Here is a 72,089-nt window from a genome sequence, read left to right as displayed (position 1 = left end):
ACCACGAGAGAAACAGTGGGACTCACCTCATGTGATCAGATACTACCTCATCTGCTAGGATATATGCATAAACTTGCATATCACTATAGCTACAGGGCAAAAGTGAAAAAACAAAAGAAAAGAACACATTGGACAGAGGTGAATAGTGAGTCTAAATCTTCTATCTCATCAATTATAATACACTTCATGCTCTACCAATAAAATTTGGACAACTAGTCTCTCTCATCAAATGAGATAACTCTAACTTTAATAAGAGAGGTTAGTTGTCTTATTTAATGAGCTATCTCATTTAATGAAAAAGGTTAATTGTCTAAATTTTATTAGTAGAGCATAAAGTGGAGCACAATTGATGAGATAAGGGATTTGGACTCGTGAATAATGGGCTAAGAAGCTAACGTTTGAAACATCTTCTAGATTATAATCTTAAATTGTGATTAGATTAATATAACTTTCATTCTATATTATTAATAACGATATTATTATTATTATTATTATTATTATTATTATTAATGTATCATTTGCAATAATACATATCAACTGTTTCACAAAAAAATTTTGCAACTAAACTTATTGGTTTAGAATATTACTTACACAATGTGGAAGAGGACTGAAGTCATGCCCAATAAACATAAGATGGTTGCTGTGGCAGAGTCACGTTTAAGCTAATTCTTTTTATGTATCTATACTATTAATAACATGATTTTTTGTTTGAGTTTCAACATTTTGCATGCTAAAATACTCTCATACAAATTCTTAAACTCTCTAAAACACCACTATCTTATACTTAAATAATTTTAAATTAAAAAACACAAACTAATTAAAAGAGTAATTTATTGTTCCTAAGTTTTATGTTTTTTCCTTTATTTTCTCCATTTAGCATAAAACTTAGGACACTATATTTATCTCATTTTTAAACATTATTTCATGTTACCCTACCACTTTCTTAAAAAAAAAAAAAATACATATGGTTATTTATATATCACTTTTAAACATTATAACATTAAACCAAAAAAATAAAATAAAAAAAGAGTCTCATCGCACGTGTAAAGCACATGTGATAAGTCTAGTTATATATAAATATATAACTTGCCCTAAAAAAATTAAGCAAAAAAAAAAATCAGTTAGGCCCTAGGAATTTGAGTTTGGCCAACCCAAATTAAAAAAAAAAAAAAAAAAGAAAAAAAAGAGGAATATGCCTAAGGTATTTTTTATAGTAAAATTTGTTCATGCTTTTATGTTTAGGATTATTCATATTCTTGAAAATTTTATTGGTTCAATTGGAATTTATTTTATTAACTTATGATTCATGACTACTCTGAGTTTGGCTTTATGGACATGTAGTATACAGAATATATATATATATATTTCATAGCTTTTTAATTATTATTCAAGGTTTTTCTTCTTCTTTTTTGTTGAGAAGATTGTTATTCGATCAAGGTTTGATTGAGATTTCAAAATATTAAATTCTTTATTTTGCTTAAATGAATAGCTTAATTAGGAAAATTTAATGTTATGGACGAATGAGTGATAGTGCTTAAATTACAGATGAATGACTGATAGTGCTTGAAAGTTATAAAAAAAAGACAGTGATATGTTATAATAAATGATAGTAAACAACTTTTATATATTAATTAATGAGAGTTTGGACTTCTTTTTTTTTTTTTTTTTTTTTCTTCTGAGAATGAGAGTTTTGGACTTAGGAGAATGATAATTTATCAAAATTGATAATTATTTCTTCAATATATTTATGTGTTAATTATTGAAGGCTTACTTTAGTACTATAAATTAGTATTTATATCCCTTCCTTCCAACACCCACATCTGAATTAGTGTCAATATACCATGATTCGGCACTCAAACATAAATTTTAAAGCTTGACTCCTAAAAGGCCGCATCAGTGGACACGTATTCTATATATCAAGCTCGAAAGGTTCTATCTGATCCAAAGTGTAAAACAAATTTTAAAGAAAAACTTTGAGATCTCCAAGAATTCTTCAATATGACAGCCATTTACTTTTTTTTTTTTTTTTGGTGAGAATACTAAGTATTTTTAACATATACCCATGAGGAGAGGAGAGAAAGTCTTAAAGAAATTGATAGTAGTGTATATCCAAAAAAGTCTAACTCTTAGATATATAACACATACTTTAAATCTCTTTAACTCACACTAATTTTTCAATGTGGGATTAACCCACTATTTTTCTTTTGAGAATACTAAGTATTTTTAACACACACACACGCAGAGAGGGAAGACGAGTTTAAAAAAATGATAGTGATGTATATCCAAAATGACCTAACTATTGGATAATCATTTACTTAGAGATGAATCTTCTTGCAGAACTAAGTTTAAGAAAAAAATTAAAAAAATTAAAAAAAAAAATTAAAAGCTAGGTAACATGCATTTCGTTGAAATAGTACAAAATAGTTAAATGGATATGCAACTTAATTATTCTCCCTAAAGCCTTAATTACTTTGTTAGAGTGGGTAGTTACATTGAATGCAATCTTTACCTATAACCTATACTTGAGATTTTAGGTTCCTTTTCAAACACAACAAAATATTCAGATCAANAAACCAAAAAAAATAAAATAAAAAAAGAGTCTCATCGCACGTGTAAAGCACATGTGATAAGTCTAGTTATATATAAATATATAACTTGCCCTAAAAAAATTAAGCAAAAAAAAAAATCAGTTAGGCCCTAGGAATTTGAGTTTGGCCAACCCAAATTAAAAAAAGAAAAAAAAAAAGAAAAAAAAAGAGGAATATGCCTAAGGTATTTTTTATAGTAAAATTTGTTCATGCTTTTATGTTTAGGATTATTCATATTCTTGAAAATTTTATTGGTTCAATTGGAATTTATTTTATTAACTTATGATTCATGACTACTCTGAGTTTGGCTTTATGGACATGTAGTATACAGAATATATATATATATATTTCATAGCTTTTTAATTATTATTCAAGGTTTTTCTTCTTCTTTTTTGTTGAGAAGATTGTTATTCGATCAAGGTTTGATTGAGATTTCAAAATATTAAATTCTTTATTTTGCTTAAATGAATAGCTTAATTAGGAAAATTTAATGTTATGGACGAATGAGTGATAGTGCTTAAATTACAGATGAATGACTGATAGTGCTTGAAAGTTATAAAAAAAAGACAGTGATATGTTATAATAAATGATAGTAAACAACTTTTATATATTAATTAATGAGAGTTTGGACTTCTTTTTTTTTTTTTTTTTTTTTCTTCTGAGAATGAGAGTTTTGGACTTAGGAGAATGATAATTTATCAAAATTGATAATTATTTCTTCAATATATTTATGTGTTAATTATTGAAGGCTTACTTTAGTACTATAAATTAGTATTTATATCCCTTCCTTCCAACACCCACATCTGAATTAGTGTCAATATACCATGATTCGGCACTCAAACATAAATTTTAAAGCTTGACTCCTAAAAGGCCGCATCAGTGGACACGTATTCTATATATCAAGCTCGAAAGGTTCTATCTGATCCAAAGTGTAAAACAAATTTTAAAGAAAAACTTTGAGATCTCCAAGAATTCTTCAATATGACAGCCATTTACTTTTTTTTTTTTTTTTGGTGAGAATACTAAGTATTTTTAACATATACCCATGAGGAGAGGAGAGAAAGTCTTAAAGAAATTGATAGTAGTGTATATCCAAAAAAGTCTAACTCTTAGATATATAACACATACTTTAAATCTCTTTAACTCACACTAATTTTTCAATGTGGGATTAACCCACTATTTTTCTTTTGAGAATACTAAGTATTTTTAACACACACACACGCAGAGAGGGAAGACGAGTTTAAAAAAATGATAGTGATGTATATCCAAAATGACCTAACTATTGGATAATCATTTACTTAGAGATGAATCTTCTTGCAGAACTAAGTTTAAGAAAAAAATTAAAAAAATTAAAAAAAAAAATTAAAAGCTAGGTAACATGCATTTCGTTGAAATAGTACAAAATAGTTAAATGGATATGCAACTTAATTATTCTCCCTAAAGCCTTAATTACTTTGTTAGAGTGGGTAGTTACATTGAATGCAATCTTTACCTATAACCTATACTTGAGATTTTAGGTTCCTTTTCAAACACAACAAAATATTCAGATCATTTTAGTTTGTCAAGATAATTATTATGTGAGGCAGAGAGGAAGCATGTATATATGAGCATAAGTCAATAAATTAAAATAAGAGTTAAATCTCCAATAGAATTATTATGTTGAATAATTGATGAGTGACATAAAATTCCAAAAAAAAATGTGACTTTAGAAGGCATCAACGATTCAGCATATGCTGAATCAAAAATTAAACAAATATTTTGATCATATATAATAATTTTTGTGGTGGAAAATGGTGTGAATTCATTTTCAGTGCATCTGATTCGTAATCATTTAGAAAAGCCTCTGAATCTCCTTGCTTCTCCTTCCTTGGTCTGTTTTTTAAAAATTAAATGCATTGTGTATGGCATATATCCTTTTCCCCATTTTCCTTAAAATAGATTCCTTAAACTAGTTGGACCATATTATATATATATATATATATATATAAATTTCCTTGGGTCGGTTGAGTGGAGGAAACAAAAAGAAAAAGAAAAAAGAAAATTGCTATGGAGTAGACTTTATTCTGGCTAACCATCCATGATATATTATTTCAAATTAAATGAAAGTTGCATTTTGTAATATCCCATTAAAAATAATATATAGCAACGCAAGAAATAAATCTTGCAAAAATATTCTTATAGAATCACATGACGTGTTGTCTGTGAAAGGTAATTATATGTCACACATATCTCTGAAAAATAAATCATGTAAGAATTATTTGTAGGAAAAGTATTTCCCAAAAAATATATATATATATATATATTTTAAAAATTTTTAAATATTCCTTCTGGCTTCTGGTAAGAGAATGTGGAGAGAGTAAGGCCGTGGTTTGAAGTAGATACTAGTTAGTTTAATGAAGAAATCTCTTGACATCGAATGAAGAATTTGGATTGAATCCTATATATGCTAGAAAGAATTTCATTGGTATCTTGAGTAGATAGTAAAATATAATCACCCTAGAACATATATCTTACTTATCTAATCTAAAACCAAAAAAACAAAAAACAAAAAAACAAAAAGGAGTTGTGGGTTGCAAATCCACTAAGTTTAAATTAGTCATAATCCACATTGAATGTATTTGTAATCTTGTAGAACATTTTGTTGGTTACTTCATGTTAGGTTCATATTTTTATATAATTGGCATATCTTATGACAATACACACTTTTTTTATATTTGGGTAAATCTAAGTAGGTTCAGATGATCAGTACAAGTGATTACATTAAAGACATGAAATTACTCAAGAAAAGCTGAATCTGCAAATCCCGATACTTCCTCGATACCTGTCAATCTATCGAGATTTATTAAAACTCAATACCTATCTCGATACTTCTCGATCTATCAAGCTTACGGGATTTTTGATATAGCCTACAACGTTTTGATTCCTAAAGGTTATTTGTTTATGAGTTTGCATAATCCTTATAGGGCTAGGAAAGCCCAAAGTTTGTATAAACCTAATTGGAATAGGAGAGCATATTTAAAAGTTCATTAAGCTCATTAAGCTCCTATTTAAATAAAGAGGTGGGGGGTGGGGGGGGGGGGGGGGAACCCAAACCCTAGAAAGCTTCATAAGGTTTTCTTTTTGAAACTCTAGTCTCCTTCTACAGAAGAAAAGTTCTTGCTGCGTTTTTTGTATGCCTTTGGGTTTTGTAACCAAGCAAATTCTCTAACACTAACATTGAAGATCTTATTGGTGTTTCTATGTGAAGCTTTTGCAAACAACTACAACAATCAAAAGGTTGCTACGGAGTTAATCATGTATTGAGATCCGTGCAAAGGAGTTAGCCACAGATTGGAGATTTGTGCAACAAAGGAAAAAAAGCTACTACAAGATCAAGTCCAATTGGGTATTAGAGCAAAGGTTCAACTGTAGGTTGACATTTTGAAATAGGGTAGGGTAAGATTCCATATACTTGTAACCGCTTGATTATTGATTAGTGTATTTTTGAGAGTGGTAATCTTAAATTTACCCGGTGGGAGTTTTTGCCTTGATAGAAGTTTTCTCCATTTGTCAACAAATCACCGTGTTAATTTAATTTTCTCTGCATTTAGTTTAAATGGTGATTTGTTTATGCCTCCACGATATGCATGCAATTTAACCTAATTAATTAACTTGGATAATTGAATTAATTAACTGGGGTCAAGCCATCTTAACCAAACACTTCATACAAAAACGTCACATTGATTATTCTCAGCTACCTGTAGTTTCAAAATGGATCTATATCTATCTCTCACCCTCTCCAATCTCTAACAGTGCACGTGAATATGTATATTAAAGCCAAAGGTTGAGGTAAATGAGTAGGACATGCGAAAAGATTATATGATTGAGGCATGTGTTAAACATTATCATGAAGGTGGTACTGAATAATTGTCCTTATTCGGAAGAGCTTGCTATCTACCTATTGTGATAAAAGCAATTTATTTTCAAAATACAACAATTCTTCACTTGCTAACTTAAAGAGCCTACCACTGTCGGGTTAAAACATCCTTAATTGTTTATCAGAAAATAACTTCCATAGATTATGATCTAATGCATGTCATTTATTTCAATAAATTAAAGACTCAACACCAAATCCTGATCATTAATTTGCAAACATACCAAGTGTGCAACTTGCATGCAGGTTCTAGAGCCACACATTCTCAAATTCTCTTAATTATTTTATTATTTATTAATAATTATGTTACTTTGTATACTGACCAAAGTTTTGTAAGTGTTTTTGCATAAGACAAGGTATAGACACAAACCATTTGGAGAAATGGTCTAGTCATAGAAAAATTCTTATAATTCATCCCACCTAAAATTTTGAAAGTTATAAATACAAATAGTGACGTATCATATTAATACTCAAAACTTGGGCAAGTCCTTTTTTTGTATTCTTTTATTAACCAAAAAAAAAAAAGTAAAGGCACAGGTCCATAGAAAAACACATGCATGGATATGCAAACTCAGAAATCTAAGCAAGACTCGAAAAAACTGTGAACAAATCTCGGTAGAATCAGAGATGACCTCTGCAATGCCTGATAATATCAAGATGTCAGGTCCAGCATTGCGCTCTACCAGTGGACACTGGACAACGTATCCTTTTTTTTTTTTTTTTTTGTTTCTCGATTTTCAATGGGTCAGAACCCCAAGAAATGTTCCCTCTCTAACAAACCACACTTCATATTGTGGACATTATTAGCAAGTACTAGATAGCAGGATAGGTCAGAATAAAAGTCAGTGATTTAGTTTGTTACTTACTTTTTTTTTTTTTTTTAATGTGAGTTTGTTACTTACTTGAGTGAAGAAAGATTCATCATGACTTACAGACAATTTAACACCTCAAGTACAAGACAGGAAAATTTCATTTCAAGAACAATTGGAAATTTGGAATATCTAGCAAAAGAATGGATAATAATAAGTGGTCCTTTCTCTGTTTCCAACGGCTAATAACAGATGAATATATAACCCAACAATCCTTTTTTTTTTTTTTTTTTTTATAGTAATTTTTTGGGACTTCTATACAAAGTTGACTTTTAATAAGATATATTAGGCGTTGCTTTCATTTTATACTCTACTTATTATAGTATTTACGTTAAGAGTTTTGTAACTCGATTGATACATTTTAATATTTTTAATGAACATAATTTTAAAAGTCGGTATGGTCGAAGAATCGGTTTTGGTTCCGGTCCTTAGTTTTACTCAATTTTTGAGACTTTTACTAGACCAAATTGGTGCTTGATTCGAGTTGAATCGGTCAGTCCAGTTCAATTTTTAAAACTATACTAATGAAGACTATCAAAATCCTACCTCATCAACTGTCAAATGATCAATAAATGTATCATGTGTCTAATTTTTTTATATATGTATATTTTTTGGTTATTTCAAAGTATGTCATGGTCTCGTTATAGTGATGGCAATACATTTGTAACATTCTGTGCTTTACTAATTGTAGTACGTTATGTCAATAGTTTTGTAACTTGATTGACACATTCTTGTGTAGTTAATGAAGATTATAAAATTCTACCTCCCCAACTACGAAATGATAAAAACAAAGAAAAAACCAAAAACAAAACAAAAAGAAATTACAGTATGTCATATATCTAATTTTTTTATATATAAAAAGAAAAAAAAAATTGGTTATTTAAAAGTATGACAAGGTCTCATTATGGTGATGGCAACACTATGTGGCATCCTCTATAGAAAATCTAATAATAATAATAAACACTATGTTGCATCCAATTATCCAATTAAGAATTATCCATGTCTAGCCATTCATCCTCCGTAAGGCCACTTTGACTGAGTTTGGCCCCATCTGCCAGAGCTTCCCCACCCCAGGGAGGCGGGGACCATCCTAGGTATTAGAGATTTCTTGAATTGCATTTAAGTATCTTCTTCCATTCTCTTCTGGTAACATTAATGTAAGTCTTTTTTGTTTTTAGTTGATTGGAATCACCTTTATTTTTTCTGTTTTTCTTCTTTTTATATAGGTCACTGGAATCACTTTCTATTGTTCCAACCTTTACCTTTCTGCAGCTACATAAGACTTGATAAAGTATTTAGTGACCCCCTATTCCTAGCATAGAATTTGATGTCTTAATCTTCGAACTACATCCTTACATCAGTAGCTCTGCATGCAGGACCCCCAAAATATAAATTTTGAAAAGCATTTCATCAACCGCACTATTTGCTTTAATTTACATCCTACTATAACTTTGGTTTCACTTTAGAGAGATCAAAGGTTACAAAAGTGAGAGGAAATGACCAAAGATGCCTCCACAATCTATTCAAGATCTCCTGCATTAGCATGATGACTAAGATACTGTCCAAGGAAGCATCAGCATAGGGATTGTTAATTAATATCAGCGAGATCATGGAATAGTTAGCATTTTATTGAGCATCAGAAGTACTTTGTATCTACCAACCATAACAAGCATAAGGGGTCGTGTCTTGGTGCGATAGCAAGTGCCATTCACCAAAAGCAACAAGTTGAGGGTTCAAGTCCAAGTTGATGCTTCTTGTTGATAACCATTTTCGCAACACATTTTCTACAAGCCCGAATTAACCAAGCCCGACTTCATTGTGAGCTTAATTCATGTATTATATTATATTTTATTCTTTTAAGCATGGCCCAAGCCCATGTGAATTATGGGGAAATTGAGGAAGTGTGGTTTGGAGGGTATGTGTTGGTTCCTAAAAGTTTGAAAATATGTTAAGAACACAAGAGCTGTTTAGACCCCCAAGTTTAATATTACGGCTCGATAGATTTTACTCTAATTTATACTAAGTGCAGAATATAGTAAATGCGAGCGAATATACAATATAACTACTCTAAGCCATAATCATTAAAACACAGCAGTAAAATGAAAGCTAAAAAATTAGGGAAGAATAATGCAAACACAAGATAACACGCTGATGTGTTATTAAAAAGGAAACCGAAATACTCAGCGTAAAACCTCTCTGCCGCCCTCAAAGCGGTAAATCGATTCACTAGACAATCAGTTGGGATACATGAATAGTAAGAGACCCTCCAAGCATAATCTACACAATGTACCTAAGCCCTCCAAGCTCCTACTCCAACAAGACTTGTCGAAACCGTGTCTTGTTTAGTTTTCCAGATCTCGCAATACGCCTGATTGCATTCGCCAAACCTCATCGACTTCTTTTGGCAAATCCGTAAAGCTTCCCAAGCTCTAAAACACTTTCTACACTCTGAGAATGTGCGGGTTGTGTTTGGATACAAATATCCTCTCAAGGTATGACAATGGGAGAGGAAAAGAAAAGATGCTAGAATGATTTCTCACTAAGGATGAGTAGCTTTCTCTCTAAAAGATGGGTGTGTGTATTGTAGAAAACCTATCTAGGGTTTTTTTCTCTGAATGGCCTTTTTACACTTTGTGGGTAATGAGGATATATATAGCATGAGTGAAGGGTAAGAAAGTCATACTTAAAAAATCCTCCAGACAGAATGTTTCGCGATTATCTCGCGGGAAAGCCTTACTTGCGAGATACTCGCGAAACTGACAGTCTGGCATGACTTTTCATCTTCCAGTTATGTGCTTCTCACATGGCTACTTCGCGAGTTAGCTTCTCCCGAGCTTCTTGCGAAATCCACTTATTCTTCAATTAAGCTTGAATCTTCACCAACTTAATACTAAACCCAATACAATAAAATCCCACAAAATACAAAGAACAAAATTAAAGCAATTACAACACTTTTTGTCATGGAATAAAGTCAATATAAAACATAGTTGTAAATCACAATTTTACAATTCCTTTCAGACCTTTTGCATAGCCCAGCTCATGCGTACTACCAAGCAGGCAAGGGACACTAGTAGCACCTTAGGCTCATAGAAGGGGTCTTATATCTAAAATTTCCACCTCAAAAGAGTTTTTATGTTCTGGGTGACTGTGCCTCTAATTTTCAACCCAGCTCCATTTTCCACACCAAAATACAGCTGACTTTAAACTAAATAGCTAGCCTATTATAGCCACCAAATACAGCTATCAAAAGCCTACAATGACAAGAAAACAATAGCTAATGGAGTCAGCCACTTTATTTCCAAATCATGCTAAAAGCATGCTGAACTCTTCTCTAAACAAAAGCAACTTAAGCCAAAACACCAAATTAGTTTCATGGGGGATAAAAACATCTTCCACTACTCAAAAACCAGTCATTAGCAATATCCTAAACTCTATATAAAACTCTCTCTCCAGCTCAAAAAAGGAACCAATCACGTTCTACCCACATACTTGAAACTTCAAAGTAAAAGCTCAATCAGCTAGTCAACATTCTCACAATTCTGAACTTTAGGGGTAGAAATATGGGTATAGGAGAACTTTCCCTTTCTTACTCACAACTTCTCTTAATTTTCTCTTCTCGGTGACTATGGGTCGAAGTTTCAAGCCTGTTGAATCATATTTTCTCCATAGAGCTGAAACTTGAGTGCCAAAACCCACTGAGCTAGGAAACATTCTTACAATTTTGAACTTTAGGGGTGGAAATATGAGTATAGAAAAACCTTCCCTTTCTTCCTCACAACCTCTCTCAATTTCCTCTTCTTGGTGACTGTGGGTCGAAGTTTTAGATCTGTTATTTTTTTATACTTTTGCTACACTTTTGTTATTAGCATTTTGATTCTCTCTTGTTAAAGCACCATTAGCCTTTGTTTTCTATATATTGTGAATTTTGAGCTTGATTCTCCACAAATAAACACTTCTAAAGAACCCAATGGGAGATTTGGGCTGTTTTCGCATTTTCGGCCCTTGTCGGAAAAACGTCCCCGACATCTCTTAAAAAAAGACGTGCAGGGTGATTAAGACTACCTACCAATCACCTCTCCCGAACCCTGCAAAGTGAGAGCCTTGTGCATTGGGTACAACCTTTTATATGGACCGCTTTTCTATGGTTAGTAACCTTTACACATTGTCTTTGAAGAAAGCTCAAAAATAAAATAAGTACTTTGTGATGATTGATTTGGAGTCACTGAAGAAATTAAGGATGTATTAGTTTCTTAAAGATTTATAAGATACTTCAAGCAATCCTAACATATTTATTGCTAACCAAATCAAAGACCATATTGCCTGGAGAAACTAGCACAGATATATATTATTTGTGCAGCAATTTTACATTTTTTAAAATAAGTAATATGAGGAGGAATGCTGTCAGGCACAACAAATTTACAGTAGATACTGAAGATGCTCAACTAAGAATGGTCATGCTTCAAACTTTTTTCTGTATGACCGATCCTTCTGAAGCCAAAAGTTAACTAATAATGAATCAATGATGACCTGCACCAATAATTTAGTGTAAGCCAAAAGTGTTCCGCAAAGACTTGCTCTTAAACCAAGGAAAAAGAAACAGTAACAAATAAGAAAAAAAAAATTGTGATAAGAAAAAAGGGTAAGATGAGGAAAACCTGGTTAATATGTGCCGCAACACAAGGAAGAACTAGCAGCCCTGATTCACCGAGTGCACCACCTAGCTGCTCCACTACAGCTACAACTATAAGTAGAGCTTTCTGCAAAATGAGGTACACTCGTAACAACTAATATCCAATTAAGGATTTTTTTTTTAATTAAAAAAAAAAAAAATCCATTACAAACATTACATTGTTAACAGAAGTTTGACGGATAGAAATGAATTTTACAGTAACCATCCAAAAAAGTAAGGAACAACCAATCCACCATGGTACTATGGTAGGCATTAAAATTACAGATTTATTTATTTTTCTCTTCATTTTGTTTTGGAAATTTTCATTTTCTATGCGTCCAAAATGAAGGGTTAAGAGATTTGATGCCAATTCATTCAGGCAAAAACATGTAAGGTATTACAGATGGGATCAAAGCCTTTTATGAGGTAGATGTATATATAGGAATATTAAACAGGACATATCAAAATTGATCAGCCTTGCATAACTGAGTTCTAGTTTTCAAAAGTTCCAGCAAATTGATTGCATGATGAAGCCAATTGGTTAGTATCTAAGGATACAGACAAATATATGTAGCTATATGCATGACATCATTCAAGGCTACTAGTCTACTGTACTAACCTGGCTACACACTATTAAGAGAGCACGGAAATTCTCTTTCTTAGAAAAAACCGATTTACTACCACAAAAGCCAGATGACACGCTCTTTATTGCAACAGTGTTAAAACCCAGTAAGGTGAGATGCACAAGTCTGCAAACAAATGAAATTAATAATCTTTGTCAAATGTAATTTTTTCCCCCTGTAATTTTGTTAACTAAAAAGAACTAAACAGAAAACTGCGACAGAGAAAGGCAGTAATGAAAAACATGCCAAAAAAAAAGGGAGGCTACTGTGGTACCCTTCTTTTAAGGTGCCAAAATTAAACATCTTTAAGGCTTAAGTGTGGAGTAAAAATCAAGGAAAAATAATTGAGGAAATATATCATGAGACTAAAATAGTAGGTTTTTTGTTCAGAACACCTCCCCTACCCCCCCCCCCAAAAAAAAAAAAAAAAAAAAAACTTTTTTGAAAGCAAGATCGAAATAGAACTAAACAGACAACACAAAAAGAATGTCTAATTGATTTATGAAGAACTCACATTCCCATCCCAATGGCCAGAATAAATACTTGCGGCTTAACCATTAAAAGCAAGGGTCTTGATTTACTTACTTGCATCCATGGTGTCTAGAACAAGAAAAAAAATTATTAATAAAAAAAAATTCCAAAAAAAAAAAAAAAATACAGAATAGCTTCCAAAGAAAAAAATCCCAGTAATAAATACCAAATAGAAGCAAATGAGCAAATAAACAATTCAAGGTGCAGTGGTAGGATAAAGTCTTCGCAAACAAACCCTAGTCATTTCTGTTTGAAATATCAGGAAGTGCTGAGATACAAGGCTCTTGGCATAACGAAACCCCAAATTTAACATTTTAAAGTCATTGAACTCTTAAAGACTTCAAACCCAATTTCTTCTTATTAACTTCTTCCAATCGTCACATAACTTTCTGTAATATTTTTCTTTCTAAACATTAGTGGTAAATCATTCACCTGAAGATCAGGAAAATTGCTATTTTGAGCAGGCCTGTTTCCTTAAGAGGTATACACTATTGTTAGTGCATAAAAAAAGAAACATAACCTTAAGACTATGCTTCATTGTGTCGTGGATGTAGATTTCCTCGCTAATCATACCTCAGTGCACCCCAATTCAATAGAATAAAGACACTAACTTCAAGAATTGGTACAAACTGATATTACCTTGCAGTAAGCATTTAAATTGATATGCCTTGAAGCCATTCCCCTTCATTTTCTCAACTTCTTCCACAATTTTTAATTACTGTTTCCACCCGCATTTAAACTTCTGACCAATTGGGATTATATTTTTTTCTAGAGTATACTAAAAACTTCTATCATTTAAGAAGCTATCAATTTAAATTAACATTTCAAAATGAGGGATGAAATAAAAAAAAAAAGATAACTTTTCAAAATAAATAATAAAAGTATAATCAATAATTTATTTTTGGTCATAAAACTTGGAAAAGCCCCAGCATTCCATGTTGAGAAGAAGATCAAATACTTACAAGACTAAGAAGGATTGTACTTAGCATTGAGAAAATCCTCTGATTCTGATCAATGTACGTTGCCAGACCTATAAACTAATCATAATAAGATACCTATGTGGGAAAAGCGTATGATAATTAAAGATATTTAAGAAAAGATAATAAAATTAATAATAATGAGAATCATATAATATTTATATCAACATATATCTGCTAATCAAAGTCATATCATGTCATATCTTGAATGTATCCAAAGAGGCATTTGACATGACTCATATTTTAAATATCCACAGTATGAAAAAGCATTAAAATGGATTACCGTAGAAGGTGATACTCAAGTTCAAATTAAACACAGCAGATCGTTACTCCATTACACCAAGGAGGATAATAGATGATCCTCTTAGTTTAAAAGCATCATATACATAATTTTTAGATGCAAGGAGACAATTTGAAATCTTTCTGTACACAGAAGAGATAAAAAATGTCAAAAAGAGGGGGGAAAAAGTAGAACTATTTACCTTTCAACATATTCCGTACTACCTGTCAATGAAAAAGTACATAAAAATCCAGAAAAATGTGGAAAGACAAGGCACATGATAAAAATGGTGAAGTCGAAACATCCACCTGATATTTCCTATAACATTTTTAACAATAACATAATCCAGGAATAGAAAAGTGAGAAATTCTGGAGGGAAGAAATAGTATATTGTAAAGAGAAAGACATAGTACACACAAGTAGGACATAAATTGTTTTTGATTTTTGATATAGATGATACACAATTCAGTATTTTTTGCTGATTGTATATCAGTCCTGATAGAGAATCAAATTACAGAAGTAAGTATTTGGACTATTGATGCTTCCTTCAGATATGGGGCATTCTATTATTTTATTCCTTACCAAGAGACTTGAGCTGATGAAACAGATCACGGTTTTAAATTATGGGCAGGTATCTATAAGTAGTAAGTTGGGTGGCTTTCAAATAATGAATATTTGCAGCAACATAGGTGTTGGGATCTTGCGGATGTGAGAGTTAAATATTGACACTTTGAGAAGTCTATCTGTGAGGACACCACTTAGCCCAAAAGGTTAAACCTTTGGATTAGGGCACAATTTTATTAAATTAACCACTCATTCTAATAATACTATCCAATGTGGGACTTTACTACTTAACTAACCAACCCCACTCACACGCTAATATTCCAGTAAATCTCCCTTTCACATGTAGTCCTTCTACCATGCTATATCTCTCTATTGAATGGAAGTATTTTCTTAAAAATTCAAGAGCCACACATTACCATTAAGTCTAAAGCTTATCTATAGAGTCCCTTTACTCAATCATAGGTGGAGCAAACATGGGAATCTTCCTTGCACAACTATGAGAACCACCAACACGCAAAATCACCTTGACTCACCACTAGTAAAGTCTTTACTAAACCATGGGTAAAGCTAACATGTGAATCTACCTCGTTCAATGGTGCTTCTAAATCTGATCAACAAGTGAAAAAATCTGAAAATAATTAGCCTTTCTGTAAGCTAACATTTAAGTGGACAGTTAGCTTATCTAAAATATGTTACTCAGGATCAAGTAGAATAGGGACCAATATGGGTTGCCCTAAATGTGATTCTTAATGACAATCAAGCTTTAGCAACAATCTAGAATGCTTCATCACAGTGGAACCAGAAAACAGAACTAGAGACAAGTACATCAGAAACAAAAATATATTGGAAACTGTTGTTTCAATGTTCTTGTACCATTAGTTTGTATTTAATAGAAGAACTGGTCATACTTATCGAGAGATAGTGTGACAATCTGCTAAGTTCTCTTGACCAAATGAGATACAACATTAGATCTGGATATAGTTATTGACATTCAAACTTCCAGTTCAGCTAAATGAACTCCACAATGTACCACATCAGGTCAAAAACTTAAGGGGAGGTTTTGAATGACTGTTAGCTTGGGCTTTTATCAATTAGGAAATTGGTAGTTACTAGTTTTGCTGCTACATCCAAACTTTATTATTTCTGCCTCACTGAAAAATTCAAACTAGGAGGTATTGAGATACTTCACCAAAATTAGGCTAACTTCAGTACAATAGCTAGAACTAAAGGCACTGGAAGGAACCTTTCCCAAGATTAAAGGGATGAGCAGTGTCAAAATAAGACTCCAAAATAGCTCCCTTGTTGGAATGGGTACACCAAAATCATCAGTAAAAAACTTTGAGATCCAAAATGGCACCTGTATTGCCAGACCAACCATTAGCATAGTATCCCACAGAAATGGCATTAAAAAAAAAAAAGGTATTCCATGAAAATGATACTCAACAATGTTATGAATAGAAAAAGATTAAAGACACTTATGTTTATCTGATTAAACAATTCCTACAGATGTCTTCAGGAGAAAATTATCAGCTGCTGAAGCATTTGTATAAATCAACATAACAAAATTTGATTTAGATAGGAGAAACAAAATGATGCTTAGAGGAATAACATAATCACAACATTAAATTCAGGAAAAAACATGGAACAGATAACCGTTTTAGTAAACTTCTATTATATTGTGGCAAGCATTCTGTTACATTAGCAATGAATTCTTAGAAGCTTAATATATTTTTTAGAAGGATAAATAGTGTGACTGAACATAGACTTTAATGGTGCTTGAATAAAAGCACAGAAAGATGACAAAGCTTCTCTTAATACTGAAATTCCAGACGTAAGGAAAGGTCCAATGGTACAAAACATTTTTTTTTTTCCTGATATAAAATAATCGTTAGTGAGAAGGAAGAAACTTTGCGTAACAGCATGTATACACAAACCATTCAGGAGAAAAAAGGATTTATACAAATCTCCAAAAGAATTGCAGGAAACAAGATTTACATGCAAAACTAAGAAATGCTGTTTGGACCCCTACATGACTTAACTACCAATTTTAATGGATTAATTCAATTATTAGCTGAGCAGTTAATTATTCAATAGTCAAGCAAAGGTTTGCATGGATAAACATATTCAAAGCAATAACCAACACACCCACACAAACACAAGCGTATGTTCACGGAGTGTTCGAACTCAACAGTAAAATAAATTTGTCATGGAATTAGCCAACACTAAAAATCCTAACAGAAAAGACAAAGAATCTATGATCCCAATGTGAATTCATATAACTACCCTAGAGTGCAAGATCACTAAAATATCTCAAGAATGAGGATTTCAAATCAATAATAGAGATCTGCACATTTTTGAATGTATGATTGCTCCTCTCCCTCCAAATTACCTACATTAGACCCAAGGGAACCATCTTCCAAACCAAGGAACTCCCATATTTTCTAAACCAATGATTTAACCAAAAAACATATCTGTTACTACCTTCAGCGTCACCCAACACACCTTGAAGAATGAATATACAAAAGAACATAACTCTCAAACAACTAGACAATGTATTAGCAAATGATCCACAGTTCAACACTACATTTGCGTGTACAATGCCTGTCCACCAGGAATATGCCTCTTCTAATTAGATTGTCAAAAGTAAAAAATTTCCCCCCACCTTGTTTTCCATACAAAGAATGCCACCTGTTTGGAACTTCGTTAAACCAAATACTCTCCCAAGGAATGATCACATAGGTTGGCCCTTACAATAACTCATAATAGGATTGAACATCCAATTTCCCATTATTATTTAATCTCCCTTTCATACAATTAAAGCCTATTAATGTGGCTTGTTTTAGGTGCACAGATGCACCTTAGTTTTGCCCTATAGCACAGCCAATAGAGAGCCAGTGAGCTCTTTAGTCCAACTCAAGTGGTATTAGGAATACCGTGAAACTGACATTATGTACACTGAGCTGACCTTATTCTTATATATATATATATATATACATCCAACCTCTTGTTAATTTGAACAAGAAAGTGCTGGCCATGGCAGCTACGAAGATTGTTCTCGGCAGTTGCTTTTGTCAGAGAGCTCTTTGGGTGTATTTGGGGCTTGGGTTTTGTGGGAGTGTCTTTGTACCACCATTGAAATCTCCTAATTTTCCTAGTGAAATTTTATCAGTGGCGCCACCCGTTGACGTAGGCCTAAGGTCAAACCATGTAAAATCTTGTGTCTCTTGTGTGATTATTTTTTCTATTTATATTTCACATAAAGTCACTATAATTAACTAAACTCACAACAAATCAGTCTAAAAACTTCCACTATCTCAACAAAGCAATTACTACTCAGTATATTGGAAAACAAAGTATAGAACAGATTGAATATACTAATTCCAATTCCTAATCATTCAAATGTCACACAAATCTAATATTCCAAGATCTCATTTCTCCTCCAACCTAAGTCCCCAAGTAGGAATAAACCTACAGGTCCTTATCCACTGCTTTGATACCCACATCATTTGTCATCCCAAAACCTCACTCTTCAAATATCTCCAACTTCAAAGCTTAAGAAGCTCACAAATCACTCCTAGCCTACCCTTATACAAATTAAGCTTAAAAAAAGAAAAAGAAAAATATAATAAAGCAAAAAACTGAAAAAGAAGAGAAAGTATAGTCCAAAACACTTTCTCCTCAGCATAACATATATCAATGCCAAGAGCAGTAAAAACAATCTGTAACAGCAAAAAGAGGTATAAGTATATATTAATCAAACAAACAACAAACAGAGCAACTTTTTTTATGAAACCTTATGTTCCAAAGAAATAAAAATGAAATCCTATAAAATTGGAACCAGGGACAAGTTCTGACTATTATCAACTAGATCAACATTTTGTAAACATAGTATTCTAGGACACACAAGATAAAAATCCTCTCTTGTAACATATGTCACCAACTTAAGGAAAAGTTTTAGCGTACAAAAAGAAAGGAGCAAGTGAAATCCTAACCTAATGTGTGAATGAAAACACTGGAAAACTAGCCAAGGATTAAACGCAACCACATTTCTGTTTTGGCCTAGAAACCAACTTCCAACAAATACATTGCATTTGACATCTGCAATTTGACCCTTTCCACAGAATGGAAATATCATTTGAGACATCTGTATATAAACCATAAAGTGTTACTTTCTATTCAGTAATCAGCATATTAATTATTTGTGTATAACAATGGTGAAAACTTAACCAAGTCCTTCCTTACCAAACTGCAATTTATCCATTTATAACAATACAATAAACCATATTAGAGGTTCACAGAAGCTAAAACAGCCTTGAAGTCAATGTATGATAAAACATATAGTTCATTCTTCTTCCTATAATGCTTTCTTGAATTATAAAATGAACTAGACAAAAAAGTTTGATGTGGTCCAGAGAGCATAATTTAGTAAGGGTACCAAGAGGGCCATAAAGGAGTAGTAGGAGGTAAAGTTCAAACTTACTGTCAAAATGCCTAATAAATTAGACATCACAGTCAGAGCAAGAGCAAGAGCAGAGTTCCCATCGACAAGCTGCATTTATGCCACGTTTACCCTTATTAAGTATATAGCAGAATGTTTGCAGAAAGCATTATAGTACACAGAGATAAATAGTAGAATACTTGTGTCAGTGCAACTCCACTTGATAATGTTGTTGGCATACAACTAAAAATAGCCAATCCTGCACCAAGAACTGTCAAAATCAGTGGCTTTGCCCAAAAAAGGCTATTTCATGATATTGAATGAACAAAAAATATTCTTCATTCATTTAACTGGATTACAGAACAAACTGCAGCTTTTGTGTTTAGCCAGCATGCCTGTTACAAACTCCCGAGGTGCAAGATTAACTTGTGAAATCAGACTGGAGAAGAAGGGACTAAGCAACAGAATAGAAGCCTGAAACAATCAAGTAAAAAACTTAGAGGCATACGCACTATTGGAAATATCAACATACATCTTCACATATATCAATATACTTGAGAAGAACTGAAGAAACATTAAGGCCACTATTAGCAAAGCATGTTGAGGCTTTATTTAAATAGCACCTCTATAAATTCAAAAGATTACTCTCTATTACAAATATACACACCAAGGTATTAGCATGCCTACCTATTATATGATAGATGAATATGATGAGAGGATGCTTCTCTTTCTTTTAATGGAGAGGGGAGGATGGTGTTGCTGGAATGATCAATTGAGTAGAACCTACATTGCTTTGATGATTTTTCCTCCCTTCTATTGGTAATGTGTGTGTGTGTATATATATATTTGCTATTAGTAATTTGAGAAATCCCCTAAGGGAGCTCGAGGTTTGAACCCTGATTCTCCTTATGGGAGGAATGGGAGGTGTAGGCTAAGCCACAAGGCTTGAGAAAATCTTGCTTTGAAGAATTTAGTAGATATCCTAAAGCATTTAAAATGCATCACATCTGCAGATACTGCATAAAAAATCAGAGAAATGTATTTGATAAGGTTAGCTCATTATAAGGGGCATAAAAAATCCTTTTTATGATAACCTGAATTATGTAGATTGTGTGTTGTGTAGGCTTATGCTAAGGGTGTGTGCTGAGTCCCACATCAAGAGTTTACTAAGTTGAAGTGAGATATATAAGTTATTATTAGGTGCCCCAATTGTAACTTGACTAGTCATTTTGGGGGTATAGCGCATATATGGCTAGCGCTTTCCTCTGGTTGTGAACAAAATATATGGTTTGTTTCATAATGAAGTGACTAAATTTTGAAAGGATAATTAGCATAAAATTCTCCTGGTTAATCAATAACTTCCCAAGAGAAGGATATAAACAACAGCAAGTCACGACTAGCATTATCACCAAATATATAAAGGGCCTGAGGACAGAACTTTAACAAACAGAAGAAAAATGAAAATTTTGAGGTCATACTAGCCCAAATATTCCAGCAGGCCATGCTTCTGAAACTGCTCGAAATTCCCCACCCTGTAACTTCAGCCCTAAAAGATTCAAGAGGAGTTCAGGAAAGGCTAACAAAAAGATATCTAAACATACAATCCATAATGAATACAAGAACTCCACCTGAGATAAAGAAAATTCCAGAAGTACTAAATTTTGACAGTGAATATTTGTGTGCAAGACAGCCAAGAGTCGGATTTGCAAATCCCAAAACTACTCCACTGATTAGAGCTACAAATTTAAGTTACAAGATTAGTGAACTGACTGTGTAAAGAACAGTGAAAACAGAAAGCAGGATCTTGCACTGTCAAAAGGTAAATTTACAGAAGCAAATAATATTTTTTCTTTTTTGGATTGGCAAATAGGGCGAGGGGTGCTGGTGGGGTTTGAACCCTAGTGCCCAGGAACCACAAGAGGTGCTAAAACCACTAGGGTATCCCTCTAACCTCAATAATTACAAATATTTTAATTCCAAAAGGAAAAATAGTAAAGCTTTAAAGGAACATATTACTAACAATAAATCAATCAGGAGACTGACAAAGTCATAATGAAGATGATGGTCTTGTCCCAGTATTGGTGGTGAAAATCTGACTACATTGAAGAACTTGCGGAACAAAATATGAGTTCAACTAAGTTAATCCAATAATTAAAGAAGACAAGCCACACAGATTCAAATGCAAGGGAAGCACACCACTAAAGGCCAGGCTCAAACAGAACACCAAATTGATGCCTCAAAGGTTACCATAACCTGGGCCTCATGCATGACCATGAGATACTCATGTCAATCAAGATTAGCACCTATATGATGGAGTCTAAGCTGGTGAGCGAGATACTCATGCCAATCATGAAGCTTTCTTGAGAATAATTGTAGGATTTTTTCAATATTATCGGGAACATTACCAACAATCAAGAAATGTATGATTTTGACAGATCAAAACTAAAAAATGAACTGAAATAAGGGTCATATAAATTCAACCCACCCTTATGTGAAGAAACCACATTAAAACACCTTCTACTGACAATGTATATAATGTAGAAATAAATAAATTAGTCCTTCAAAAATGTTCAACATTACCTATAGGAAGGAAGTTAGTCATAGTGAAATTTAATAATGCTTTAGTCAAGTTTGACACATTTGCTGATATCATAACCTTCTTGTGATTACTTGCATCAGAGTTTCCCTGTAAAGCACATAATACTTCTCACTTCAAGCAGACATAGGTGGGCATGTCATGCCAATCACTCCAAAATTATTATTCCAAAAGAAGCATTCATTTCAATTAATGAATAACAAAGGGATTTTAAAGCATAAAAGTGAAGAAATTTATGTTCAAATGTGAGCATCGCTTCAAGGCAACGACACTTCAAACATAATCATGGAACATACATTTCATTTTTCATGACAAATCACTTTCATTTTGCCATCCAAGTACTTTGCCTTCTTCAACTTATTTTACAGTATCTGGTTTCTCAATTTGAACATAGACCAATAAAGATGCCTATAGGATTATGATGTGATATAACCAACTGTTGTATACACTATTTCCCCATAGATAATCATTTCATATATGACTTGTAAAACGAAAGTATGCACATAGATTGGCCAAGCAATAATGCCCCACAACAACTCTCTCAATTCCAAAATGATAAGAATAGAGTAAATTTAGTCTCCAACACGGCATCTCGTTATAAGCTCTCCTAATATCCACAATGTTTTTACATTTTCTAATGCATAACTGTTGAGACAACATGTGATTCATAGCACAAAAATTCTCACACCAACTACATAACAACTCATCAATCAAAGTCATTAATATACTAGTTGAGCCAAATTGTTTTTTTTTTCAAAGTTTCACACTATTAAATGGGGTTGTATACTTAAAATGTGAAAGAAAGAAAAAAGTGTATTTTTTTGGGTACTTATTTCTAAGTGAGAGCACTAGTGAAAAACATAAAAACAAAAATACCTGGAACGCATTGTTTTCATACAAAAAAAATTAGAATTTGAGAACCTCAACATCAACCTTGACTATATTATCAAAATAAATAAGCAATCAAGAAATTGTAAAAAGTGGGGAATTGAAGAAGATGAACCTGCTTGGAATTGTCAGTGGCACGTATAACAGTCAATGGAAGTGTCCTTACAGTAGGCTTGGAAACTAGAATTAAGCCATGGAAAAGACCATTGTATTTGTTGGACAAAAAAAATGGGTTGTGTCGAGGAAAGTACCCAGATAACATAGTTGGTCTGAAACTCTGTGTTGGCTTCATCATAACTGAAACGTTGGAAAAAGCAAACAAGCCTAAACAGTGGCAGTTGGAACAATATTCACATGGAAGTGTGTTTTTCTAGTTTCTACTCGTGTATACTGTTTCTTGAAGACCCATGTGGTCCAAATTAACCTTTTTTTTTTTTTTTTGGAATTCAATTAACCAATTATTGCACTATAAATAATGGTAGATATAGGACACGTGACTCGCGTGAAACCAAAGGTTTGGGAAATTAGGAGGACCATGTTCACTGTGAAAGGACTTGTATGGTCCCTTTTTTTCAGGGGTTATCTTGGAAGAGAATACACTGTACCATCAATCATATTCATTCCTGCAAATGCAATTGTCCTTGGCTGTGGACCGTTGGTGGTGATCTTATATACTTCTCAAGATTGCAAAATGGTGTGTGTAGAGAGAGATACCCCATATTGATATAACTTCAACAAGTGAACACCAATGCCAAGAAAGGACAACCCATTCAATTACAATGTGTATTTTTAACTAATGAATATGTAGTTCAATGACAATTGTGTGCGGGTAAAATTTACAGGACATAATGGAACTCCACCAAGGACCTCTTGATTGAGTTCAATCGCCTACTAAAGGAAAAGACCTCAAACCAATTAAGACCACTCGAAGGAGGGTGGCTAAGAAGGCTTTGATAGTTAAGTGAAAAAACTACTAGAAATAAGTAAAAATGGAAAAATTACTGTTCATATAACTTATTAAGTCTACTTTAGTTTGCTAAGTGAAAGGATATTTAAAGAGTATATGGAGAGGTTTTTGGCAGACCTATCAGTTAATTGTCCTCTCAAGTTAGCTGAAGAGATATATGTCAGGATAACAGTCCCAAGATGCCACGAATGAGTCAGTTCTAATAACATTAGATTCGATAGCTAGAGTTTGGCTATTAAGTTTGACTATTGTGTTAGGACACTTAGTATAGTTTTGTAAATCAATAATTGAATAGATATAATTAAAACGAACACCTCAATTGGCATAATTTTAAATAGAAAAATGAACACCTTTAAGAATATAGGTTTATAATTGCCTATCTTTAGAAAATGTATATAAGTTTCATCTAATTAAGTTTTTATTTATTAATATTATTTTTTTGATAGTTAGAGGTGGGGAGATTTGAAACATAAACATCTCTGTTAGAAATACTTAGAGATCTCAGTTGAGCTGCACTTATATACCCCCCCCCACCCCGCCCCCACAAAAAAAAAAAAAAAAATAATCTATATTTCACTCATGCAGATGGTTGTTCTCAGATTTGTGGTGCGGCAAACTCGGCCCAAGGCCATATACCCTAAATTGGGCCTACTGTGCATTTGCACCAAGGAATTTATAACAAAACTGGGCTGGCGTGAGTTTGGACAGGCTTGGTTGAGCCCATCTCATTTTCCTTCTCCCACAATTTTCAATTCCACGATTCCATCTCATTTTTCTTCTCCTAAATTTTTCGACCGGATCAAACTAACACGATGTCATAATTTTTAATTCATAATAAGTTACATGCTTACTTTACCTATCAAAAGCTAAATGATTACTTTAATAGTGCTTCAAGTTCATTCTTTTGATAATATGGAGGTAATATATATATATATATATATATAATTTTTATATCTAACAGCAAAAGTCTTTTTATTGCCCATTTTTTTAATAATTCTTGATTCCCGTTGATCACGGCTAGGTCTCAATTCCCTTTGAATTATGAAGTGTTGATGACACCACCAAGTGGTGCTATCTTAATACCGAATATTTGTACCATAGAAATGGACTTTGTCCCTTTCTCTTAAGATTTATTTATTTTTATTTTCTCTATCCTCCGTGTATTCTAGCTAGTTTCCGTCATTTCTTTGCATCATTGCATGAAGAAGAATGTATCTTATGTAGCAGGTTATGCAACCAACACTCATAATATATGAGTCTCACTCTTACCAACGTGTATAGTTCACAAACTATGAGAAATTGCATATACCTATAATCAATGCCGGCTCAATGGATGACCCAAATAGGCAACTGCCTAAGACCCTCAATGGAAAAAGGCCCCTAATTTTTTACCAATAGAAGTATTAACTAAGCTCTAAATATTCACCAATAAATAAAAAGTAGTTGTTTTTTATCAAAGAAAAACTAGTTAAAGAAAAATATTTTCATTGGATGGGTCAATCATTTAGTCTCTCAGACATAAATGTTAAAAGAACTCATTAATCTTACACTAGTAAACAAATATATACTCAAATTCTATTTAAAAATATCAAATATATAACTTTATTAAACTTTTCAATCATAATTTTTTAGCATTTGGTTACTTCATTCAATAAATAATGTTTATTTTAGTTGTATAGTCATTGAGTAATGTGATGGGTTTATTTTAATTTTTAATTTTTTTTTCTAAAAAAACAGATTTTAAATGGAAAAAAGAAATTTAAATAAATATTCTATTAATATTCAAAGTATAAGAATAGACCTCACTCAAAATTTTCACCTTAAGCCCCACAATAGCTTGAGTCAGCCCTGCCTACAATACAAGATACCTTTTCTCTTCTTCTTTTTTTCCCATTTTTTTTTTCATTTGCATGCGCCTAGGTGACAAGATTAATTTAGAAAAAATAATTTATCTTCTTAAAAGAGTTATAAATTTATTTTATATGACATCATGATATTTAAGGAGCTGAATTTAGACTTTATTGTTCTTAGAGGATAATATCGAATTTTCTTTTTCAAAAGGGAGATTTCAATATTGAACAAATGCCAATAGTATTAATTATTAAATTATTCAAATTATACAAAATAGGATGCTAAGTTAGACCCATAAAAGGTATGTATATAACTTTATAAATAAGGTTATGTTAGGAATTTTGATTAAAATATGAACTCGGTTTTACCATTTTATCATAATATTGTACCAAATTGGTTCTATTCTTATGATGTCACTAAACATATACTAGTTTTTATTTCCCATGTATCACTATTATTGTACATCAAACTTATCTAAAGTGTTAAAATTAAGACTTTAAGCACTAAGTGTAACTAATTTTAACACAAAATATAGAAAAAGGTCAAGTTCATATCTGAAAGGGAATCAAAAAGAAAAGTAAAAAAAAAAAAAAACTAAGATACCTAAACAGAGAACAAACCAAAAGAAAAGGAAAAAAGAGAAGCTTTTAACTTTTACGATAGACAAAAATTATGATGGGACATCATCTATTCATCTTATAGTAAAATGATATAACCCCACTAGACCGTTGATCAAGTAATTTATAATAGGGCAATGTCTCACATAAATTTGTCCCTTCTTTAATTATCCATATAGACCAAAATTAAAATGAAAACAAAAATAACAAAGAATATATGCAGCATTTCCTTTTTCAATTAATCTCTTTATCTCATCCTTTGCACACGGACACTAATAAAGATTGAAGCTGATGAGTAGCCAAGTCAAGTCAATTTTCCCAACTCCTAATATATTTATTTATTTAGAGAAAACATTTTTTTTTTCCAACTTGTTAGTTACAGACTATTTGTATATACGCATAATGATTAAATATTTAGAAGAATTGACATTGTTCTAGAGAAATAGATCAGATACCATTTGATCAAATTTCAAAGAGGAAACGATAAAATACTGAAGTCTAATACATGAAACATTCCACTTTCAAAGCCTCCTGTTTGAAATTACACACCCTTGTTTGGTACTCTCCCATTAGAATCCCAACGGACCCAACTGCTTAAAACTGCCATTAGAGAGAGAGAGAGAGAGAGAGAGACTCAGTCACTCAGGTCAGGGTCAATTGTTAAGGCAAGATGTACCTATAGTACTAAATTCGATTAACCAAACAAAGATATAGAATTAATGTGGAGATTGTCATAAACCTCTAGCACAAGTTTTTGACAATGTTAATACTTAATACCAATATCAATATGCTACTGTTTCTCAAAAAAAAAATATCAATATGCTACTCATTGTCCTAGTCCGTAGATTTATAAATATAGTGTTTATGTCAACATCTCATAAGTTGGATTTGGCTTGAAACTTTGAATTTGAAATCTGAATTAACATGGTAAAAGCAATAATAATTGATTTTGTGACATTGCAAGAAAATTCTAAGGATGTAAAATGATTCCCAAGTTTTCCACCTAGTACAAACAAATTGTATATGCTATACTTTATTCCCTAGAAGTCATACAAGACCAGCGATAGAATAAACCTCGTTCATATTTCAAAGTTTTGGTCATTATATTAAAATATATATAGTGAAATACCCCCCTACCCATTACTCAGTCATAGTATTTCCATTTCCTGACCTCTTTCTTAATTTGGCCATCTATTCCTTTGAGTGCAGTAAAATTGACCATTGGAAATGTAATAATATCTGGGTATTCATGACTGGGTCTAATTAGAATGACACTAGCTGGAATCACCAACAGCAACATTGACGGGTTTGTGTTTTTGATCAAATTCTAAGAGGACTTTAGGTGGGGGGATAAGGAAAATGTATTTCAAAGTAAATGATTTTACATTTGACCTCTCTGAATCTTTGGAGTTTCCACCTGGTAGTCTGGAAACACTTTGGCCACTGTTTTAGTAAACGTCGGTTTCCATCTTTCCATAATTTGAGGACAATTTTCAATATTAACGGTTAGTGTATTTTGCTCCTAAAGTCCTAATTTATATGTCTTGGTTTGGAACTTTGAAACAGCATGGCTACTATTACTGAAAAGGTGAAAAAACTTATTGATTATTTGATTTAATAAAGACATTTAAAAAAAATTAAGGATAATATATGAAATTGAAGGAATAAGAACTTATATTTTATATATTACTAGTATATATATAATCATGTGAATATGCATATGTATGAGTACATTTAAAAACAATTACAATTATACACACACATGTGAGTTCACAATTACACTTTTTCTAAACCATAGATTTCTAAAATATGTAATGGTATATATATATATATATATAATTGGATTTGGATTTTTTTGGTTTTGCACCCAATAATCAAATTGTCACAAAAATTAAAAAAATTAAACGGAACACATGGTGCAAATTAGAACTCTAATTGAAATCCAATTTAAAATATAACTGAATTTTTAGACTTTTCAATGTTTGTACCTAATAATTCACTTGACATAAAAAATAAATAAATAAATAAATGGGATACATGATGCGAAATTGAAAATTCAATTAAAAATCTAATTGGTTTTTTTTTTTTTTTGGAGTTTTGGCTTTAAATATATATATATATAAATGGACTATCTCAAAAAGAAAGCATGACATTTATCTAGGCGAAATCATCATAATTTAAACATTAAAGTTCTCAATGAATGTCAAAAGCTTTAAGTTTAGTGGCATTGCATTCTCTCCTTTACAGGAAAAAATAAGGTTCAAATTTTCTTTCTCCATTATTGTAATCATGGAATTAATTTTTTTTTTAAATCTTAATGATGTATATATTATTAATAGGCTAAGAAAACTATGGTTAGGACTTCAACATTACATGATCAAATGCAATATATGATTGCACGCACAACTATTGTAATTGGTACTCACCTAACTCGTTTTAACTAAAGTCTCTTAAGTCTTAACACCTAAGCACAAACCATAAGTTGAACAAACTATTGCGCGTGTTTGCTTTCCCTATCTTATCTATGAAAATTATCATTGTGCTTGTTAACAATTTTTTGTCAAAATAAGCGTTTGTTTGGTATTTGTGTTAAAACACGGTTTTTTGTTTATAAATTGTAGGAAATTATGGGCCCGGCAAAAAAAAAAAAAAAACTTTGTTTGGTACATGTTTTCTAAAACTTATTTTCCAAAAATTTGTTCTCCAAAATTACTGTAGAGAACAATTTTTTCAAAACACATTTTCTAGTTTGAGATTTAGTTTCTAAAGTTATTGTTCATTAAAATAATATTATTTTTCTTTATTCACATTCCTTTTTCTCTCTATTCGTCTCTCTCTCTTTCTATCTTTTTCTCTCTCAAACCGAGAACTATTATGACTCTCTCACTCCTCTATTTCCCTCATTGGTGTGGGTACGTAGCTCATCCAATATTGCTTGTTTGGTGAAGCCTTGGCCACCATACATGATGCCTATGAACAGGGACGGAGCCAGAACTTAAAGTTAAGGGGGACAGTTTTGCTGTTTGTTTTGTGCGGTGACTCTAGCTTTTGGCTCAGTTACTTAACAGCTAATGAAGTTTTTTTTTTTTTTTTTTTTTTTTTTTTTTTTTTTTTTTTTAATGTGTGCATCTAAGTATGGAAAAAATTATTTTGTTTAAAATTTTTTAAAGGGTCAGGTTGTTTGTTTTAGGTAAAATTGAATGATTGAGTTTAATTGTTTTTAGTTTTACTATTGGTAATTTTTGTTGTTGAATAAATTTTTGGGCTTGTTTATTTTGCTTTAGATTTTAAATCCGGCCTTTAAAAGGAGAAAATGCTAGTATTACAAAATTTTTTTACAAATTATTAATGTGGTGAGTGGTTATTAGTAAGTAAAAATGCGATGTAAGTGATGGGCCCAAATACAAACCAATAAATGTTTATTACCACAACAGTTTGTAAAAATGTTATATAAAATTTTGTGGCTAGAGAAGTACTTCTAAAAGAATTAATGATAATATTAAGGGGGGAAAAGTGTGATTTTATAGAACGAAATTGCTAAAATTGGTGACTATGTAAAAAAATAATTTAAAAAAAAAAAAAAAAACTCCCTTCGTTCCTGCCTTTGAATGGATGGGATTCATCGCAAATAGCAGTGTAGGGTGGGATTTGGTAGTTTGACCACTAGAGCATCATTGGATTTCAACCACCAGAACATCACGACTCTTTCTCTTAATTGTGAATCACCGTGATTGGTTGGGATTCATTCCTCTCTCTCTTAACCAAGAACCACCATGACTTTGTGTGTGCACGTGCGCGTGCACATGTGTGCGGCGAGGACAAGTTGGTCTTGTTAAGGTGTGTGTGTACGTGTGTTGCGATGACTGTTTAGGCTTTTTAGGGTGTTCGGTTTCGTGGTGATGGATTTAAGTTTAGTGCTAGGTTTGTTAGGATTAGGGACCGCGGTAATGTTGGGCTGGAATGGGAAGATGAGTTAATGGAAAAATAAAAATAAACAAAAGGAAAGGAAAGGAAAGGGAAGGGAAGAACCAAATAATAATAATAAATAAATAAATAAATAGAAGAATGAGAAAACAATGTCAAACAGGATTCAACATTTTTTTGGGAAGGGAAAACAAGTTCTGGGGATAAGTTTTGAAAATGCACACCAAATACGTCCTAATATATTTTCATTTAAAAAAATAATAAAAAATAAGTAGGAATGGAGGATTTAAATCAATGTATTTCACGTAAAGAGAACTAAGCAATATCATTAAAGTACAATACTCTAAACACATTTTAAAAAAAAAAAATTATAAGATTTTAAGCATAACTTCGTATATACTCTAGCAATAATAATTAGGTGTAAATGCACTTTTAGTCCTTACATTTTGACGTTTTTCCATTTTAGTCCCTATATTTTATTTTTTCCACTTTTAGTCCCTAAACCAATTAACGCGTTCCATTTTAGTCCTTTCCGTTAGTCAACCGACGAAAATTGCTGAGGTGGCAGCCGGAGTAATTAAAATATTATAAAAATGCCACGTCACCCATGACATGACAGCATATAAATTTAAAAAATTAATTTATTAATTTTAACAAAATTAAAAAACATAAAACAAAATTTAAAACATAAAAATACATCAAATTTGAATCAAACACACACAAAACCCAGAATTTTTCTTCAGAAACAATCACACAAAGAACACAGTAGCAAGCATAAATCACCCAACCAACCCAAAATGAGAAACATTTTTAGTAAAACATCTTCATTTTACAACGGTCGTGTACTTGAAAATGCAGTGGAACTCATTTTTCAATGTTTGTTTCTGGTAAAATGAAAAAAAATTTCCAGTTCTCAAGACACATGAAATGCAAGTATAGTTGCACAAACCACCACTAATCACCCAAAAATCAAGATTGGGAAGAAAAGCAGCCACAACAGCCACCCACAAACCCACTCTGAAACCCCCACCAACCTCCGACAAATCCACTCCGAAACCACCATCAACAACCTACAAGCCCAGTCTGAAACCACCACCAACCACCCACAAACCCTGACAGAAATCACCACCAGCCCACCCAAAACCACCATCAACCACCCAAATAACAACCAAACCATCACCAACCACCAAAAATTTCAGATCAGATAGCCAAAAAAAAAAAACCCACGAACCCAGATCCCAACAAACCTAGTCGAACCCAGCACCCACCATCTCTTTCTCTAAACCCAAATCCAAAGAGAAAGCTGAAGAAGTAATCGAAAACCAAGCCGGTGAGCCACAGCTTGGGATCGTGAAGCAAGGTCTTGCCTTTCACGATCTTCTTGATCGCGAAGGGGATCCAAACTAGGGTCGCAACCACGTTGAAGCCCAATTGCCTGGTGGAGAGGAATGGAGGCCAGTGAATCAGACTGACGTTGAGCTTGGTCTTGGCCTGGACGAAATCGGCCATTGACTCAGCGAGTCGCAAGAAATCGCCTTGGTCCATCTACTCCGATTGCTTCGGGGACTGGTGCGGAGCGACGAGGCGGATGTGAAGGAGGACATTGACGCTGAAGAGAGCGAAGCTCTGCTGAGACTCTTTGAACTCCAATTTTCTTTCATTTTGGGTTGGCTGGGAGATTTATGCTTGCTATTGTGTTCTTTGTGCGTTTGTTTCTGTAGAAAAATTCTGGATTTTTTTTTTGTGTTTGATTCAAATTTGATGTATTTTTATGTTTTAAATTTTGTTTTATGTTTTTTAATTTTGTTAAAATTAATAAATTAATTTTTTAAATTTATATGCTGACGTGTCATGGGTGATGTGGCATTTTTATAATATTTTAATTGTTCCGACTGCTACCTCAGCAATTTCCGTCGGTTGACTGACAGAAAGGACTAAAATGGAACGCGTTAATTGGTTTAGGGACTAAAAATGGAAAAAATAAAATGTAGGGACTAAAATGAAAAAACGTCAAAATATAGAGATTAAAAGTACATTTACGCCTAATAATAAAGTTTAAAGCATATACTACTACAAAACAATGCAAGAAAAAGACTTGCAGATAGTTCCATGGGTCAACTAAAAATACAAAGAATTCAATGGGAGGGTCTATCTACAAGACAAAAAGATGGGCCTAAATAAAACATTTTGTTTAATTTGGCAGGAAGCTCTCAAGTCTCACCACGGTGGGTGACTATTGTCTATGTAGAATGATTAATGGGCATCATCGTCACCTCCCAAAAAATGTAGGGAATGATTGGTTATCAAAAATAATGCAGGAATGAATGATTTCTGACTGAAATTTTACAAAGAAAATTAAGAAGTGCCTAGCAAAAAAAGAAAAAGAAATTAAATAGAGTCAAGTCAATCAAAAATAGAAAACTACCAAAATCCAAAAATTAAAAATTTCCACAATTGCGGCGAAACAAACAAAAATTCCTTCACGCTGGTATGACAAATGACTCCAAAAAAACCTGCGTAAATAATTATTATTTTTTAAAAAAATGATTGGAAAGCTGACTACTACATTACAGCATAAAAGACTTGCAGAGTTTTCATACGTGATGTCACATTCCAACGCTGTATGATGTCATTTTATCAAAAAAAAAAATGTGAGAAAAAATAAAGTTACCTGAAAAATTACTGCTCAAAGTTGGAACTTGGAATTTGGAAAGGGGAATATAAAGCTTCAATTTTCTCATTTTAAGACTAGGCAAGTACGTAACAAATAATCAATTGTGTTTATTTTTTATTTATTTATTTATTTATTTATTTTGATAGGACAATTGTGTTTATTGGTAAAACATAAGATACTAAAAGCGTTTTATAGGCAAACTTCATGGACCACTGCATTATTTTGACCTAAAATCTATTGATAAAGCAAAGCAACTATAGATATGAACAGCCAAAATTCTTTACTAGCCTATACCCTTTTCCCTTTACATCTACTAAAACTATACAGCGAATGCCCCATAAATTGCATATAACACTTTGTCCTATAATGAGCTTTTAAAGATTTTGCAGCTAATGCTAGTTTTCTCATCCCATTTAATTGCTTCAAAGAGACTTTCCTAAGATTTCACAAACTGACCTCATCCCGAGAAATTAAGATATCATAAGGTTATTTCGGCTCACCTTAAAAATTATAAACGAAAATATATAATTGGGCCATCCTCCATATTGAACACCTTGTTAGTGGTCCTTGTTCCAAAAATTAAATAAATTGTATTTATTCACCAACTAAATATAATATACTGCTACACCGTACCCCAAGCCACCATACAAATAATACTGATCTAAGACACTTTTTCTTCAAAGAAATAATACCCCATTGAAGTTTAGTGAAACATCTCTAATTGAAAGAATTGAGGAGACACATAAGTTCAATTTGGTGAACACTCAATATATTTCTATACATTGTAGGAACAAAAATATACAAAGAAAAATACTTGATCATCAATTTATTTATTTGGCCCCAAGACAAACTCTAAAACTCCATTAAACTCAAGATAAATAGATAAATAAATATTTATTTTTTATATTTATTTGTGGTGGGGAGGTGGTAAACGCTAGAGAAAAAGTTGAAACTAAAAAGTCATAGCCTACAAAAGTAGTCTACTATCTACAAGATATCTAACTCCATACGGAAGATTTTATGCATTTATTAGCTTTTTTTTTTTTTCTTTCTAATATCAAAATTTTCCTTTTTTATTTTTTAAAATTTGGATAAGTCTACATAGAAAACATGAATTAATAGAAGAATATATTATTTTGTAGGCATTTTAAGTGGAATTAGAGATATATTTTTACTATATTGTCCTCAAGTTTTTTTCTTGCAAAATATAAATTTTAGGAGTATTTCTAAATCATATAAAAGTCCGATCCAAAGAGGAAAATCCTCTTATAAATAATATAGATTAAAAAAACACTTTAGTCACGAAAGTTCATTTTCACAAACGTTAAGGAGATGGTATCTCATGCGTCTAACACATATGATAATTTTCTTAAGATAAATCAGTGTGCTAGAAGTTGCTTGTCAATAAAATTGAATTGACAAAGTTTGCTTTTAAACTGTAATTGTTAAACAATTTTCAATTGTATTTGTAATTTTGTATGGTGTTTTTGAGGTTGAAGACTAAAGATTTTTGTTCACTGTACAAGTTTGTAGAATTCGGCTGAGCAAATTTCATGATCTATCGAGTAAATGTAATAAGTTATATATAAAATTTTACCCGTCATTCGTGAGACATAGGGTTGAGCAAACCCTTTAAGGAAAGCACCAACTTGGGCTTTCACAACAGTTTTTGGGGCCAATCATAGCTTAAACCCTACATTTTTATATATGAAAATTCAACCCTAATTTCATAAGAAGGGAAGAAGGCAACACAAATGCAAAGGTCACCACCTTTGTATTGGCGTTACTATTTTTAAAACCACAAATACCAAGAGAAATGTTCAAGAAGCAGTGACCAAGAGTTTGATTTTGAGGTTGACAAATCAACTTGAGGCATCAAGCTAGTAACATTGAAGGCATGAGTTAGGAAACTGAAGCAGGGAGCTTGGATATTTAGTGTGCGTTTGGGTTAGGATTAAAAATTAAAATTATTTCACTATTCAGCTTATTTTTGTTACTATTTATGAGTTCCACTGCACTTTTTGGCACTATTCATGGGCCCACTGTACTATATCAACGAATTTTTACTTTTTTCTACAGTACTTTCGGCAATAATTTTTTAATTTCAGCAAAATAAGCAGTATCCAAACATACTTTTAGTATGATTACGTGTATTGGAAATCGCGTAGTGACTTAAATAACATGCGTATGACAAAAACTTTCAATAGTGGACTTGTTGGGTTGAACTTTGCCGTAGAGTGGTCCTACCTATTGAATTTTCTTTCCATCAATAAACCCTTGTCTTCGTGTACGTGGGTTGCTCATGTGATGCTTATCTTGTGTTTGTTTATTCACGATTAGTGTTGAACTTAAATTTATTAAGTAACTACTTGAACTTAATCTTGAATCATTGATTAAAATTTGTAGCAAGTCAAATTAGGGACGTAAGCAAACATTTTTCAACAAATGAGATGTAGCATTGCTTAATTATGTGGTAAGCCCTTGAATATTTGCTTCGGATTTATTTATTTATTTATTATGGTTGAGAGTGGATTCATTACAGATTAAACATGAACAGTGAGATTAACCTACGTACAAACTTGAAACATCAAAAGATAAAAAGAGGGGCAATGGCTTCCAGAGGGAAGTTATTGATAACAAAAACTTGCAGGAAGAAGATTAAAAGATGGACAATATTATTGCAAGTAGTTAAGACTTAAATGTTCAATTAATAAGATTAAAAGATGGATATGTCTAAAGATAATGTATAAATTAAATTAGAATTTCAATTTTATCATTAGTAGCAATTATCCCAATTTGTTTTTATTTTTTATTTTTATTTTTATTTTTATTATGAAATAAGATTTTACTCTAACCTAATATAAGTATAAATATGTGATAAGCTTCCTCCCAGAAACTTGAACTCCAACTCTTACTCTCTCACCTCACAATAATTTATTTTTGTGAAATGACCATCATGCCAACTGCCAAGGATGCACAGAGGTAATTATCTCAATTTTTTAAATGTGGCATATTTGTTTGAGTGGAGAAGGCCCATCTGAATCTTGAAGAAACCTACATTTTTACAAAATGTTCAAGGATGAGCACATGAAGATCATTGATCACAATTCATAAATATTTTCCTGTCCAATCAACACGATATTGAAAATCCGAAAGGTACGAATCATATCATTTCAAAGAAAAGGCCACTGTCTAAGCTATAAAATGAACCTGTGAACTATATGCATGTGTTGCGTGCACTTTCGGTACTAGCTTCTTATATCAATATCATATATAAACAGAGTTTAAAAAATGGCACAAAGTATTGTGAATTAGTTATAATATATATAAATAAAAAATAAAAATAAAAAAGTTATATTGCAAATTATACTCCTAAAGTTTAGAGTGTTTGGATTTTACACCTTGAAATTTTAAAATTTAAATTTTTCACCTTGATATTTCAAAATTTAAAATTTACCCCATTAATTGTAAGAGTGTTTGGAGAGAGAGAGAGAGAGTGTAACATGATCAGTACAATTACGGCTACATCATCGGCAAAACTAACAAAATTTACTATTGCTAATGGCCAAACCGACAAACTTACTATTGCTAATGAGAGTGATACAAAATTTATTATAATTAATAACGTGTTAAACTTCTCAAACCTGAAATTGGTTCTCTGGCCAATTGGATTTATCCAGAAGCAGCTACCATTATTCTAAACATCTTTAGACCTAAATTTTTTGTGTTTAATAAATACTTATTGTCTAGGTGTAACTATATCTTCTACATCTTATTTAGTTAATTAGAATTACATTATCTTTTACATATTTTTGTTTAATTTAAGAAGTGAACGTCATTACGTCAAGTCTTTAAACTTACCAATTACCATGTGGATATTGTCGAATTGCTTTGACAAAGTAGCAAATTACTTTTTTTGAATTGGCTTCCATCGTGGAGATGTTGAATAATATATATATATATATATATAAAGACCCAAACATATAATATGACCGTAAACAAAGTTTTGACTTCTCAAAGATAAGTATAAACAAACGTAAGTTTTTTTTTTTTGGGTGATAGAGCTACAATTTATTTCATATGCTTTATGATGATTGTTCTTTATCACTATGCCAATACTACATCAATTAAATTTTAGAATAGACATGGTTTAAACCCCTTAGACAATAATGAATTTTACCAATTATGTCAAGTAAAACCCACAATCTTCTATGAAAAAAAAAAAACTCGCAAATTTAAGAACTTTTAAGGCTAATGTATTTGCATATGCATATGAAGTGTGTGTTAGATCGATTATAGGCTAGCTTTTTACTTAAATTATCCAATGTTTGTGGGTTCCACACAACTTTTTGTCTCAACTTTATTTCAATAAAATAAGTTTCAGTTTTTAAAAAATAAGATAGTTTTTAGCTTCTTCTTTTTTCATATTATGCTTCTTTACCTTTTGAGTTGTTCTGCCAAATAGGTCACTCAAGACATTTGGTCTTTACTCGGACTTGATGAAAAAATTAAAAATGGGATTGGCAAATAATATCCCAATTTTTTTTCCTAATCTCCAAAGAAACCAAGGTTATGTAGTGATACATAAAATTTTGAGTTAGCTCAATTTAAGGATAAATTTTTTAATTACTTTGTTTTTCTGGTTATATGTTTTGACAAATTATAATATATTTTTCTGGTTATACGTTTTGACAAATCATAATGTAGGGTTTATAGTAAATTATATAATATCTCTAACATTACTCTTTCATTATATATATATTATATTAAAGCTAGAGTCCAGTTAACAAGTGTCCTTAGGACATTAGTTAAAATCTTTAAAGGGGTCTGGTTAACAAGTACTCTTAAGACATTAGTGAATGAACTATTTTAGAAAAAAATTGATACTACTTTTATAGGAAATATAAAAAATTGTTAAAAAACTCACTTGTTTAAAATTAAAGCACAATACCTGTATGAATACCTGTACGACATCCATTAACAAAATATTTAAAATTAAAGCACAATAAGAATAAAAATTAGTTTTTAATAGTTGTTTAATTTTGTGTCAAGTGTCCAATTTAGTTTCGTTAATCCACCAATTATAATAGTCAACGAGAAAGTTGAGATGACCACTTCACTCATTTAGGTAAGACCACCTCCTCATCGCTATTATTGAATATTTATGTATGAAAGCACATATTACAACCTAGATTAATATAATTTTATTGGCTTCTATGGAATCAAGAAATAAGTTTGATTGTCTATCTTTTTTATATAAGGCATCCTCCGGATAATTCAAATCAAAGCTTTCTTCTAGAAAAATGATCATCATAATAATTAAAATATGACCTTCTGTTCTTGAGATTTAATTGCTACAAGATAAATAGAAAACATGATAACTATCTTTTCAAAATATTTTCAAAATATTTATTGCTTGCACTCTTCAACATCGTCCAATATTAATATATGCATAGAGGAACAATAAAAGAAGGATTTTACGTACTGACATATGCCTTAGGATGTGCGTACATTAGTAAATCATTTTAAGAAACTTTTTATTGGAAAAATGAAAAAAAAAAAAAATAACTAACTTTTTTGACATGTTTTTCAATTTTTCATAAAAAGTTTCCTAGATGATTAATGTATGTTATAAAGGTATATATTAACCGGATCCAAAAAAGAAATGTTCCATTCTTTTTGTTTGTTTTTGATGATTTTTTTCACTACCTCTCTCTCAAAGTCAGTTTTGTATCACCTGTAAAAGTAGTAACGCTGATCAAGATGAATACTTTTGCACGGTTAACTTACAAAGCATTAAAGGTAGAAAAGAGTGAAGGACAGTGGAAAGTGAAGTAGTAGTTGTGGTAGAGAATCATAAACAGTGGTGATTATATTACAAAAAGATAGGGTTAAATTAAAAAGAGATAGAGATAGCTATAGCTAGAGAGAAGAGAAATATCAAATATGTGTTTTATCTCCTGAAGATCCGCTAAAGGATATCTTGTTGTCGGCGAGTTTTTATAGATCAGTTTTTGTGTATGTTAAGCTAAGGCACCAAACTATACCCACATGATCAACTCTGCATAATTGCTTCTGTGGGGGTCACCTTTTTTCTGGTTTGTCCAAATAAAGATTACAAGTTTACTTCACGGACACTTATGTGGGGGTCACCTTTTGCTTTGTAATGCTTAAGGTTCTTACTTTGACAAGGTTTGTCTTCTTTTTTTTGGAATTAACTTTTACAAGATCTAAAGCTCTCAACAAATGTGGGGTGGATATATATATATATATATATGTAACTTTAAGATATAACTCCATGATTCTTTTTGGGTGAATTTGTGTTGTCCTATTCCTACCTTTATGTATTATGAGAAGTTCTAGAGGAGAATCATTTTTTTTTTAATTTGTTCCAATAATTTCAAACTTGGGATACTTTTGGAATTGTGAGGAAATTGACTCTTTATCTAAAAATTACATTCATTTGAGGGCAAATTATATGAACATTCATGGGGAGTTTAGAACATTTTCAAACACATCTCATGCATTATCAATTCAAATTTTTAAACTTTGGTGATTTTGTAAGTGACAAATTTGACCTATCTATCTCACTTCAATCAATTCTAAGTGATATAAAGTGATCATGTGCACTACAGGATGAGCTTGTATGAGCCTTCACCCTTGTTTGCTAGCAAAGCTTGATTAATCATTTGTATATATATATCTTTCATGCCCATTCCACTATGTGCATTTGGATCACACACATATCTTATCCCAATTCACCCAATGAATTCTTTGCTCTTCCTTTTATTGACTCCACCAAAATTTACTAACCATTACACTTAGATCCCTACATAGAGAGAGGAAGAGTTTGAAGCAACTCATTATGTAGGTTGAAATGGCTACATGGGCCAAGCCTGAGAAATAAAGTTTTTTTTTTTTGGTTAGGTGAAAAAAAGGGGGTCTTTGGTGCGAGTTCATTGACCTCACACTACATGACGGGCTCATATCACGTGACGGCAATAGATAATACCATGTGTACCCATGGGCCTTATTAGGGTTATAGCTCGAACTGCTCTTCTCTGAGTGTTGGGACAAAGACTTCTACTATCAAGCTACACTCCTGTGTGGTAACCAAAACTTCTATTTTTATCAAGATAAAAGCTTCTATATGAGTATGTAATACAGACTAGGGTTAGAGGAGGACTTTATAATCCACAATAAAAATTTTCTGAGCACTTCAAAATTGTGTAACTTGATATGTTTGTATGATATGTTACATTCAAGAATTTATATTATATATATATATATATATCATTTGGTTGAAAATATACAAATATTTTTAATTGCAAATATACAAAACTTATCACAGTGTCTTTATTATTATTATTTTTTCGTCTTTATTTGATGGCCAATATATGTAGGAGATTATTTCAATTTCCGCAGCTTATATTGAAATTTTGACTACCAGCCCTCATTAGCCATATACATGTTCAATGGAATAAAAACTGCATTATGCGCTATTAACACAACTAAATGAGACTTTCTAGGTGCATGATTCATTTTGGTTCCATTCAATATTATTTTCTTTTCCTTTTAGGTATTGACCAAATGTCCAAGCTCCTTTTGCTTTCACTATTTTTTCCCTATTTGGGGACATCTGCTCAATGCCAATGTATTCTGAGAAAACGTGTGCATGTGTGTTGAAATTCCAATATTATTTTTTTTTAAAAGCAAAAAAGAAAATACATTATACATGTACACCTAATGGCTGGATGCAAATAATAGTTTCAGACTATTCTAGGATTCTCTTCATCTTAGTGAGTCTCATCTTTGCATGTCATTTTCCATAACCCCACCATTAGTCTCTCTCTCTCTCTCTCTCTCTCTCCCCCCAACCAAAACAAAGGCGAAAGGTAGAAAAGAAAGAAAGAGGGGGCTAAAGTTCCAAAAAGACAAACCAAACCACCTTTCATAACCATATAAGTGCTAGCTTTCCCACATAAAGTCTGGATATAACCATCTAAGGGGAGACTTCAAAGGAGCTCTCTGAGGATGAGTTTAAGAAATCACCTTGTAGGTGAGCACAGTTTGTGCTTCCAAGCCCCAACTTTCATTGAGTGGCTCAAGCCCTCACCCTCTGCTTCATCACTGTCATCATCATCATCCTCTTCCTCTTCTTCTTCTTCATATTCTTCCTTAACTACCCCAAAAGAGTTTGTTCAGGAGACTTTAAAATGCTTGCCTCTTCTAGGCGGGTTTACTGAGACCAAACCCTTGAAACAGCAAGATATTAGACTCCAAAAGGAGGGTTACACAATCAAAGAAGAGGAGGTTGAGAAAGTTACTGTTGCCTTGCACATTGGTTTGCCTGACACGGGTGATTCTGATGCTGAGAAGATGATTTTTGACTCTAAGGAACAAGAACCCGTGAAGAAAAGCTTCCATGGTTGTTCTTTTAACACACAGAGTAGGTTTTGGATACCAACACCTGCTCAAATTCTTGTGGGGCCGATGCAGTTTGCTTGTTCCATATGCAGCAAGACCTTCAATAGGTACAATAACATGCAGGTTAGTTCTCATCAATTTCTTGACTTATTTCTTGAATGATTTTTTTTTTAATCTTTTTTTTTTTTTTTTTTTTTGGACTTGAAGAATATAATTATATTTTGGGACAAAATATAGCCTAAATATTATGCATGATCAAAACATATATAGATCGTAGAACTTCATGTTCCTGGTGAAACATGATAGTGTTGTTTAAGTTTATTGCTTATATATTTTGTTCAATATATTCTTTCTTTGTGCTAATTAATAATTTCCAAAGGTTAATGAACAGTTTCATGTACACCTTTTCTCAACTTCCTAAATTACCATTTGCTTTTTGCATGGGTGGAAAATTGAACTTACATAATGTATATTTCAAAAACTAAAACACCTCCAAGATTATGCATTCCTTGGAAGGGGAATTGTAATTTTTTTTACCAGCAAAAACCCTATTTTCTCTAAACGAAATTATCCATTCCTATGAAGATTCTAGTTTCCATCCAGCTGCAAGAAGAAACAATCCCCAATGGAGTGCAGGTGTGCATACCAATGATGATTTGCTTTAATTCTTGGTAATGGAGAAAAAAGCATAATAATATATACTAGAAATCACTTAAATCTTGTTTTATGTTTATTTTGGTTGCTATCACATTAAGCATTCTGTTAGATGTCAGTGTTGGTGTAGTTATTTTTTTATAAGTTATCATTCAATTTAGATATATTATTCTCTAAATTTTATGCCAACAAGGTTTATATCTAAAAGAAGAAAGTCTTTAAGTCCTCTCTGTTAATGTCCATCAAGAATAAGAAGCAAATTGAAACAAATGTAATTGAAGTTTGGAAAGAAAAAATTGAGAGCCTTAATTAAATGACCCCCTCTTCTTTAGGAGTAATCCTTCAAGGCCTTTCTTTAATTTTTGTATGCAACATTTCCCTTTTGTTTAGCCAGTACTCCCTACGATTTCTAAAAGGAAAACTTCTGTAAAGCCCACTTTTTCGCCTCCTGTCCTTTTATTCTTCCTCTTTGGGTCAAAAGATAATGAGCTTGGATTTTGAAAAAAAGGACCAATTTGCTTATTGAATAAAGCTGAACATGATTACAAAGCAATATGAGCATCACAAGATGACAATTTCAACCAGAACTTTGGATACTCATTCTTTAAATAATAATTCTTAACCTTTTTATTAAAAGATGCAGGGAAATAGTCCACTGGTGAAGGGCCTAAACAAGCCAAATAATCAATAGCCTTTTTGTAACTTACACTTTCCTGATCATGGCATGTTGCAATCTTGAATAGTTCATCAATAATGACATTACCAAAACTTATTCCTAGTGCTAGCTTAGGGAGGAATTAAAATCATTTATCCATTCTAAGTGTTTCACTTTATACTTTATTAATCATTCCCTCAAGAAGTGATACTGTCCATAATTAAGAATCAACCAACAATTCTAATTGTAAACAAGTACATATGTACCTAGTTAAAGGTTATTTTTATTTATCTTATGAGATTTGAGATTTAAACAAATTTGACAAATTTGATGCAAGTATGATATGAATTAGACATGAATGTATAAAAACGTTTTATCCACTCTTAAGTGTTTCATTTTATCTTCTACTAATTGCAGTATGTTATGTGTTAATTTTTTTTTTTAATTTAAAATTTTAGTTATTTTACAAGGAAATAAAATGGATGTGTGCCAAATTGTGATTGGTTGTTGAAAATAATCTTTTTTTATTATATATTTTTTATAGATGCATATGTGGGGGCATGGATCCGAATACAGAAAAGGACCAGATTCACTTAAAGGAACTCAACCAGCTGCCATGCTAAGGCTACCGTGCTATTGCTGTGCTCAAGGCTGCAAGAACAACATCAACCATCCGCGAGCGAAGCCGCTGAAAGACTTCAGAACACTGCAAACTCACTACAAAAGGAAGCATGGAGCAAAGCCATTTATGTGTAGAAAATGTGGGAAAACATTTGCAGTGAAAGGAGATTGGAGGACACATGAAAAGAATTGTGGGAAGTTGTGGTATTGCACCTGTGGTTCTGACTTTAAGCATAAGAGATCACTTAAAGATCACATCAGGTCCTTTGGAAAAGGCCATTCCCCACACCCTTCTCTTGATGGTTTTGAAGATGAAAAGGAATGCATCACAGGTTCTGAGGATGAATTCGCTCGCTAATTAACTAGCTCTTGATCCATGGTTTACAAGTTTAATCTCTTCCCATTTCAGCTTTGTTTGATATAGACGTAAAATCTAAGTATGCATGCTTATCTAAGCTTGTGCTCAGTAACAAAAAATTCTCAACAATTTGCGCGGAGGCACCACTGGGAGCGGTTTGTTTCGGAGCACTTGCTGGGCGATAAGCATAATTAATATGTATCTTTCAATATTTAGACGGTTTGCATAGTTAACTATGTTAATAAGCTGATTGCCACAAGTGATGAAGTAGATGAATTTTCTTCTCTTATCAACAAAAACTAGGCATTAGAAATTAATGTTTACGCTTTTGTTCTAAGGAGAAAATTTGTCCGCTTCATTCCTAACTGGTAATCTTTTATAAGATGATTGTATTCTTGTTATCTTTTACAGCTTACATTATCATCTCTCTCTCTCTCTCTCTGAATAGTTGATTTCTATATGAATCTGTTTTTAGCACCTTTCCATTTTGGCATTAGCTTTTTAACTTATTTATCTTTAACTTTTTCATTCAATTTTTTTCAAGGTACAATTATGTTTCAACCAACTTTCAGCAACCAATTGGCATAAAAATTCGGCCAAAAATTGCATCCAAACACAATCGTATCTTTCTATATGCTTCAAAGAATTATAAATAAATATGTATAAATTATCAAATTAACCTCTCCTATATCAACTGATCAGGACTAAGGTCTACTATGCATATGAAAGCTCCTTTGAGAAAACTCAATAATGTTTTCTAAGATTTCTAGACAAGATTGTTGCTTGCAGTTTGTCATTTTCTCCCGTACAAATTAGAAAACTGCAACTACATGTTTGTGGATTTTGAACAAATATCTACATCCTCTATACCATTATTATAGGAGTTGAGTTATAACTTATTTGCCATATATACATAATTTAGTTATTAAGTGCTCGACGAGCTCTAAATATTCACATTTACCAAAAAATAAATTAAATTAAATTAAATATATGTATGAATTTTCCATATGCAATGTAGAAGATGGGAGAGAGTTAGAAGTTAGAACCCTACTAGCATATGCGATCTGTATATTTTACAAAAAAAGCCTTCGGCCATAAATGAAATTAAATATAAAAATGCAGAACCCTAAAGTATATATAATTAATGATTATATTATTTTATATAGTGAAATTTGGAGAAATCATTTTATTTGACAAGAGCCTGACCAACTGTAGCAGAACACTGAGGAAAAACTACTTGCATGTGAATCCTGGCCTTTTCTATCTAATGGATTAACTAGAGATATCTAATTAAATAGTACTAAGTCAAAAGGATACCCGTAAAATTACACTATCGTTTTATTGTCCCTACTTTCAAAAGCATAGTGGGGAAGTTGGTGAGAGTCCAATTTGGAGGCAATCAAAAATCCACCAACTGAGATTACAATATCAACCAGAGAATGATTGGGTACTAATTAACCTCAATGGAAAATTAATTTAGTCTTACTTTGAGGACTTTTTGATAATACACACCCGCAAGATTGAAAGCCCAAAATACCCACACACACACAAAAAAATTGCTTAGTATGTGTGAAAAAGAGATTTCCAGAAGACTTTTTTCTAAACCAAGATGCAAGGCTATCTAGATCAGTAGTGATACACAAAACAAGAGAGAGAGAGAGAGAAGGGGTTGAAATTTGGCTTCTTGTGTGGTACTCGGTAGGCTTGACCAAAGACTTAAAGGTGTAGGAAAATTTGTGAGAAGGTGTTTGATTTTAAAAGATGAGGGACCTCCCTCCACCATGGTTTGTCGGGTGAGAAAACAATTATATAGAGGGGAAAAGAACAACTGCCCTCTTTATCTCCATTGATTTAGCTCAAACTGTGTTCATATTCAAAAGAGGCAGTTTGAGCGTAACACCAATGAATTTAAGCCACTTCTTTGAGCCAACAGGTATAGCAACTTTCTAGCTAGCTAGCCACCAAGCTGGTCGGTAAGGAGGCTCAGTTTCTTTTCCTCCACGCATATCCTTTTTAGTATTGCCATCAAGCATATATCATCATCATTAAAATTTAAAACCTAATAGTCCATGCACAGGAAGACTGATAGGAAAAGAATTTATGGAATACAAACAAGTTTACACGTGCCTACACAGATTGTCTTTTGCTAATATGACATTTTTTACAAATTAGTGCAAACTAGTGTGCACTAATTAGTAAAGGACAAGACATTTTTTTTAGGCTTTGTGGCAGCCTAGGGTGACGGTATCTTGTTTTTTACTGACTTTAAGATCAAAGCGTGTTTGCCATTTTATGTCTTCACCTTATGAGAAGGTTTCGTTTGATAAAAGAGGAATCACAAGCTAAAGTTCTCCGCCCACAGAATATAGAGAAAAGGATAAAAACTTTCGTCACTCTAATTAAGGAATCCACTTAAGAGATATAGAGCAATAAACTCACTACCTATTTGAATCCATTAAGGGATAAGAGTTAATATGGAGAAATCTTTCTAACAAGCTAATGGCTGAAAATAAAACATGATTCTCTTATTTGCATCCATATAAGAGTTAGGACTTATATAGGACCAATCCTTAAAGCATGAGGAATGACAACCTACACATTTACAAGATCAAAACATTCAACAAAAAGCGAAGTCTTAAACAAATTTTCACAACACAAATAACGAGAATCGTTAACAAGAATAAGAAATACATTTGGAAAGTGAAAGATCTAATTTTTACCGTGTAGTCCCAAACAATCAATAACGGCTTAACAACGACACAATGATAAAGAAATCACAAATATATCACCATAAATTCATAATTCAAAAGCAGTAATGTTAGGTTTTAAAAATTTAGAACTACTGGCAAATTGTGAGCACAAATTTGTCTAAATATAAATCTTAGAGTTTATATGATTTATTAGACATGGCTCAAGATGTTACAAGTCAAAACACAAGAACATAAAAGCTGCAGAAAGAAGAATTCGAAACATGCCAGGTTCAATCGATCGAGAAAACATGTTCGACCGATCGAAAAATGGGTTTTGCAGAATTTAATTAAAGTCCATTAGTTTGTTAAGACCATTAAGTGATTAGGGTTTCCGATCTATTTCACATAGTATTTAAAAGAAACCCTAAGTCACATTTGGTGATGACTTTGGAAGTGTTCTTTTGAGATCTAAAAGGTATTATGTCTTCTCCTTTTAAAGTCACTACCGAAAATCATTATCATACTATTAGAACAGGTAGATCTAAAGTTGCTGCAACAAGGTCATACATAGTTGTTGATTTAAACCTTTAAGGGTGATCTTGGAGTCATAAACTAGAGAGTTTGTGTTGCGAAACCTTTGAGTAGGATCTCAAAGTCACAAATGGAGAGTTTATGCATAGCAAATCCAAGATAGAAGAATCTGTGAACTTGGAGCTATACATGGTCATGTTACTAAGTTCCACTTGAGGTAACTTTAGATTTAGGGTTTAAATCTATTGTAATCTTTCATTCTATCATAGTGGATTTGTTTATTTTGAGGATAACTAGGTTAAATCCTTTTTAGGTTTTTACCTTAAAACGATTGGTTTCATTAGGTTTTCTAGGTTATCATATTACAGTTTTCTTTACTTTTCCATACTAAGTAATATGTTTGCATGTGTTTAACCTAGATCTCATAATTAACTTAAGTAAATACTTGGCTAATTCATTAGGTTAAACTAATCTGTTTTTAAGAGGTCTAAACAAACAAACAAACAAGTAAAATAAAGAACATTATTATAGAAGTAGTTACAACAGTCAATTTACGAAACCTTTGCATAGCAAACAACCCATACACTTCTACCGCATCACCTCAAACTTTGGACTTCTTCTACACAATCTCTACCAGGAACGAACCCTCCATACTAGATTATAAATTTGGAATGTGAGTGGGCTTACTTACGAATTTGACAATTTATTTAGTTTCAAAGGAAATTAATTACGGTAAAAAATTAGGCTTTTGATTTAAGGCCTTTATGCTCAAGCAGAACGGCACATGTTTAGATTCTTGGTACTCAACCTTGGAGTAGAATTAGGAATACTAATTCCATACATAATTGTCAAAACGTAAATCGTATCTTAAATCAATTTTTAATTTTTCCGTATCGTGTATCATAAGATACACAAACACTTAATAAATTTTATAAAAAATTATATATATACATATATAAACGGTATATTCATTATAAATTTTGAATATATTCAACTAATTAATAACTAATTTATTCACCACTTATGTAATAATATTTAACAAACTAACTAAATAAATCAAACTAGCATGTGTTTATAACATACACATTCAAATTTCTTAAATTGAAAAGTGATAATATATTACAAATGACCCAAAAATAATAATTTATTTTCATCGTATTCATCAAATTACCTAATTAACCCCATCTAAGTCAACGCTATCATCATGTTTATAATTTTGCAAATTTATTTCTTCATTAAAATTTTCTTCATCATTATTCATCATTAACATTTACTATCTCTTCTTGTTCTTTTTATTTTAATAATTTTTTTATAATTTTTTTTTTTTGGCATTCTAGTTTCTTAGACTTATAACAATAACAATAAAAATTAAATAAAAATTAAATAGATTTTTAAATATTAAAGTGAAAGGTAAGTGTGTACTGTGTAGTCCAGTTGTAGGAGAGAGTGGAAAAAAACTCATGAATATGTTATTTTAGTAGGCTAAATTAAGTAAACTAATAATTTTTTGCTAAAAACAAGTCTAACAACTTGTTAGATTCAAATAATAGTACAAATTTAAACAAAAAATCTCATTTTAAAGTATTTGTCTGTATATTATACAATACATACGATTTTATGATACGATACGATTCATATGATACGCACATTGTATCGTGCAATTCATGAGCACTTACAATATGTGTTAGGTTTTAAGGTCTTAGGATTTTATGTATTTAGAACTCTAATTTGTAATGTTGACAAACCATGATCAAAACAATGTATTCAGTCTTGTTTAGGCTTGCTCAAAGTTGGTTTATTATTGTAAAGTTGGAATCGAGTGGCTGCAGAAATACTTGGGACTTTCGGCCTGGCTCGATCGATCGAAAAATAGACTCGATCGATTGAAAATCGCACAGGTTGATTATTCTGTAGAATTTCCAACTCAGCCCTACTTCATTAAACGTTTAGGGTTTTATGTTTTTACCCTATGTATAAAAACTAAACCCTAGCCACGTTTTTGGAGGTTGCTCCAGTTGTATTGTTGCTCATATATTGCTGTTTTGTGTAAATCTCTTGTGAGATTTAGAGGAGCTTTCCTTTACACAAAACTTAGGGTTTTCAAGTTAGAGATAGTATCAATAGCTTGATGATCAACTTGGTTGCTGCCATTGAAGCTTAAAAAATATCAAGCGGGGGTGCTTGTAGCTGATTGAAGAATTCAAGAAAGAAGGAGTCCGTGGATTCAGAGCTTGCACGTGGTCGTGTCAGTAAGTTCTACTGGTGGGTAGCATTAGGAAGTCAAGCGGGAAGCTTGTAGTCCTTCTGTATGAACTTCGATTCTTTCGCATAGTGGATTCAGGTTTACCTTGAGGATAGCTAGGTCAAATCCTCCCCAGGTTTTTACCGTGTGGTTTCCTAGGTCATCATATCTTGTGTTCATTTATTTTCTGCTGCTTTATATCTTGATATGATTATTTGATTGCTTTAACCTAGAATTGCATAATTTGACTAAGTAACAACTTGGCTAATTAATCTAGGCTAACCAATCTGGTTGTTTTAAGGGGTCTAAACCGTTCAATATGCCAATATGATACGAAACTTTTTCTACACGATATGCATCGTACGATACGTATCGTACAATACTGACACCTATGGTTTCATATTCTCACTCAATCAAGCGAGGGTATTATGAAATTTCTACCTAACTTTAATGATGGCTTGATTCTTGATCAAGTTTCTTGAACTTCAACATAGTAACGCCTAACTTGGCCTTTTAATAACTTTATTACATTCACGAAAACCCTTAATGCCACATGTTTTGGCACATAAAATTTGCTAATCTAAATCTTAACAATCTTCCCTTAACCAATCTAACTATTCCCCATGTTAAAGAATCGGGTTAAAGGATGATTTAACACTAAAACCAAACTAACTTAAGCACCTTCAATTGTTTTTTAAAATAAAAAATTTTCGTTCTTTGCCCACTCCATACTAGATAAGTCCCTGCACAATATGCGGTACAACTTATTATTAATTTTCTCTAATGTTTCAATAAGTTTTTATAAAAATCTTGTAGCTTAACTAGTTAGCAACTCATAGTATTTTCAATAAACATCCAAGATTCAAATCCTCTACCCAAACTATCGATGTATAATAAAAAAATATTTCAATAAATTTACTTTTAAAAACTTGTAATATTTAGTTATTTTATAGACAAAATAGAAAGACATTAAGAGTAATGTAGTGATTTGATCATATATATATATATATGCGTTTACAAAATGAAAATTGCATGAAATAGTGGCTAATATAGATAGGCATGTTTTATGCCTACTAAAAAATGCAAATATCCTTCAATTATTGTTTTTACATTCTTGATTGTGTGTTAATAATTTTTTTTTCTTTCTTTTTAGACATTGTTTCAATTGTTACAAAAACAAATAAATTTGAGCAAGAATACAATATTTCAAATCAATTGTTTCTCACATTAAAAAAAAAAAAATCAATCATTATGCTTAAAATAATTAATATAACAAAATAAATATATTTAATATTTCACATAGACTAAATATTACAATGTTAGTCCCACACACACATATATGAATCAATAATATTTAATTTTTTATGGCGCTTTAGTTTCAATTATTGTCAAAGCAAACAAATATAAGAAAGAATGTCACGTTCTAAATTTTTTATTATTATTCCAAATAAAAATGATTTCTTATATAGAGTTTATGAAAATAACCATATAAACTCATTTAATATAAATAATTAATGCACAACTATAGATAATTAATATATACATATATTCTATTGGCTAATTTAATGAACTAATATTTTGATATAAATGCAAACTTTGTTGAAGTAAAAACCTAAATAATGGTAATTTCAAGGAATGTTTCACATGGTACAACCTCTCTCTCTCTCTCTCTCTCTCTGAGATTTTGCATTTCATAGTGAAATGAAATCATAAGGTTAGATGCATAAGATGATATGTGTTAGCACCATACTATTTTCCTCTTTAAAAAGATATACAGATTAAAGTCTAGAAGCTTTTTTTTTTTTTTTTAATTACTAAGTTGAGGGTAGGGGAAGCTGGTTTAAAGTTTAGTGCCTTAAAAGCAAATTGAGGCTTTAAAAACTAAACACAAACAAATAAGCTAAAAATTAAATGAAAAATTGGTGGCAAATAGATTCTATATGTCTTACTTGTTGTAAGAGGGTGGTCTCATGAGATCGTTTCATGCGATACCACTTCCATGAAAGATAAAAGTTTTTTAGGTATCTTTACAAATATTTTTCAAGCCAAGTGGAAAATTCACAAAATGGATTTCAACTTGCCAAGAAATTCACGCCATGGTTGTTTATCCTATGAGTCCCAAGGTGTTAACTCTTGTAATTATCAAATGGTCCGGTTAACACGTGCTCTTAAGGTATTTGTTAATGGACTATTTTAGAAAAATTTAATTTATCCATAAAATTTTTTTAAAATATTTTCTAAACCAATATCCTTAGAGCATCAATTAAATTTTCCTATCATCAAATTAAATTTTTGTTTAAAATATTGTTGTATGGACTCTTTGTCATACTCTTGACGAAATAGTAAAGAACATAAACATGTGTTCGAAACACAAAGAACACAGAAAGTAGCAAGCAAGATTGATAGGATTCAAGTAATAGTATAATGGTAATGATATCTTTTTGTGGTGCCCTATGCTTGGAGTCCGAACCTTACCACCTCCCCCCTCACTAGTTTCCTAAAGAAGAAGAATAGGAAGAAGCAAGATTGGTGAAACGTAGTTACTGGGCTGCCACATTTGGTGTACCACTCTAGGCCCAACCCAGATCAGTAAAAAGGCCTCGCTACCGCTGATGTTGAAACGATAACAGGCCATGAAGTACATTGCTCCTTAGATCGTACTTTCTATAAACCGGGCCTGGATTTCGTTACTTCACAGGCCATTTCAGTTTCACTTCTTAAGTTTTTTTTTTTTTTTTTGGGGGGTGGGGGGGGTGGGGGAACTTCTTAAGTTAAAGTATATTTCATTTTCCATTATAATTATTTACCATACAAAAATTTACCATATTGGCTTTCAATTTTGTGGTCAATAAACAACCTTTAAAATCGTCGTGGATAATTCAAATTTTACATTTTAAAAAAAAAAATTCATGAAATTGAAAATTCCCGGAAGTTTAAGAAAAATACTATAAACAGTTTTGCATAAAACATTTTATTTGTTTCCCCTCTTTATATTGGTACGGTTTAATATAGATTTATAGGTTTCATTTAATTCAACTAGTAAAATTTTTTGTTGTTGAATAAGAGAATTAAGATTTGAATCCCGCTACAACTTGTCTTAAACTTGATGATAAAGAGAAATTATCTTTGAGTGAATGCATAAATTGAAATTCTACCATATCTATATAATAAAATAAATGCTTAACCTGGAATGAAGTCCAGGACAATATATCAAATAATAATTATCTTGTGTGTTGTTATTTTTGAGTATTTCAAACTATGAAGTTAAGAAATGTAAAAATTTTCAAAACTACTAATGCGACATATTGTGATTGATACATAAATTGGTGTCAATAGTAGATTATGTGAAAATAATAAAACTCCAATTTTAATTTATCATGTTATAAGTTATGAAAACAAATTGAAAAATCTGTCCAAGTGAAATTTTCCCCAACAGAAAGCCCTGAGTTCAAAACAAGTTTATAGAATATAAAATAAAAATGAAAATTGAAAACAAAACAAAAAAAGGTTCAAAACTATAGGTCCTGCCTCAGACTCATGCAAAAGACAAGCAGCACCGAACCCCATAACATTGGATTTTTTTCAAGAAAAAAAAGGACCCAATAATTGCCTATACAGCTTACAACTATACTCCCTCAGCCCAATACACCACAAACTGCATCTGGCCCATCTAAAACCTAGAGCATCACAACCCCAAGTACCAGTTTTGATCATTCTTCCCCATGTCCATTAGGCTTTGTAACCAATCATTTATTTACTTCTGCAGCTCCTAGTTCAAGAAGCTGCCAAACGGAGCAAAATAATGACACAAAAGCATGTCTTCATGCACTATGCAGCAAAATCTAAGCCTTACATTCACTCATTATAAAACTTAGAATACCACTTGTCAATGGCTTAGGCCTTCAAAAGTACCCATTTGAACACGTATCTTACATGTACATGTCCTACAACACATGGTGATCTGTGCTGTCGACACAGGAGCATAAGGCTTTGCAGTAAAAGCATGTACGTCGCTTTGGGGGTTTGCCTTTGCTTTCAAGATCGGTCATTGTCATTAAAAAGAGTCCCTCAGCTTATGTTCTCCAACTATGTTGCACTGCTAAGCCTTATTAGGTTCTGCTAGATTTTGTACAGTACGTTTTCTTCACTGTTTTCTTTTGTAAGCAGGGACAAAGTCCTAGCTGAAAGATGAAGGTTCGTTCTTGATCATTTCAAGTTTTACTTCAACAGTTTTTTTTTTTTTTTTTTTTTTTTTTAATCTCAAACGATTTCAACTTTCGAGGAGGATATGTCTGTTCTTTCTTCTCCATATACCTGTATTATATGGATGCTCTTAATCCATGCTATTCATTGTTACATCTATATTTAACTATGACTTAGTTACAATATACAAAAACCAAAACATGTGGCCAAATTATAAACGGATGATGTCTAAACCTTAGAGTTTAGATCATGAACTGTTTGTCTTTAAATTTAAAGTGGTTATTTTTAGTCCTATCATTATCACTTTTGGTTGGGGAAACTCTAGGGACAAGTAACAATTAGAAATTTTACTTTTCACTTAGCACCGTTGGTCACGTGTAAGTGATAGACAGGTTGGTTTGTGACCAAATTAAAAACTGAAATAGGAACTAAAAGATCATTTTAAGATTGTTAGGGTGACCTTTGAGGAACTAAAAGTAATTAAATTTGTTAGTAATTAAAAATTAAGTAGTGATTAATTTTAAATTATGGACTAAAATTTTATGCCCTAAAGTGTAGGGAGCAACCTAAGAAGCAAGAACAAATGGTACACTTCTTCATTTGGAGTGTTGTAGTCGTGTTGTATCTATGTCGCCTAAAACTCTTCTCATCTCAGGGGTGTCCTTAAAAAAAAAAAAAAGATATGAGAACAAAAGAAATCAAATACTTTTTTCACAAAACAAAGAGAGGAGAGAGCATTCAGTACTAGTAATAGTGCATTTAAAAATTAACCTTTCCCAAAACAAAGAGAGAGCATTCAGTTTCAGTAATAGTAACAGTGTATTTAAAACTTAATATATCTTTATTCTTGATTCGTATTCTAATTTCTAAATATCTTTTAATATTTATGGATCTGTTTTATTATCTTACTTTTAATTTAATATAAGTTTAACCTTATATGAAAAATAAATGCATAGTAATATATTAAAAATATAAATAAAAATATATTTAATAATTTTTTTTTAAAATATTAAATATTTCAACACACATACGGCATACAATTAAAATACCGTAGCCTATTTTGTCCTATGTTTTCCAAAGATTGACGAAAGTATTGTGTCATATTTTTTTCAAAAATTGACGTGTTGACATATTTTGGCCATTTGTATTTTACCATCTTTTTGTAATTTAGTTGACATGACCAATTAGACCTTTCTCTCTGTCTGAGCCTGAGGGTGCATGGATTGCCATGAAATATACAAGGAGGTCTCATACTCATTATAGTAATGTTCTTAAACACCATATGGTTGTTTTGAACATGTGAAGGTTCACGAGGAAAGGTCTCATGCTCGTGCGTCTGGTGACTGGTGAGGAAGAAAAGGTCATGACAAGGAAGCAGAAGGCAGAGAGCAAGGAAAATGAAGCAGAGCAATCTCCAAAAAAGCCCAAGTCTGAAAATGAAAGCGGCCAGCCTAATGGAAAAGATGCGGCCGAGATAGCTGCCGAGTTTGAAGAATTCTGTAAAGCCACTAAAGAGCATCTCTTTATCCAACAAATGCGTGAAATACTGGAAGCTAATGGCGAAGACTCCTCCAGCCCTGATAGTGCTATTGTCTCTAAATGTTATTCTTTGACTCCCACTTGATCAAAACTTGTCTTAGAGCATGAACCACCACCACCCCATAATTTCCAAGAGAAAAATACTAAACCTACTACCAAGTTTACTACACGCTTAAAGCTTACTTACAAACTAACATGGCAATGACGGTGGTTAATGCCTCTCCAACATCATAATAAATAAATGTCTTAATTGCTTTTCTGTTATTGGTGACACACAAATTTGTAAAATTTATGTTGTTTTATGTATAAAATTTGTAGTATCACAGGTAATATGCTAGAGGCAAAGTCACATTGAACCTGTTTGTGAAAACTTGTTTGTACCATATAGTGATTGGACTTAACTGTGTGGACTTTTTTGGATGGCGACTTAATTGTGTGATAGCCAAGATTTGCTGTTTTATGGGGTGTTGGAGAAATGCCCAGTTTGCAATGGCAATTTGGATTACACGGGTACACGCTATTCTTGCAGAGGATTTTATAGTGAGTGGTCTTCTTGCACCTTCGACACCAAGGATCCTCCAAGGAAACAAGAACCAATCAAATTACCAGATTTTGTTCTCAATTCTCCTGTTTCAGATGTACTTCCATTTCCTCAAATCTTGTTTATTGTCTGTGCCCAAAATTCTGGTTATTTATTTGAAATCTCTCTCTGTGTGTTGCATAGTTACTAAAGAAGTATCAGGATCCAAGTCACCGGCCTGTTTCAGATGTACTTCCATTTCCTCAAATCTTGTTTATTGTCTGTGCCCAAAATTCTGGTTATTTATTTGAAATCTCTCTCTGTGTGTTGCATAGTTACTAAAGAAGTATCAGGATCCAAGTCACCGGCCTCACAGGGATTTAGTCACTACAGATAAACCTTTTACAGGAATGATGATCTCTCTGATGGGCCGTCTTTCTTGAACACATGTATGTTGGCACACAATATTGTTGCAACTGCTAGTCATGATGCCATTACTTTGCTTCTTTAGTACTATATAATCTGGACAACGTACATATTGCTGATGGTGAATGCAGGATTATTGGAGAAAAGGGATTGAAAAACATGGAGGGAAAGTTGCCAACTCAGTCATTGGTAATTTGGCAACCTTGGAAATTTAGACTGCGAACTGCTATGGATGTTCATGCTCAGTGCTTTGGTGGAATTAATTGTAACGACCTTTGCAGGTGCGACTTGTCTGGTTGTTTCTCCAGCTGAGAGAGAGCGTGGTGTCACGTCTAAACTTGTGGAAGTAATGTGAGTGTGGAGACAATTTACTCGAGAGATCCACTAGTTGGAAAAGTATTATGTATATATTGCTCAGGAAGTTGTACAAGTTGCTATGAACATATAATCTTACACCAATTCAGTTGCACGATTTTCACAAAAACAAATGGCCTTTGTAGATTATTTTCTTGTCAATTCTTTTTGAAGACAAGAAATATCGACTGAGATTGCAATCTTTTGCAGGGAGAGAGGCATTCGTGTAGTGAGTGAAGCTTGGTTGGCAGATAGTATTCAGAAAAAAGAAGCCCAACCCTTTGAAGCTTATGATGTTGTCAGTGATCTCTCGGTAGATGGGAAAGGAATTCCATGGGATAAATAAGATCCTAGTGACGAGGCACTTGAATCACTCTCAGCAGAAGTATGGACTTGTTTCATTTACCCTCAGCAGAAGTAGCTACAATGCAGCTACTGAACCTTTTGTGCTAATAACTCACTCTGTGGATGCAGCTAAAGCTTTATGGTAAGAGAGAAGTATACAAGGATTCCAAATTGCGGGAGCAAGGCAGAGAGATATTCGAAAAAGATGGGATACTGTATAATTGTGCCTTCTCTCTTTGCGACTTAGGGCGTGGACTGAATGAGTAACTTTTCAAAACCCCTTACCATGCTGCTTCAGATCAACCTCTTTTACGTTGTACTGAGTATTGAATTTTGATTGGTGCAGCTATTGTGTGATGCAACTGATCACAGTGCCAGAGAGCGGCTTGCATCTGTACTATAAGAAAGGTAGAGTGGGTGATGATCCAAACGCAGAGGAGAGGCTCAAACAGTGGGAAGATGTGGAAAATGCTGTGAAAGAGTTTGTGAGGCTCTTTGAGGAAATAACTGGAAATGAATTTGAGCCGAGAAGAAGTTCCAGAAGAAGCCACTGAATTTTTTTCCAATAGACATGGTACAATTGCTTCTTTCCTTATTCTTAGTGATGACCCAAGGCTAACTTGTGAAGCTTTATTTTCAATGATTGAAAGAGTTTTGTTTTGCCCTTGGTAGGATGATGGAATTGAAGTGAGACATGGAGGTCTTGCACTTCAGCAGCTAGGAGTTGCAGTCACACACTGCAAGCTTGAGCCTTTGGTTGCCAATTTCATGAAGGTTTTGTGCAGTCAGGAGATATACAAGTATGATTTTGATTTACATGCAGACAAGTGATACTAGAAACATAACATTTTCACAACCGCTGACATGGCATATTGTGAAGAAGGTTATGAAAAATGTTGTGTTCCTAGACTTATTGATAAATGCAGACAGTCCATTATCCATTTTGTTCTTTTTCTTTTTTATTGGGGTGATGTTCTGTACCTGACTTAGGTATGCTCTGATGGAGATCGGACATGATCCCCCAGACCTACCAATAGGGATGGTCACTGATTTTCACTTGAGACGATGTATAAAACCCCACTCTGGATCTTCTTCTATAAGTCTTTCTTCTACTCTATAAAATGACTGACAAAGTAATAATCATCAGGTGAATAGAGTTCATTGAAAAGGTAAAATCAAGGAAAGAGACTGGGCTGAAGGCTGAGGCTGTTTGGTCAGATTTTAGCCAAAGATGGTTTACTCTGATGCACTCCACTAGACCTTTCATCTTTCGGGACTTTCAAGAACTTGCAGATGATGTAAGGGAAACAGAAGTTCTTATGTCTCCCGTGCATTAAGATTCTTGTACAACTATTAACACTACACTACCTAATCTCTAGGCTGCAGCTGCACTAGAAACTGTTCGAGACAACTGTGGCTTCACACCTTATAGAAGACATGAGTGGCTCGACCATTGATGATCCATTGTCAGATCAATACAAGAAACTGGGATGCTCAATTTCACCACTTGATAAAGATTCTGATGACTACAAAATGATCCTGAACTATCTGCAGAAAACTTATGAACCTGTCAAAGTTGGAGATATTGTGAGTCATGCAAATTGATGGAATTTTCTTTCTTGCTAGCAATTACAGATCAATAGACGCCCTGTAAGAATAATAGTTAAATAATTCACTTTACAAATTCTCATAACAGTTTAAGCTTTTGGGGCACTTCATAATTTGTCCTGGTCATGATTTTCGAACAATGTCGCCTCTCTACCTTCTATTTAAAAAGTTAAAAATAGAAACTCTGAACCTCTATAATTTATAGGAATATGGTATGTCTGTTGATAACATATTTGCTGTGGAAACAAATGCGCACTCTTCTTATGATGAAATAAAGAAGTTACCAAACAAAGTCCTTTTATTGTGTGGGAAGAAGCTCATTCTACTATAATCTCTTCATTCAGTTTTAGTTCTCCTGTAGGTTTTGGGGGATGATTTTCAAAGTTGTATACAAAATTTTCTTTACGGGCACCCACACCTCAAATTTATTGAGGCACTTGCATAAAGGATTCTTGCCATCATTGTGTCATCTACCTGTCCCGGGTTACATGGTGATAATTTTTAAATGCTATTTATACTGGATTGTCAATTTTTCATCTCTATCTATACAGTTCATAAATCTGTTAAACCAATCTTGTGGTTCTTGTCACAGTTTGGCAGGGCAATAGTTTGTTCTGATGCTGCAGCAGAAGCTGCTAGATATGGGTTCACTGCAGTAGACAGGCCAGAAGGGGTTCTTGGTCCTCGCAATTGCTTCTCTAGGAGATCAAATTACTGAGCTAAAGAGTCCACCTGAGGTATATATAAGTTGGTTCTAAGCCATTGTGTGTGTGTGTGTGTGTGTGTGTTGACACAGTTTGCTGCAAACCCTTGATTGAAATATTGAAATTTGTTAAAATAGGATACCAAGTCCTTGGAAGACAAGAAGCTTGGGGTGAAGGGACTGGGTCGAAAGAAGCCTGATGAATCAGAACACTCTGTTTGGAAAGATGATATAAAAGTAACTTGTGGTCGCTTGGTTCCCTCAGAGCACAATGATAGCCCCCTTGAATACAATGAGTATGCTACTTACGGTCCTAAACATGTATAACAAGTAATGTTAGCTATGTAACATTTTTCACAATTTTTTAACAGCTGCCGAACTATTATATATGTGATTAGATCACTTTCATTTGGGTCTATTGTGATTAGAGTAACATCACTTTCATTTAAGTTTATCATTGATATGATTTTGATTATGCACCAATCACAATAAGACATTGCACTCAACTATTGTAATTTGGATAAATTGAGATTAGAGTAATATCCCTTTCGTTTTTTAATTATGCACAAATCACAATAAGCTATCTCGAACACTTGTAAAATAAGTGAAAAATAATGCATCCTTAATTTATTATACTAACAAGCAACTCTGTGGAGGGCTATTGAATAACAAATTTTCATGTAGTACTTAACTGCTTATGTTGTGTTGGTGTAGGTGAGCATAAGGTTCTTGGTGGGAGTGAAGTATGAAGAGAAGGGTGTGGTGATGGAGACTAAGGAGTGAAGAATAGGAGAAGAGAATTGCTGTTGAGAGCAAAGAAGGGTCCTGTTTTGTTCTTTCAGTCTCTTTCTTTAGCTCACTCACTCTTGTACCTGCTCTAACTTTTTGTATGGAGATGGAACCTTTGTATCAGGTGGCTGATGATGTTGATGTATCTTTTGTTGTATATAATCATCAATAACCCTCCCATGTCTATAATCTATCTGTTGTTCTTTTACACCTAAAGTTATGTTAGTACTAAATTACTAATAGAGAGTTGGGTTTCTCCAGGACCATAATCTTTTGTTGTAGAAACAAAAGTACACACTATTAGGGGTATAGTCAAATTGGTCCAATGTGAAGCAAAAGCTAGAAGGCAAAATGTTTGAATGGCAGATAAGTAACATCCATACAAAGATGAACAATACATATATAATACATTTGTTGGTGCTAAATCAGGTTTGACTATCTGATCACGGTCCAAAGAATTAGTGGTGCTCGTGATTGATAATGATGTTACCAAAATGTTCATGTTTTTAAATGTTTTTATCATTTATACGAAGCAAATTACTTAACAGAAAAATTGAGTGCCGTATCTAGTGTTACCTGTTAGGGAAGATTTGGTACAGAACATAGGTCCTACTCCAACCAAACTCCATGCCTAGGCGTAGAAAAGTAGATAGAGCGACCCTTTCAGGTTTAGATTTTTTGTTGTTGTTGTTGTTGTTTTTTTTATAAAAAAAAAAAAAAAAAAAGGTTTAGGTGTGGGTCTGTGGCATAATCCCTTGATGACGATATCAGACTATCTTCTTCTTCTTTTTTATTTATTTTTTTAACAGAGAGACATTAGAATACCAAGACTCTCAATCCATATCTATAAAAGAATATATACAGCGCTCCTAAAAAAAAAAAAAAGAATATATACAGCTTTCAATAAAGATATGATTGAATTAATATATAGTCTATACAACTTTCAATGAATAATGTATAATAGTATTCATCAAAACAAGAATTGATGTATAGTGTATAAAACTTTCAATAAAGACATGATTGAATTAAAAAAAGTCATGCGACCCCAGCTAATATCTTATCAGGCTCTAAACAACAAGTCATTTTGATGAATGGATTAAAAACCCTGCTCTTTCTTCGGCTGGACCCTTAAAACTTAAAAAAGATTATTCATTGGAGGCAGAACTTTTATTAGTAAAAGAAAATTTGACAATTTGAAAATATCTCAATAATACATGTAGATTTTATGTAATTGAGCTCTGGTCTTTTGCATTAATAACGTAACTGCACGCCTAGGTTGGTTTCAGGTTCTTCTTCCATTCTTCCTATGAATCTCATGCTTTGTATGGTTGCTTTTTTATGGTACTAATAAGTCAATATGGTTAGCATATTTTAGTGTTTTTATTAGACCTAGTTACATTCCTCTTTTCTTTTCTTTTTTTAATGCCAATTTATGAAACTTAATGTCCTTTAACTCTTTTTATAGAGCTTTTGTGATAAAGATGTTTAACTTAAACAACTTTAACATTAGAGCATTTAACAAACAACAATTTATGTTAAAGTGCTTTAAAGTTGTTAAAATAGTTTTGTACTAATTGTTAAAAAAAACTGTTAAATATGAGAAATGAAAAAAGACTGGCACAATAAAAATTGTTTTGTATTTTCCTAGTTAAACCCAACTAATTTAATTAACAATTCAGAAAAAATATTAATTTAATTAATGATTAATGTTTGTTTAACTATTATTATGATTATTAGTGTAATCTCTCTCTCAGCCAAAACAGGAGCAATAAAGTATAATCTTTAAAAATAAATATGTACGTCAAATTGTGAATTCAATATTTTTATTAAAGTTGGAAAAATATACTTAGGAGCCTTAATAAAGGTTACAATTGTTTGTTTCAACGTAAAACATTTTCCGATAGAAAATGTCTTCAGCTAAAAATATTTTAAAGAAAAACAACTTTTTTTATTGCATTCTTAAAAATGCTTTAGAAAATATTTTCAAGAGTTTGGTTTTTGCTGAAATTTAAATAAATAAAAAATTATATTAAAATTAAAATGTTCATGAACACAAAATTTACCATATTAATAATATAATCCCACAAAATCTAACATAACGAACACAAATCATCAATACAAACAAATCCACCACGATTTCACAAAATATAACATAATGATAAAAAAAAATCCAGACAAAATACTTCGAAGGAGTTGTAGATCTACAAATAAGGATCAAATTTTCTAAGAATTGATTGAGGGGGAAAAAAGCCCCCACAATGCAAAACAATATCTGGAATGAGATTTTTTTTCTTTGATGACTGGGACACTGGCTGAGGCCAGTTGGTTGCTAGTCCTAATTTAGTTTTGGGTTCATCATCGGAGAAAGATTTTCCACAATCGCTGTGCGCATAAGGAGAGCGATGCTAGCTCCTTTTCACAACACAGTGGCTCATGATCGGTGACAACGTAGTGGTCGACAGTGGGAGAAGCAACGGCGGCATGGTGGTGAGTTGGGGCAGACAAGAATATGTTGGGTCTTAGTGAGCTGTAAATTGTTAAGTCTGGTTTGGTTAGACGTTTTGAGAACTTAAAAAGATCATTTTTAAAACCCAAAACTTTGTTTTATAACCACAATTCCTCGTAACTTTTTTACAAATACTTATTTTAAACTCAAAACACAATTTTCCAACAGCTTGTACAAATACACATGTTTTATGCTTGAAGGGTATTTTACTAGTGAAATCGAAATTGTTTTTTATTTGACCAACAATTAGGCCAAACACCCGAAAATGTGTAAGACATTTTTCCATCAATTTACGCCTTTAAGGATGTGTAAAACAATTTACGGCTCCTACAGTGTATTTTACTAGTTAAACCTAAAACAATTTTGGTTTGACCAACATTTTCAGTTGGGCCAAACACCCGAAAATGTAGAAAAAGTTTTTCGTCGAAAGACTCAAAACAAATGCATAAACTCAAAGTTAAACAAAATTCCCAAACATGAAGCAATTTCTGCTAAAAGACCATTAGTTTTAAAGCTCTTTTTCTGCACATCAGGCACCTCCAGATACACCCTTAATCAAAATTTTCGATACTGCAAAAAAAACAAACTCACAAAATTGTGAAATTTCAGTGGGAAATTGCCCTCACCTGTGGGTACACTTCAAACCTAAAAGCAGGAATATTCAATCAGCCAGATGAGAAGAACAGGGGTCCAAGTAATATTAGATGAAGGAAATGTTAGTTATTTCCATCGGTTTAATCTGTAAAAGTCCAGATTATGCTTCTAATTGTCATGGAAGCAACAGATAAAACTCTGTCAATTAAAAACCCTGGTTTCCTTTTATATTTTGTCCTATGGACTCAATATAACCGTCTTTAAGTTTTTGTAATGGAAATACTTCTATTTCTGTGTATCTATGGTTTGTATCCTGATAACAACAATCCAATTTTCAACAACAGATCATCAACAAAGCACCCAACAGGCTAATATAAGTTTCTCAAGGTTCCAAAAGATCATTAAATATAACTAAAGAATAACCTGTCATATATTATGCATAGCCATAAGAATACAGACAATCCTTAATTCATTATTTGCATGGATGCTACCAAATAGATTGTTTGAAATGCAGCTTTTAAGTAAACTGGAAACTTTACAAGTCACTGGATCTGATAATGCATAACTTTGTCTTTGTGAGTAATCAATTTTAAAAAAATTGGTGATCTATTACTAGTTTACTACAAGGTAAACTAAAATTGTGTCTTACATGCATTGCATACTAACATAACTCCAATTTTACATGCCTGTCAAAAACATAATGCAGAAGAGTTATTCATTCTCCATTGATTGAAATCAGTTTCATATTATGCATTCAAGTACCTTTTTTCTATTTTATTAAGTATCATACCACTGGACCAAATTCCTGTTAGAATTGCTGAAAATTCAGTACCAGTTGTAAAAGTATAACATGACTCAATCCTATATAAATAAATGAGTACCCAGATTTGAAATCTGAAAACTTCCATTCATTTGTCTTCCTGAAAGCCCGCAGGGATCAGGATATACCATGACAACCTGAGCAGGGCACAAGTGAAAAAATCTAACCTTCATAAACAAGTTGTAGGTGATATATTTATCCATTAAAACACTAACCACAATATGACCATGCCTAATGTGTTCAATGTAACTGTCTCAGAAAAGTAAAAGCATGTGAAAAATCGAAGTATCAGAGATAAGCAAATTCGGTCCCAACAAGAGCAAGAAGAAATGTGAACCCCAATCCTGAATCATATTCCCAGAATCCAATTTTACACTTGCAAACCACCCCCAAACTACCTTTGATAGTACAGGGCCAGAACATGAAACAGAAATTTTCAACATTTGTGTTCCTCCAACTCTCTCTCTCTCTCTCTATGGAAGAGCTACTTTTACAACATAAATACAACAATTTGAACCTGACAAACAAATCAACCAATTGTAACAACAACAAATTCAAGAATCCCAAATAAAAAAAAAAAAGGGGTCATTGGTATATTACCATAGGAGGAAACTTGAACTTGCTCGAAATGAACGGTATTTTCCACGGCCTCTCAATGACATCTTGATAAAAAGCATACTCAGCCTCATAATCATGCAACCCAAGCTCTGCCTTCTGATTAGTATGATAATGATGCTTGGCCAAACTCGACTTCCCAAACCCAAAAACACTAACTTTATCACAAACCCCCAAAGCTAACATCACAGCCTGCATACCCGAAGAGTAGTGAAAATTAGCACCATCCCGAACCACCCCCCAATCATCCAACGACTTCCCCGTCTCCTCCGCGAAACGCTTCAACGAATAATACTTCACAATCCTCCCACACAACACGTCAAACCTCGGGTCCGTGACAACCAAAGCCGCCTTGTGCGTCGAATTACACACGGTGTAATCCAAGAAATGCACCGGCTGACAAATGTACATAACGATTGGGACATCGACCCCATACGGGTGGCAAAAACACCCGTCTCTCCTAGCGCAAAAATGCAAAATGTTGCTATTTACAAACGAAACGCTGGTCTTAGACCCCACATTGCGCTCGAACCCAGTGGTTCTAGCATTGTTCAACCTCACAACGAATTCGTGGCTATCAATCAGCTCCCCGTACTCGCTCTTCAGCAAAATCCCACTATTGCCCACGACCGCACAAGAAGAGTAGCGCTTGCTATTGTTAGTTAATGGCAGTTTAACTGACCTTGTCAAATCCGACATGATTTCGGGGTCGAACGAGGTTTTCTTTCGAACCCAATCGTGTAAGACAGTTCGGAACTGCAGCCAGTACCGATAAAACCTCGGGGAGCGAAGCAAGACCGGTATGCTGTTGGAGGATCTTGCTCTGGGGTCCAGGTGGGTGTCGAATCTCCGCCACGTGGCGAAGGTTCGGTACCGGGCTTGGCTCGCGAAGTTGCCCTCTAGCAATTGCTCTATCTCTCGCCTGGCGCGTGGCTCGGAGATGTCGACGGACGCGTATTTGAGGAGCGTGGAGTTGAAGCTGCGGGCGTGGGTTTTCTTCTGCGGGGACCACGCGCCGAGGCTGAGGCTGAGGTTGACGTCGGCGCGGCGGAGCACGGCGCGGAAGCTGACGGTGGCGGCGAAGACTATGAGGAGGAGAATGCTGAATAGAGGGCGGACGGAGCGTTTTTGCGGGTGCGGGTGTGGCAGTTTCATGGGTTTTGCTAAAGACGGCCACGTGTACGGTTTGGTTTTTGTTGGGTCAGGGTCAGATCCATTGTCTTCTTCAGTTTTAGGAGTGTTCTTGGACATTGGAAGAGATGGGATGATGAAAGATTGAATCTTGGCATGAAATGGTGGAAAGAGAGCTGAAACTTTTTTTGAGTAGCTAGTTTCTTGAAAGTGGTAGTGGGAGTTTTATTGTTGTTGTTGTTGTGTTTTGGATTTACAATGTAGAGGATTTGGTTCGAGAAGTGTGTAGGAAATTTATAAGCTTTTTCAGTGAGTGAGATTGAGAGAGCTGAAAGAAAGAAAGACTTGAGGTCCAGGTCAAGATTGGGTAGAGTAGGAGTGGGGAGTGGGGTGTCTAGGAGCTAAAGGGCATGAAAGAAAAGTGAGAGAGCGAGAGAGAGAGAGTCCAAAATCTCAATCAAAGAGAGATTTTGGAGAAAGAAAACAAACCCCAATATTAATGTAGGACTATTGAGGAGAAAGTTTGATTGGAATGGTGGGTTGAGCTAATTTCTGGGTTTGATGCTGATGCATTTTAGTGCAGCAGCAACTATCTTATATAAGCTACTCCAAAACCCACCAAAAAAAAAATAAAAAAAATAAAAAAAAATAAAAGAAGAAGAAAACAAAAAAGTAGGCAACAATAATATAATAAGTAAAAAAAAAAAAAAAAGGTGTGCTATATAAATCTAGAAAAGAATAGAGAAGGATCAGAGCCCAGAAACCCACCACTCTTTTTTGGGTAAGTCACAATTAAACATCCAGAAACGTAGCTATCAAAAGGGAAGGTTGGTAGGGGGGCGGGTGGTGATTATAGGGTGTTTCTCAGGGAGAGTCATGTGTGGTGTAGGTGGGACTTTGGGAAGAATGTGTTTGATTTTGAGCGTGGACCTTCTTTACCTTAAGATCAAGTTCAGGTGAGTGCGTTTCTTCAAATGCATTTTAATATTGTAGAGAAAATTGTATGGGTTTTGGACTTGGTTTACGATTATGATTATGTTTATGGCCGACATGACTGGAAAACGTGAAATCATATAACCGGCCATGTTTCTTCTAGTATTGAATAATTGCTTGCCTGTTGTGTGGGTGCATGTTGTGTGGGTTGACGGTAGGAGTTTTCGAATTGCCTCGTTAGGTGAAAAGTTGAACGATAGTTCTAAAAAAGCGCCTGTGATATATGAGGTATGAGTTCGATGAGTCTATACTGGAGATTTTTTTTTTTTCTTTTTAGCCAAAAAAAAAAAAGAAAAAGGAATAATTGCTTGCCTGTTAAATTTTGATTTTTAGGCCAAAAAAAGAAAATTTATATCTGTTTTTAGTAGTAATTTGATTTTTTTTTTTTAATATTTTAGAGTATTATAATTGGGGTTGGATTTAAATTATGTCTCATTCTTTTGTGTAACATTTATTAAATCCACGCATAGCCACATCAAAAATGTCACTACTATTTTTAATGGCTTAAAAGAATGAAACGTAACGCCCTTCTCTTTCTATTATTTTTTTTCTAGAAAAAACCAAGGTGAAGTATTTAATTATTCTTCTAAAAAAAAAAAAATTAATTATCGGAATGAGAAGGTGACAATTTAATACAACAATTATTCTTACAAGGCCAGTAATCAATCCCAATCTTGCAAGATTGTTACTCTCACAAAATAAAGACATTTAAAACTAAATAGTAATCTTGATAATATCTACAAGTTATTAATGATGCCAACCTCTGAGAAGCAAATTTTTGTTCCATGGTTCATCTTCTTCCACATTTATTTTTCAATTAAATTACAAATTACACTCCTAAAAATTTTTGAGTGTTTAAATTCTACATCTTGAAATTTCAAAATTTAGATTTTATCCATATAAAGTTCTATTCCATTTGCATTAACAGTCCCTTCATCCATATTTTTCGTTAGTATTACATAAACTTGTGATACGTGTTTAGTTCATCCAATAAAATAATGTGTTATGCCATGTCATTTTTAATTTTTGAGGCTACAAAATTATGTGGCGTCATTTTATTGGATAAATTAAACTCACGTGATAAGTTTATGTTGCATTTAACAAAAAATACAGATAAAAAGGCTACTGATATAAACAAAATATAACATCATGACATAAAAGTAAAATTCAAATTCTAAAATTTCATGATATAAAATTTAAACACCTTCAAACTTTAGGCGATTTACAATTTATCCTTATTTTCCCGTTTGAATATAACTTTACTTTGGGTAGTAACTAGTAACCAAAATATGAGAGTGACGAGAGGCTTGTTTTTCCATCAAAAAAAAATAAAGTAAAAGACGATTGTGGGTTTGGTAGGCTACAAAACGAGGTAGGACGTTCTGGTAAAGATCAATGATGTTAATGTGAAATGACTGCTTCAAAAGTTTCGTATTCATAAATGAAAAAATAAATGGTGGGGTAGTAGAGAAGACAGGCATCTTCTATAGAAACCTAGACTTCAATCAACCTCACATTCAAGTCAACTATGGAATCTCTTTAATCTTATCAAATTTCAAGCATGTATATAATTTGTTCTTGCCTTCTTAGTTAATGCCTAAAAACAGAGTCAGGAGATACATGAACATATAACTCCATTTAGAATATTTAAATAATATATATATATATATATTAACGCGGTTCTTTACGTGATGTATATATTACCTCACATTTTTGAGGACTTAATAAACACTTTTCCATTGCTTTAATTGAGTTCTAAGTTTTCACGTACAACCTATCATTTTGCTTGTATGGGTTAAATGAGACTTATTCCACCTTTTAAGTAAGTTATGCAAATAATATTTTGTTGGACATATCATATTTTAAACTTTATAAGTTAGGAGTAATGTCAAATTAACGAAATAAACTTTTTTTTCTATATATATAAAAACGAAATAGACTTAATGACGTTTGTGTGATTATTTCAACACATAAGCGTAAAACGAAATAGTTTTAATACATTAAAACCACGGTCGTTTTGGATGAAAATAAATAAATAAAAATTCATTTGACTCGCCCATCTCCTAATTTGACTTTAGGCCTAACTCCTCCTTGATCACTTTATTCATGGCAAAAAAGTTTGGAAAATGCTATATCCACAACATTTTTACAATATTTTCACAACAAATTTTATGTCGCAGGTTATTATAAATTGTTGTTGATAGGGTAGAAAAGTAATTTTATTGGTAGATTCAAATTAGAATCAATAACTATTAACCACTTATAATTTATTGTGAAAAATATTGTAGACGTAACACCTCTTATACTAAATTGGTATTTTGAAGAGAGTTGGAGCCCAATTTAATTTGGGTGATGCGCTCTCCACAAAAGGAAGAAAAATGGGTGATGAACCTAGTGTGATTAAAAGGTAAGTAAAATGAGCACTTTGCACCTGTAACGTGATGGTCACATTACAAGAACTTCATATTTGTGGAGTAGGAAGGGCAAGGGTCAAGTCAGAAAAAAAATTAAAAAAAAAAAAAGAAAAGAAAAGAAAAGAAAAAGAGATTGTTTAAGTAACTCACCTTTTTTGCTTTCTTTTAGAAAAAATATTAATAAAAAATCAATTTGTACATATGAACTTAATTTTTTGGTACTTAATTTTTTGGTATCAAATGCCTTGTAACTCAATTGGTTGATACTTTCTAGTATTTTTACTGAAAAAATTCAAGGCTCAAATGTCCTTTCTCTCAACTATCAAATTATAAAAATTAAAAAAAAATGTAATAAAAAAAAAAGACACAATTGTAGGACAAAATTAGCTAATGCCCTTTTTGCCCAAATTATATAGCTGTAGGGTCTCGATTTTCGGACTAAGCCTAAAAATGAATGGGATCTTGGCTCAGTAGACCCAGTACAATGAATTTGTAGAGAATAGGTCAAAGAGCTAGGTTTTAGTGCATGGATAACAGTTAAAATGAGTTTTTATGTTGATCAAACAAAAATGAACTCAGTTTATCAAAGAAAGTTTGTCCTCGGCACAATCCGAGGATCTCTACTTTTGTATATATTGGGTGACAATGGTTGCAGAAGTTCTTGAGATCGCCATGATGCTTTCTCCCCCTTCTTCCAACCCCCCCTCTATGGTGGGTCTCTCCTATTATATAATCCTCTTTAAACGATTTTAACCTTCCACTTGTTGATCATCCAAGCCCATACTTGAGTGCTTGTCCCATCAAACGTCTTCCCAAACCTTCTGTGAGTTGCAACAATCAAGGTAGCACTGTTTATGGGTCATTTCCTCATTAATGCGGTTAGAACGTTAGTTGTGGGCATTTAATGCAGAGGTGACAGTTTCTCCTTGAATTGCTCTTCCACCATACTCTCATGGCTGGCCCATTGCACTCGTCCTTTTTTTTGGAATGCTCTGGGAGGCTGCCTTTGATGGTGTGCCGCTTTTCCCTTCTATGATCTTGGTTCACCAAGGACAGGATTGTCCTCGGTGATGTTCCTTGGCTATTTGGGCCTTCTTCGTTCATCCTCAGATGTTCCTTCCTCCTCGGCATGGGCCTGTGTGCTTTGAGCTTATCTTGATCAGGTGGGCTCCTCGGACGATCAACCAGGCTTTTCTCCGGCTCAATTAGTCTCCGCTATCATACCAGGGTAAAACTTCCTCCTCGGACAGGAAATGTCCTCCTCGGACTGGAGACATCCTCCTCGGAAAGCGATGATCCTCTGCCCAGAGGATTCCGCTCCAATCTGGACCTTGCATTCTACTCATCCTTCTCTTCGGATGTGAAACAGTTCTCTCGTGGGTGTTCGGCCCGTTAATTTGGGCCTGATCCTTTTATCCCCCACATATATAAAAACGAAATAGACTTAATGACGTTTGTGTGATTATTTCAACACATAAGCGTAAAACGAAATAGTTTTAATCCATTAAAACCACGGTCGTTTTGGATGAAAATAAATAAATAAAAATTCATTTGACTCGCCCATCTCCTAATTTGACTTTAGGCCTGACTCCTCCTTGATCACTTTATTCATGGCAAAAAAGTTTAGAAAATGCTATATCCACAACATTTTTACAATATTTTCACAACAAATTTTATGTCGCAGGTTATTATAAATTGTTGTTGATAGGGTAGAAAAGTAATTTTATTGGTAGGTTCAAATTAGAATCAATAACTACTAACCACTTATAATTTATTGTGAAAATATTGTGGACGTAACACCTCTTATACTAAATTGGTATTTTGAAGAGAGTTGAAGCCCAATTTAATTTGGGTGATGCGCTCTCCACAAAAGGAAGAAAAATGGGTGATGAACCTAGTGTGATTAAAAGGTAAGTAAAATGAGCACTTTGCACCTGTAACGTGATGGTCACATTACAAGAACTTCATATTTGTGGAGTAGGAAGGGCAAGGATCAAGTCAGAAAAAAATTAAAAAAAAAAAAGAAAAGAAAAGAAAAGAAAAAGAGATTGTTTAAGTAACTCACCTTTTTTGCTTTCTTTTAGAAAAAATATTAATAAAAAATCAATTTGTACATATGAACTTAATTTTTTGGTACTTAATTTTTTGGTATCAAATGCCTTGTAACTCAATTGGTTGATACTTTCTAGTATTTTTACTGAAAAAATTCAAGGCTCAAATGTCCTTTCTCTCAACTATCAAATTATAAAAATTAAAAAAAAAATGTAATAAAAAAAAAAAGACACAATTGTAGGACAAAATTAGCTAATGCCCTTTTTGCCCAAATTATATAGCTGTAGGGTCTCGATTTTCGGACTAAGCCTAAAAATGAATGGGATCTTGGCTCAGTAGACCCAGTACAATGAATTTGTAGAGAATAGGTCAAAGAGCTAGGTTTTAGTGCATGGATAACAGTTAAAATGAGTTTTTATGTTGATCAAACAAAAATGAACTCAGTTTATCAAAGAAAGTTTGTCCTTGGCACAATCCGAGGATCTCTACTTTTGTATATATTGGGTGACAATGGTTGCAGAAGTTCTTGAGATCGCCATGATGCTTTCTCCCCCTTCTTCCAACCCCCCCTCTATGGTGGGTCTCTCCTATTATATAGTCCTCTTTAAACGATTTTAACCTTCCACTTGTTGATCATCCAAGCCCATACTTGAGTGCTTGTCCCATCAAACGTCTTCCCAAACCTTCTGTGAGTTGCAGCAATCAAGGTAGCACTGTTTATGGGTCATTTCCTCATTAATGCGGTTAGAACGTTAGTTGTGGGCATTTAATGCAGAGGTGACAGTTTCTCCTTGAATTGCTCTTCCACCATACTCTCATGGCTGGCCCATTGCACTCGTCCTTTTTTTTGGAATGCTCTGGGAGGCTGCCTTTGATGGTGTGCCGCTTTTCCCTTCTATGATCTTGGTTCACCAAGGACAGGATTGTCCTCGGTGATGTTCCTTGGCTATTTGGGCCTTCTTCGTTCATCCTCAGATGTTCCTTCCTCCTCGGCATGGGCCTTAGGCTTAGTATAAATGGGTCGGGGTCGCCAAATTCTTTGGCCCCACAATAGCCTTCTGCCCCCCTTCCTAAACTAATTAGAAAAATGCCCATTTTTTAAAACTAGATTTGCTCAAAATCGAATTAGGCCCTATAGTAGAGTTTTTAAGGAGCTTATAATGACGTTTTAAGAACCTATAGTGGCGTTTTGTAACTCGACCTCTATGAACTCGAGTTATAGGTAAAAAAAAGTAAAAAAAAAAAAAAAATTACTTATAACTCGAGTTCATGGAGGTTGAGTTTAAAAAACGCCACTATAGGTCCTTAAAACGTCACTATAGACTCTTTA

At 32.9% G+C, this 72,089-nt stretch overlaps 4 protein-coding genes across 6 annotated transcripts; 2 read left to right on the top strand and 2 right to left on the bottom strand.

Moving 5' to 3' along the window:
• Nucleotides 1–11,593: 11,593 nt before the first annotated feature.
• Nucleotides 11,594–23,366, bottom strand: LOC111992782 (probable sodium/metabolite cotransporter BASS4, chloroplastic). Of its 3 annotated transcripts, none has more exons than XM_065778139.1 (14): nucleotides 23,052–23,366; nucleotides 22,033–22,138; nucleotides 21,081–21,188; nucleotides 20,931–20,998; nucleotides 19,821–19,926; nucleotides 19,653–19,711; nucleotides 19,495–19,563; nucleotides 16,258–16,371; nucleotides 14,653–14,674; nucleotides 14,156–14,223; nucleotides 13,177–13,262; nucleotides 12,659–12,788; nucleotides 12,026–12,127; nucleotides 11,594–11,897 (listed from the first exon to the last, which is right to left on the bottom strand). In XM_065778139.1, exons 1-14 carry the CDS (start codon nucleotides 23,229–23,231, stop codon nucleotides 11,823–11,825), a joined length of 1,293 nt encoding a protein of 430 aa, XP_065634211.1. In that variant the 5' UTR covers nucleotides 23,232–23,366; the 3' UTR covers nucleotides 11,594–11,822. The 3 variants fall into 3 exon arrangements, with proteins under 3 accessions (XP_065634211.1, XP_023880409.1, XP_065634213.1); XM_024024641.2 differs by having other exon boundaries at nucleotides 19,848–19,926; nucleotides 23,052–23,364; XM_065778141.1 differs by lacking the exon at nucleotides 23,052–23,366 and adding an exon at nucleotides 22,345–22,497.
• A 17,506-nt stretch (nucleotides 23,367–40,872) lies between these two features.
• Nucleotides 40,873–44,085, top strand: LOC111992789 (zinc finger protein WIP3). Its single transcript, XM_024024651.2, has 2 exons — nucleotides 40,873–41,519; nucleotides 43,250–44,085. Exons 1-2 carry the CDS (start codon nucleotides 41,004–41,006, stop codon nucleotides 43,682–43,684), a joined length of 951 nt encoding a protein of 316 aa, XP_023880419.1. The 5' UTR covers nucleotides 40,873–41,003; the 3' UTR covers nucleotides 43,685–44,085.
• A 10,483-nt stretch (nucleotides 44,086–54,568) lies between these two features.
• Nucleotides 54,569–59,926, top strand: LOC111992772 (protein ADP-ribosyltransferase PARP3). The gene is given in 22 exon segments (XM_065778127.1): nucleotides 54,569–54,595; nucleotides 54,656–54,691; nucleotides 54,693–54,951; nucleotides 55,331–55,527; nucleotides 55,745–55,858; nucleotides 55,967–56,024; nucleotides 56,117–56,186; nucleotides 56,400–56,574; nucleotides 56,664–56,797; nucleotides 56,881–57,056; nucleotides 57,059–57,108; nucleotides 57,207–57,334; nucleotides 57,525–57,603; nucleotides 57,665–57,832; nucleotides 57,914–57,942; nucleotides 57,944–58,121; nucleotides 58,348–58,449; nucleotides 58,550–58,633; nucleotides 58,735–58,812; nucleotides 58,814–58,879; nucleotides 58,984–59,166; nucleotides 59,560–59,926. Coding segments are annotated over 22 exon segments (2,460 nt in total). The 3' UTR covers nucleotides 59,629–59,926.
• Nucleotides 59,927–63,881: 3,955 nt separating this feature from the next.
• Nucleotides 63,882–65,883, bottom strand: LOC111992770 (beta-1,6-galactosyltransferase GALT29A). Its single transcript, XM_024024628.2, has one exon. The coding sequence runs from the start codon at nucleotides 65,418–65,420 to the stop codon at nucleotides 64,140–64,142; it is 1,281 nt and encodes a 426-aa protein (XP_023880396.2). The 5' UTR covers nucleotides 65,421–65,883; the 3' UTR covers nucleotides 63,882–64,139.
• Nucleotides 65,884–72,089: the final 6,206 nt, after the last annotated feature.

The sequence above is a fragment of the Quercus suber genome, unplaced genomic scaffold, assembly GCF_002906115.3.
Source record: "Quercus suber isolate HL8 unplaced genomic scaffold, Cork oak 2.0 scaffold_174, whole genome shotgun sequence".
In the NCBI taxonomy this organism is placed as follows: Eukaryota; Viridiplantae; Streptophyta; class Magnoliopsida; order Fagales; family Fagaceae; genus Quercus; species Quercus suber.
This window is presented reverse-complemented; position numbering and strand designations above follow the sequence as displayed.

Coding starts and splice junctions, on each gene's coding strand:
- LOC111992770 (XM_024024628.2), bottom strand. CDS start 65,420: ATGTCCAAGAACACTCCTAAAACTGAAGAAGACAATGGATCTGACCCT.
- LOC111992782 (XM_065778139.1), bottom strand. CDS start 23,231: ATGATGAAGCCAACACAGAGTTTCAGACCAACTATGTTATCTGGGTAC. Junction 19,927..20,930: donor CTGCTGGAATATTTGGGCTA/GTATGACCTCAA, acceptor TGATTGTTTCAG/GCTTCTATTCTGTTGCTTAG. Junction 12,128..12,658: donor TCTTAATAGTGTGTAGCCAG/GTTAGTACAGTA, acceptor CTCATTTTGCAG/AAAGCTCTACTTATAGTTGT.
- LOC111992789 (XM_024024651.2), top strand. CDS start 41,004: ATGAGTTTAAGAAATCACCTTGTAGGTGAGCACAGTTTGTGCTTCCAA. Junction 41,520..43,249: donor ATAGGTACAATAACATGCAG/GTTAGTTCTCAT, acceptor TATTTTTTATAG/ATGCATATGTGGGGGCATGG.